General features: G+C 44.4%; 1 protein-coding gene across 1 annotated transcript; it reads left to right on the plus strand.

Moving 5' to 3' along the window:
* The first annotated feature begins 70,936 nt into the window (after nt 1–70,936).
* LOC136492907 (probable histone H2AXb) lies at nt 70,937–71,795 on the plus strand. The gene is made up of 2 exons (XM_066488950.1): nt 70,937–71,222; nt 71,347–71,795. Exons 1-2 carry the CDS (start codon nt 71,037–71,039, stop codon nt 71,569–71,571), a joined length of 411 nt encoding a protein of 136 aa, XP_066345047.1. The 5' UTR covers nt 70,937–71,036; the 3' UTR covers nt 71,572–71,795.
* The last annotated feature ends 294 nt before the right edge of the window (nt 71,796–72,089 follow it).

Raw genomic sequence — 72,089 nt, forward strand, 5'->3', positions numbered from 1 at the left:
AGCAGCTTAGAATACTGTCTTGATCCTAGCTACCTCTCTGTTTTTAGCAAGATGAATGACCTCGTCCCTCTCAGCATAGACGCCCTATAATTCATCCTTCGCTGCATTTCTCTCTGTAACAGCATAGCCTAACTACCTTCAGTGAGCTTCTAAGGCTATTGTGAAGTTATCTAACTCATGTTGAGCTACCCTGACTACCTTCGGTGGCTGCGAACACATGCTCGCATTCTACGTTGTGTAGCCTAAGCCCTTTGGAGCTCTAGCATAGAGTTGATGTAGCTATCTTGGCGTGAATAAAGCATCCTCATGACTACATACATGGCACTCATTGCAGCACTGCTACTTCTAGCTCTTTCATCCCTATCTCTGACTAAAGCATTACCACCTGGCTAGGCCCAAGCGGTCTATGATGCATCGATATGGGGAAAAGATCCAACTAGCCCGTTTACAAGTTCATCGCCAAATTCCTGACAAATCTCACTGAGAACCTCAAAAGCTGCCACTGGGGCACCTTCCCAAGGGGTCTATCCATCTGACTCTACACTCCATCCTTGTCATTGAGGATTGTCCTCATGGGCTACGACAGTGACTCACACATCATACCACCTCTGTCCTTTAGTTACCACTTCGCTCCAAAAGTAGCGAGGTGGTTCAGCGTACTCGACAGAGTTCAGCACCTGCCATAGTAAGGTGAGAGTCCCAAACAATGCCAGAAAGGTGTCGCTAGCAGCAGGGGCTCCTAGGGCTGCCATCTGTAACAAAAGGTTACAATTAAGTGAGACAACATGATTATTGAAATGAGTTACTTAACCATAAGATCATTTAAGGGGGAAACAATGCAAGAACATGAATGAATGGTGTATCATGATGTATGCTAGTTCTGTATGTCCTCATAAACTTAGAAAAATAAATCCTAACGACATAAGCGGTGGCATATATACGTTCTCTCGATATAATCATAACTAAACGAGCTACACGTTTCATTGTTAGTGTACCTATAGAAAAATGCATTTTAGCCCAACCCAACAGATATAAGTACATAAATGTAAATCTAGGCTCTAGGTTGCAACTAAATACTTCCATATATGTATACCCATACATATACTTCTGTATCAAAGCTACCCGATGACAATTTATTACCCACAATTAAATACACACCATATACACATGCAAGCATGCATATACAGCCATATCAAAACTAGCTCTCCTCGACCACATGCTCACATCTTGCGGTCATGCCACTCATCAACTTACCTTCTTACCTTGGTGTAGAGGCATTTGATCCATACATTATGACTCAAGTGAGAGGCATCCATACAATAGCACGTCATATGGACGACGAAAGTAAAAACCCCCATGTTAGTACTTAAATAATCACCTAAAAGTCCTTAACTGGGCATAAAGGAGATGACCACTGGCACACTTTAGATTTTTATAACACAAAACCTTTATTTTTAAATACACATATGATAAGTTTAATGTTGAATCCTTGCTCTGATGCCAGCTATCACAGAACCGTCCAATTTATAAGAGCACAAATACAATAGCAATCATCGAAGCCATCAAACCATCATACTTGAACCCTGTTGGCTTGAAATTTCATCCCATGCTGAGGGCACATGAGCAAGCCAAAAGGGTCCGCTCGATAGAGCTAGAGATCTGCCTAGTTTCAGCGCAGGGATAGTCGATCCTGCACACTCCTCCCGAGACGTGCTAGTCAATTTGACCCTATAATTGATAAGGAGAGAAAGCTAATCAGTAATTTAAGGCGGAACATGCTGGTGTTGTCAGACAGTCCCTCTGTATGGCTCTAAGAGCCGATATAGAAGGAAATCGACTAAATAGTCGATTCCAGCATACTTATAAGAATAAATCAATTAGAGCTCATGGAATTATGGAAGGTAAATCCATTATCGCTTAGGATAGATCTTGTTATTTAGACAAACATTAGTCAATGGCAAAAGGATGTCAACAATGATTAATTTATGCTAAGCCAATGACTGCAAGTAACTGAATCCCTTTTTATATAAAAGAAATAGCTCATCATCATTTAACCATTTAATAGAGATAAATCTAATGAACATATTAGATCTCCTCTATCGCTATGACCAGTGGGGCATGAGGCAGAATCATGCAGGCTGTAGAAACAACAATAGATTCAATGACCCTAACTTATTACTAATATTAGTGGGGCATGAGGCAGAATCATGCAGGCCATAATACAATAATAAGATCATGGGGCTAACACATCTTTCAACCTATCTTTACTTCAACGGTCATGTGACGTGAACTGTTCGTGAAAGCACTCGATATCGGCTAAAACAACCAATTCAGGCATAGCGCACAGTTAAGGTCATGCCCTATCAGGAACAAATCTACCAAGTAACAATCCCCACTCCGTGGTGCTAACAGTGGGGTGTGAGGCAGAATCACACAAGCCGTGATAACAGGCCATGAAACAGTTTTTGTTAGCCAACAGATCTATTCAAGACAGAACATGCCTTAACCACACACTATGTGCGATCAAGATTGACATAAAACGGCCGATAAAACATAACTCATCGTTTAAGATGCAGATTAGATCAGTTTAGATTAACAAACGATAGGTTAAACAGGATATAAGGTTGATCTAGATCAATCCCAATCGGGCGAAGTGATATTGCTGTAATTAAATAAATAATGGGAGCAATAAGCAATATCGGTAACTTAATGAATCTATCCGAAGGAACGCCAGCCTTAGATATAGCTGATAACTTGACCTTAATCTAGTTCGAGCAGTGAAGGTCGACCGGATCGATGCAGCCTTACTTGAACTAGACAAGAGTCGATAACTAGCTTATACAAGAGTCACAGTGGAGGTCGACCAGATCGATGCAGTCATATGAATAGTAGTATAAGCCATGACGGTACTTACAGACAAATAGTGGAGGTCAACCAGATTGATGCAGTCGTACTTGCTGAAGAACTCACCGAGATCTACTCTACTCCTACTCCTAAGGGGTGACCGGAGCCAAAAAAGTAACTAACTTGTATTTGATTGATTGTGTGTCCTTTACAATAGCCGGGGTCTGATATTTATACCTTGAGCCTAAACATGAATCTTACTCGAGCACGACTTGTTACAATCTTTGTCATAGAAGAAAACATTCCTAATTTAAGATAACTTGGACCCTAATCTTTCCCTTTTTGTAGAGTCCGATATGCAATTTCCTGGTGCCAACCATAGCTCATCATCGCTATCTATTGACGTCATCCAAAGAGATCCGATTCCAGAGTCATATCTGAATTAGCTGATATCGATCCTCATGCAATCGATTCCTTGATGGGCACAATTTGGAAGCCTTCGAATTCCTGCGTTCTTCTTTCCAAATTTTGGTGTAAACACATGCCCCCCAATTTTGGGATAAAAGTGATTTTATTCCAAAATTCCTATTTATCCATTTACCATGCCGCAACCGTTTTGCTCTGAGATATACGCACGAGTCCTGACTTCCTGGGCCGAGTCTTATATAATGTCCCAATAGTATCCTTTTTTACTCACTCGGCCTATTGGCTTTCCCCTTTTTTCTCGAGCAAATCTCAACAGTCGACACCGCCATCGCCAAAGCTTTAACCCTAGCAAATCTTTTGCCCCATTAAGCTCTTATCCGAGCGGTCTCCCTTAGATTCATGTCTATCTTGGTGGTAATGGCAACCAATGACCACATCCCCAAGGTATGCTTTCAAATTCCCATTCTCAAACGGTCAGTCGCTACCTTGTATTTCCTTTGTCCTCAAACTTATTTTATCCGATTTCTAGGAAATGAGGAACAAAATCTTGATTCCATCAGCTGTTATTCCCAATGCTTATTTTCTTGGGCCTATGGGTAATCCTGATCCATCTGATTTCATCCATCAAGAAACCAATCAAATCCCCTTCAAACAGTTTGCAGTGCATTTGTCCTCTTGGAATACCAAAACTCCCTTTAGAAATTGGCCTAAAATGCCTAAGTGATGGAGAAATTGGTTCCGTAGGGTATCTAAGAAAAAGGGTGGAGATTGGGAACTTTATGATTTGAATCAATGCTTGACACTCTCATTGTCCAAGAAGGAGAGGAATGATTCACTCTTGATTTCCGCATCTTATTTTTGGTCCAATGCCCTTAATGCTTTTGTATTTGGTCATGGTCCAATGACCATTACTCTAGACGATGTTTACATGTTGACTGGCCTTAGAATTACTAGATCAATGTAGCCTTCTGAGTACTTGAGTGTTGGATCCAAGAAATTAGCCAAGATATCAGACTACACAGGATGGGTCAGTTAAATTTTCAACCATATTGAAGACGAATCCAATGATAGTGAAAGGGAATATATAGCCTTCCTAAACATGTGGCTTGAGAGATTCATCTTCTGTGGGTCATCTTGTGGCCCGACTTATAATCATAAACTGATGGCCGAGCACCTAGTAGTAGGCAAGGACATCCCTCTCGAAAAGTATCTGTTAGGAGCCGCTTATCAACTGATGTACCAGGTATCTACCCAATTATTGAAGAATGAACCAGTACATGCTATCAGTGGCCCCTGGTGGTTGATACAACTATGGCTCAACCTATACATGCACAAGACTATAAGGCTTGATCTCAAAAACCTGAGTTTCCCTTCCTCCAACTTTGATGAGGAATATAGAGGTGAAGAAGGAAGAACCCATCAGTGTACAAGCTATGGTGAAGCTGCATCGGCCATAATAATTGATATCGATATTGGCCATCTCTTCAAAAAGTTTTACAGAGGGTTCGATGTAGGCATCCTAACTTGGCTACCATATAATGAGGATGAGAATAATGAGCTGATCTTCCCATTCAACTTCCGATTTGAATCAGGCTATTTGGACGAGGCAGCAACTACAATCTTGAATTCCTTCATCAAGCCCTACGTTCTTCCAGTAGAATTTTGCCATGGTCATGGCAAAATGGCTACAGGCTCCTTCCTTCCAAGCAATCTTCCAACTTATGAGTTTTATCATTCGTCCCTTGTGGCTCGCTAGTTTGGTTTTGGTCAACTTTCCCCTCAGGTGTTCTTTAGAAACATACTAAAGCCAAGAGAAGATATCAGTGAAGTACTGGAGGTCTCTAGAGTTTTCCAGCTGGGGTCAGATCTTCCTTCCCTCTGTTTGCATGATTGGGTCAGAGTCAGCTTCTCTTCCACTCTCTTTGACTCCTAGTGGCAAGAATGGCACTCTCATCTTTTTTGTGGGTTGGTTCACCCTTTGTGTATAGCTCTAGATGGAGAATTTGCTACTGATAGCGAGGTAACTTTTTATTCCCTTTTTAGAGAAATTACTTGGTGAATTCTCCTACCAACAGTTCTAATTGACTTTTTCAGGATGCTAAATTTGATACTCCGAGCTTGGATAGGAAGGGGTGTCCTATAGATTACCAACCACCATGTCTAGTTTCAAGAATGGGATCGGCTGCACCTTCACTAAAGAAGTTGATGAAAACTCATGCTGCCTGCTCTATCATGACATATCAATCTTCAAAGTGCAAGGCAACTCAAGGGACAACCCAAAAAACTACTACTAGGAAGAGACTCCGCACAACGAGACCATCAGCTACTCAGGTAAATAATTTATCTTCTTCTTAAAAATGTTATTCAACTGCTGATCCCATTCTTTCACAGCTATCGAGCATTGCGTCCCAACCTGCTCTAGGTGTGGGACTACTATCCCAGGAGTTTGACTTAGCACCAACTGAACCCCCATCGGCTGATCCTCAACAGGAGCCGACTTCAGTTGAAATAACCGATGCTTCCATATCAGCAGAAAATGTGAGTTTTGTCCTTGATGCTTGTTAGAGCATTTTCTTTAACTCTTGATCTATTCGGCTTCCATTCTTCATCTAGCTTTTTACCATGCCAGATACTTCCTAAGGAAATACCCACACAAGAGCAGGAGCCTGACAGTCCACTTAAGGATCCTGCCAGTGTCGAATGTGATCCTATTGATTCCCCAGCTTAGCATGCAACTGATGGTAAGCCAGTTAAACGTCTCCTTTATTCTTCTGCAATAATTATGAACTAAAATTTGACATTGCAGATACCAATGTTGAAAGCTTAGAGCCAATTCAACTAGATGCTATTGGTGCATCATCAGTTGTTCCTTCTTTTTAGATATAGGCTACTGCAGAGAAGGTATTGTATCCTCTTTGTCATTTATTTGCTATAAACTGATTCAAACCTCCTAATCAAGATTTCTGTATACATAGGTACTCAATCTTCTAGCCCTGAGTTACTCTTTCAATCTTGAGGAGTATTTTGATGAGGATGAAATTAGTTCGTCAGCCACTTCCTCTAAGGAAACCTTGCCAGAAGAGACCAAAAATTAGCTAAGAGATGTTCTGCCAATGTTTGAGAAGAATATAGCCGATTTGGTCCAAGACACTAATCCAATGCATAGAGTCTTCTTGACCATCAAGGGTAATCCATCCCTAGCTCTCTCCAGAGTCTTGTCTCCTTTCTCGGTCTTTGAAGATTAGGTCCTAAAGGTGAAACAGGCTCAGAGGAATCTGTTTGATCATGAAACTTTATTGGCCAAGGGGAACTCTAATAGGCAAGAGGCTAAAGAACTGTCATAGTCAATTGATCACATGAAGAACTCCACCCTTAGTATTGATCCAGAATTGTCACAACTCGAAGCTAGGCGTGCAGAACTTGGGAAGGAGCTAGAAAACATGAAGGCTACCATTGATCGTCGTAAGTCCACCCTAGCTCAAATACCTGATGCCATCCAACAAAAGAAGTAGGAACTGCTAGCCAAGGTCAGACAAGGCAGAGCCATCCAAAGCAACCACGAGAGCATTCCTAGATTAGCTGAAGAAGATAAGCAATAGATTGCAGAAGCTGGTGCTATCCGGCTAGAAGTGTTGAAAGCGATCTAGGATGTTTAGACTTGTAATTCGTGTACCAACATATGTTTTGTGTAGAACCAATGACAACCATACTTTCCTTTATCTCACTGTGTTTTTCTTCATTCCGACTAAAGAGCTAATTTTGAAAGTAGCCGATTCTAGACTCCCGATCTTAATCTCATTTAGGTCTGAAAACATGACCTTTATTAAGAGAGCCCTTCAATCTTCTATCCTTAGTCATCCGGTGCCGTATTCTCCTCGGTATTAGTGAGGTGATGCTTTGCCTCCTATTAATTTTGGTTGCCTTTTGCACGTCCTGAGGCATCCACTCCTTCGTTCCGTGGGTTCAAATACCAGTCGAGGGCTCCAGCCTCAAACACATCCGCACTTGCAACCATTCCTATTCCTTTGCTTTTCTCTACCCTTGTAGAACTTTGTAGCGGCCTTTCTCTTATCCTATAGATCCGATCAACTTCATGGCTGGCGAGGAGAATCACGGCAAGTGCACGGCGGAGGAGGTTTTGGAGGAGAACATGCCAGTGAATTAGCGCCTCCAACGCATGAGGTGAGATCAACATCTTCTGCTTGTGATGATGAACTATTCTAACTTGCCTATATGTTCATTGTGAATGATAGTCTTTGTCCTCTCCCTAGGGCTGGCAAGCCCTCTGATGCCGTATCTTCTATGTCGGCCTCATCATCAGACTCCTCTGACTCATACAACGGTGATGATGCCCGACGCTTCCTCTGAGAGTGGAGGGTGGCCTAGAACCGCTATTTTGAGGTGACTCAGGAAAACGGCCAACTCAAGATCCACTTTGGGGTTTCTCAGGCTGCCCTTCACGCCGTCGAAGAAGAGGCCAGCGCCGTTCGGGCGTGGCTAGCCAAATCCGACGCCATGGTGGCGGGTAAGATGAATTCTAGAAATGCCTCCACTCCAATTTCTACTGCCTTTGTCTTGATAGTCTTTCTGTTCCTATGATTGCCAGCCCTAACGGTGCAGTTGGAGTCTCTCCAACTGGTGGCGAATGCGGCCATGAACACCGTCAATGCTCAAGGTTCCCTCATCAACGCTTGTCTCCAAGACATCTCGTCCTGTGTTTAGGAGATCGCTCTCCATGGCGTTCATCATGGCGCATCGGTGGCACTGATCATGGCATAAGTCCAAACTAGGTATGCGCTCCACGCCATGGAGACCAGTTTCCCAATGGGCGATGGCCCTAAGGAACATGAGGATCTGCTTGAAGAATTCATCGTTGCAGCGGAGGCCATTATGGACATCACATCTGCTCAGGATGTGGTGAACAAGGTCTTCGATTAGATTGACTTAGGGTGAACAAATTAATGAAATCTTTTGCTCTTCTATAAACGTGTCTTAGCGCAATGCCCTTGTGTATGACTGTCTTTGTTTTTATTTTTTGCTCTAGAGGCGATACATATTATATCGGCTTTTATGTCTTTGAAGTTTCTTCATTTTTGAACTAGAGGCGATAGCTTTCCAGTACCGGCTATTAGAGCTAATGACTAAACGGATTGGCTATTGAGTATTGATCAAATGCTAGGATAACATTCCTTTAAATATTTTTTGTCGACCACTATTGATAAGTTGCACTAGAACTCTTCAAACCAAAGGTTAAACGATCGATTGATTCAGAGCAAGCATCTCATCAAGTGCAACAAAACTTTGTTTAAGAAATCTATCAATTCTGACTCACACTTAGGATTACATTTAGTGTTCATACATGTTGACCTAAATCCATACTCAGAACTAATGCTTATTTCCCTTAATCCAACGGCCGACGTAAAGCCATGACTATTTACTAAAACAAACTCTTAGAGCCAATTGCTTGCATCGGCTGTTGGCTTTCATTGCTAATTTTAATGAAGCCTCCTTCCCATAACTTGCTAGAAAAGCATTTGAAGTCTCCTAGCTCCCAAAAGACTGGATCAGCTATTGTGATACTCACAGACTCATCAGCATGAACCAACTCAACATCATCTCCATGCCACTGAATCAAACACTGATGCATGGTCGATGGTACACAATAGTTCGCATGAATCCAATCATGACCAAGGAGTAAACTGTATGACCCTTTTCCATCGATGATGAAGAACATGGTGAGCAGAGTCTTACTCCTGATTGTCAGTTTGACGTTTATTGCCCCCCGGGTCTTAGACGCATTACCTCCAAAGTCCTTAAGCATCATGTCAGTCTCAATTAGATCTCCTGGTCCCTTGCCAAGTTTATGAAAAGTGGTGTAAGACATGAGATTAACAAAAGCACCTCTGTCCACCAACATCTTGTTCATCGGCTTCCCATCAACCAAACCTTTTACATATAAAGCCTTTAAGTGTCGATGCTTGACTGGTTTATCAAATATTGCTTGTTGTATAACCATTAGCTTAGCAACCATCTCCTCATACTCTGATTCATCGAAATCCAAATAAACTTCTTGATCTGCTAGAGCTCTGAACTCTGATGGCAATAGAAAAGCCGTTTGAATATTAGTCGATGGTTGCTTTCTATCGACTGTTTGCTTAGCACGCCATACTTGAGGTTTACCGGATGCCTGAGCCTGCTCCAACTCTTTCTTCCTTAGGTGTTGCACCCTTCTCTTCTGGCTTCTTGTTAAAACCTCCTAGACACCATTGGCCTTCCTGCCAAACATATTCTCTCTTGTTGCCTTCTTCTTCATAATCAGCCCAGTCTTGATCAACAACTCTTTTTCCCAGCCGATTATGATCACTTCCATTTTTAAGCACCGATCCATGTTATTATGGTGATATGCATCTTCAGCATGAATAGACCGGTAGTTGGCTTGAGATTGCCTAAACTCCCAATACTGATCGCTACACTCTAGACAGTTACTCCTAGTAGGCAACTTCAAACCTTTGTTCCAGCAATGTCTGAAGAAAGGACAATTACAATGCAATTTAGTTTGCTTTCTTTTGTACCTCTTTTTTTCCTATTCATGCTGGTATTCTTGCTTTTCCAACCAACGCTGATAATCCTTTTCCTTCTGTCGCGGCCATTTATTCAATAGAATTCGAGATGTAACTCATGGCTTTGTCGTCCCTTCTTTTGACATTTCTCCCTGCTCATATTGGCTCTTTTGCTTATCATGATGTCTTTTAATTCTCCTATATTCATTGGCTGATATTTACCTCTCAGGATTGACTGTTCTAGCTTCTCTTGATTTGGGTGATGTTAGGACCTTAGTCTTTCCTTTGAGTAGCCTAGCATCAACCATGTTTTGATCTCCTGGGAAAGGATTATCATCAACTTTCATTTTCTGAGGCGTATCAAATTTGAGCCTTCCTTGCTTAATAGCCCTCTGTATATGCTGTTGGAAAATTCTACATTCATTAGTGGAATGAGAAGTAGCATTATGGAACTTGCAGAACATCTTATTCTTCAACTGATTAGGGGGCAACATAACATGATTATCGGGCAACTTGACCTGTCCCTTCCCAAGCAAGAAATCAAAGAGTTTGTCTGATTTTGTGACATCAAAGTCATGGCTCTCCTTGACTCCTCTTCCCAAAGGATTTGACACCATTACTGTCTTTTTGCTCCAATTCCATTCAACCGCAGCAACCTCTTCTTCTTCATCTTCATAGCCGTCATTGACTGAGTATGGATTATAAGCTTCGACCACTATGGTACTCTTCTGTAATCAGGTATCTCTACGTATACTCTGGAATTGGATATTGAGCGCTGCCACTCATTGAGCCAATTGATCCAAGTTGTCAAATTCTTGTCCTAGCAGTTTTTCTTTCCACATTGGCAGCATTCCTTGAACGGCTAAAGCAGCTAGCTGATCATCAGCCAAGTTTAATGAGAAGCATAAGTTCCTAGTCTCTCAGAACCTCTAAAGAAACTCAGTGCCCAATTCATTAGTCTTCTGCCTTATAGTTGTTAGATCGGTAATCTTCTTTTCTCTAGTCCTAGTATAAAAATATGTATGAAATTTCTTTTCTAGATCAGCCCAATTGGCAATGAAGTTGACTGGTAGTGATGAAAACCAAGTGAAGGCTAGCCCTAACAGGGACAAGGAGAAGAAACGAACCCAATGGACCTCCTCAACTGATGCCTCACCTAATTGTGTAAGATACTGACTGACATATTCTATTATGCTTGTACTATCTTGGCCAGTGAACTTAGCAAACTCTGGAAGCCTGTAATTTGTAGAAAGAGAGACCAAATCATACCATTCTAGATATGGGCATTTGTACGAAAAGGTTAGCCCTTTTGGCTTCAGACCAAACTGATTCTTCATCATCTCTGTCACCTTTAGCAATAACTCACCAGCATGTGAATTTGGATTTCTCTACACCTGCTGACCCATCTATGGATTGAAATCCCATGTGCCTTGATACCCTAGATTCAAAATCATGTGAAGGGTATTATAATCTATGCCATAATGATACCCTTATGGAATCTCTATCTGCTGGGTCCTTTACTGGTTTGCTGCTTGAAGTATCTGATTATAGACATGAGGATCTATATCTCTACGGATCCTTTTGAATTGATGGTGCTATTTTTTGAGCCGACAACGGTATGTTGCCTAATGTGCCAAAATTAATCACATGGTTCTGACCTTGCTCCATCGGCTATTGCACATGCTACAATGATGATCTAGGATTATACTATATCTAATTCATCGTAATACCTTGAGCTTGTTTAGATGAACTCTAAACTACCTAGACATCATCATTACCAGCTGGTGCTACTTCTTGATGGCTGGTACCAACTTGATTAGTCCCTTGGGTCGACGGATGTGGAATGTTGTAATAAGATGGCCCAACCTAACCAACTGGAAACCCATGAAACACCTCTTTCATGGCCTTGTGGAATGTGTCCAAGAAAGCTTTATTATGGCTTGATATGGCATCACGAATAGATTTGTTTATAGCTTCCATGAAGAAACGCCTGTCTTCAACTTCAACTACATCTGTCTACCCATGCAATAGAACTCTTGGTAGTGGATATTTCTAAACAATTGTGTTGTCACGTGTTTTGGTGTAGGACAACAAACACTTGTTCTGAAACTCTTCTATAGCTTTGCCAATGACATCTTTATCTCCATTAGGTAGATCTTCATAATGTACCATAAGGATGTCATTGTTGTTGTGAACCACCATGACAATTGTGGGGTCCCACCGAGCGTGCCAAGAATGTGTGTCGGCATAAAATTTTGTCCTGTGCCAAGGGCACACGAGCAAGCCAGAAGGGTCCGCTCGATGGAGCTAGTGATTCGCCTAGCTTTAGTGTAGGGATGGTCGATCCTACGCACTCCTCCCAAGATGTACCAACCAATTTGACCCTGCAATTGACAAGGAGAGAAAGCTAATCAGTAATTTAAGGTAGAACATGCCGGTGTTGCTAGACAGTCTCGAATGTGCAGCTCTGAGAGCCGATATAGAAGGAAATCGACTAAATAGTCGATTCTAGCATACTTATAAGAATAAATCAATTAGAGCTCATGGAATTATGGAAGGTAAATCAGTTATTGCTTAGGATAGATCTCATTATTTAGACAAATATTAGTTAATGGCAAAAGGATGTCAACAATGATCAATTTATGCTAAGCCAATGACTACAAATAACCGAATCCCTTTTTATATAAAAGAAACAGCTCATCATCATTTAACCATTTAATAAAGATAAATCTAATGAACATATTAGATCTCCTCTGTCGCTATGACCAGTGGGGCATGAGGTAGAATCATACAGGCCATAGAAACAACAATAGATTCAACGACCCTAACTTATTACTAATATCAGTGGGGCATGAGGCAGAATCATGTAGGCCATAATACAATAATAAGATCATGGGGCTAACACATCTTTCAACCTATCTTTACTTCAACGGTCATGTGACGTGAACTGTTCGTGAAAGCACTTGATATCGGCTAAAATAGCTAATTTAGGCATAGCGCACAGTTAAGGTCATGCCCTATCAGGAACAAATCTACCAAGTAACGATCCCCACTCCATGGTGCTAATAGTGGGGTGTGAGGTAGAATCACACAGCCATGATAATGGGCCATGAAGTTTTCATTAGCCAACAGATCTATTCAAGATAGAACATGCCTTAACCGCACACTATGCGCGATCAAGATTGACACAAAACGGCCGATAAAACATAACTCATTATTTAAGATGCAGATTAGATCAGTTTAGATTAACAAATGATGGGTTAAACAGGATATAAGGCCGATCTAGATCAATCCCAATCGGGTGAAGTGATATTGCTGTAATTAAATAAATAATAGGAGCAATAAGCAATATTGATAATGTCAGTACAGAAAGTGACCAACTAGTGAATATTTGTAGTTTTGCTATACGTTGTGATTGGATGTGGCCTAGCACTCAATGACACATGATTTATACTGGTTCAGGCAATGTGCCCTACATCTAGTTGGGGTCGGTCGGTGACTTTATTCCTGAGCCCAGGTGCTCAAAGTTTGTTGTGAGGTTACAAACGAGAAGGAGAAAGATGGGGTATGCAAGAGGCCCAGTTGGCTTCGGTCAGAAGGGCCAAGAGCGACGGGGACCCCGCTATGAGCTAAGTGTTCAAGCGGGTGCTTGAGGTCCGAACCTGGCAGTTCTGTGGTTGTGAGCTATTGGACTAATGAATCTAAAGGAACTAAGCTTGGATCGATTTGTCTCTCCCTATTGGAGGGAGTGCATCCCATTTTATAGATGAATAGGATGGCTTTATAGGTGAGAGAGAGGGTATGGATGTTTTTAAGCCTTGTTGCCCACGCCGATGAGGATTGGATAATGGTAGGCGCCCACAACACTGTTGATGTCACTGTAGAATGTCAGGTGCACGTAGGGGGTTGCACTATCTTCTTCAGGAAGGGTTGATGTCGGTACCTACAAAATACTACTGGATGCCTAGAGACATGTGAGGAGTCTAACCATATTTATCGGGTATGGTGAATCCCGACGCCTACAACACTATTGGTGCCCAGAGGCATGTGAGGGGCTTTTTGCCATACGGGAGTCCAGCAGCGCCTACAATACTGTAGGGATAAATGTTGGTGTCTACAATACTATTTGTGTCAGGGCAGTTGTGGAACACTATTCCTGTAGGTGTATAGGGTATGGTCCTTGTGCCATGGTTTGACTCGCGTGTTGCTTTCTCCATTCGTCCCTGGTCCCTTCCGAGCGGGCATCCCCGGTCAGATGGCCCTAGTTGGCTTTGGTTGCATCGGTCAGAGAAGAGCGGTGAGCAGGGTTCTTACATACCCTAGTCAGAGAGATGTGGGGTCAGAATCGGAAGTAGGGATCAGGGCGGGCCTTCCGATCGGAGAGGCCGTCTGGAGACGGCTGGAGCCCGAATCGAGCGCTCCGGTCAGATAGGTGGGCCAAAGTAGCTGACAAGCGGGCGTTGCTCTTCTTGGGCCTGGCCTTCTGATCGGCTATTAGACCACCCCTTTGCCCTATTGTTTTTAGACTCTTGGGTTGACCCTTGGCGCAGAAGCTGGTCCCCGAGGGACCCCGAGTTTATGAACCCAACAGGAGCCCCCGAGCCACCGGCTATTCGGGTAGAATCATTCGGGGGATTTTTGTCTTGTCGACGGGTGCGCGCGAGCGCACCCATGGGTGTAGCCCCCAAGCCCTTGGGTGGTTCAGGCAGAACCGTCTAGGGGTGTTCTGTGTCATCAGGGGAAGTTTTCTATTTTGTTGGCGGGTGCACGCGAGCGCACCCACGGGTGTAGCCCCTAAGCCCCCGGGCGATTTGGGCGGAATCGAATGGGGGGTTTTGTTTTAGCAGGCATGTGTGCATGTTTTTAGTTTGAGATGGAATTTTGTCAACCAAGGCGTCATTGTGCAGCCAAGGCATTTTAGGCACGGGGATTGGATTGAGACAGAACTTACTGATCCCAGCATCGATGCGCACCGTGGATCAGGTGAGAAAGTTAGTTCGGACATGAGGGAGCTCACTAATCCTAGCGTCGATGCGCGTCATGGGATCAGGCGAGGGAGTTAGTTTGGGACAAACCCTAGCATCGGTGCGCGCCGTGGTTTTGAAATGGTTAGTTTTTAGGGGTAGGACGAGATCGAGCCCGTGGGTCCTAGCATCGGTGCGCACTGTGGGACTAGACGGGCTAGAGTCATGGATCCCTAGCCTCGGTGCAGCCTAGGCAGCTGAGGTAGTTAGTTTAGTTAGTTTTCACGTGAGTTCGGAGTCGCGGTCCCTAAATTTTTGGAGCGCAGTCGGAAGTGAAGCCGTTACGCGAGTTCGGAGTCGCGGTCCCAAGCCGTAGCCGGATATCATAGATCCTATCGATGCGAGTTCGGAGTCATGGTCCCATGCCATAGCCGAATATCATAGATCCTGTCGACACGAGTTCAGAGTCGCGGTCCCAAGCCATAGCCCGATATCGTAGATCCTATCAACGTGAGTTCGGAGTCACAGTCCCAAGCCATAGTCGGATATCGTAGATCCTATCGACATGAGTTCGGGGTCGCGGTCCCTGGATTTTTGGCATTGAGCCCCTAAGCCTTGTCGGGCCTTCATGGGGGTCAATGTGAGTTGTGTGTGTTACCCCATCTGGTTCCTCACAACCAGAGGGGCTAAGTTTCATCGCTTGTCCTGATCGCTCGGGCTCGAAGACTAGCTCGGTGAGTTCGCTAACGGGTGTGATCAAGCAGAATCTAGGTCCATCATTCATGATGGGGTCGACATAGCCCTCTTGTGACATTCCACTACTCCTTTACCTGCAACCCGATAGATGCCTAGGTCGTTCTAGAGACCGACCCAGGTGGCCTAACGGCCTCCCCTCGATGGAGATTCTATGGGCCTAGCGAGCGGTTTAGGATCAAATGAGAAGGTTGAGATGACCCGATTTGCCAGACCGGGCGAAGGCCGCACAGTGCTCATCTACGGTTTTCTCCCTTAGCTCTATTGTTTGTTCATGTCGAATGAGGCAACCGCCGCTTCGTGACGCAACACGGAGCATTCTAATGCATTTAGTTGCATGTGCGATGCTTAGTTCTCGAGCCCTAGGCGGTTTAGGGCCCAAATCATCCGGGAGGTGCGGGTGTATGGAATGAAATGTGCGCATGGATGTATGAAATGATTGTAATGAAATAGAGGGGGTTTGATAGTGTTTACCTTGATGACTAGAGTGACAGGGCTCAGAGAGCTTCAGTCGGAAACATCCGACCGGGACCCGTGCTCGTCAATCGTGACAGAGTTGGCATGGCCCACATGGGGCATCCCTTTGCTTCCTACCTTGGTAGCTACCTTGTCTACATGAGAAGGTTAGGAGCTCCATGTTCCTCTACTAAGCATCTATGGGTGTGACGCCCTTGAGGTACCCATTGTGCTTGCTAAAGCCGAGGGAGCGGAACCGAGCGGATCCCTAGCAGTCGTAGTGGTATTTGCAGTAGTAGATAATGTAAAAGTTAAGTTTGTGGGTAAGTCCCCATGTGAACAGTTTTTTGTATGAATACATCAGTACTGTCCTTGTGATAGAACCACGATATCCGTTCTCTATTTATATCCTAGCATAATCTTCGTTCTTATCCCTTCCCTCTCGTACCTGCCCGTTTGTCCCGTAGGGTGCGACCTTGGGAGTCCAGGGTGTGGCCCACAGGGCTCGACTGCTCGTATCCATAGGGAAAGGCGGGGTGCGTTCGGTTGGGAGTAAGAACAGAGTTACATAGGGTAATCAAAGACATGGAATGTGTTTCCGTTCAGGGACAAAGTTGTTTATTATGTGATAGTAAAAAGAAAAGAGAGGTAATATTCAATATTGTACCCATATGGAGCCCTCGAGCGACCCAGGCTTAAAGTGTTTTGGGTAGGGGTGCTCTTATGGGAGCATGTTTTAACTAAAAAAGTGGTTTAGACCAAATTTAGGGGAAAACAATGTAGCTGTTCAATGTTCTAAGTGTTGGTGAGAGCATTGCAGTTGTTGTCCTCTAGTCGGTAGGTGCCTGGTCGGATTACTTCAATCACCGTATAGGGCCCTTCCCATGGTGGAGAGAGCTTGTGTTTTTCCTTCGTTGATTGGGTCCTCCAGAGTATGAGATCACCGACTTTGAGTATCCATCCCCTGAACTTCCTTTCGTGGTACCTACAGAGGGCTTGTTGGTAGCGAGCGGAGCGGATGATGGTCATTTCGTGGGCCTCTTCGAGTAGGTCGACAGCGTCTTGTTGAGCCTCTGTGGCTCGGTCACGGTCGAAAGCCTTCACTCTTGGTGCGTTGTGGTCGAGGTCGGAGGGCAACACTGCCTCAACTCCATAGGCCAGGAAGAAGGGTGTGAATCCCATGGATCGGTTTGGGGTCATTCTTAGGCTCTAGAGGATTGTTGGAACCTCTGCTACCCATTGCCTAGCGTACTTATTGAGTCAGTTGAAGATGCGTGACTTAAGTCCTTGGAGGACCATGCCATTGGCACGTTTGACCTGATCGTTGGTTCATGGATGTCTGACCGAAGCCCAATCGATCCTGATAATGTATCTGTCGCTGAAGTCTTGGAACTTTTTTCTGGTTAAGTTAGTCCTATGGTCAGTGATGATACAGTTAGAAACACTGAACTGGTAGATGATGTTGAGGAAGAATTTGACTGCCTCCTCCGATTGGATGTTGGTGATGGGTTTGGCTTCTATCCACTTGGTGAATTTGTCAACCGCTATGAGTAGGTGAGTGAAACCACCTAGGGCCTTTTTGAGGGGTCCTACCATGTTGAGGCCCTAGACCATGAATGGCCAGGTGATGGGGATGGTTTGGATCTCTTGTGCCAGCAAATGGATCTGTCGAGCATAGAACTGGCATCCTTCACACCTATGGATGACCTCCTCCGCATCTCGTAGCATGGTGGGCCAGTAAAAACCTTGGCGAAAGGCTTTTTCGACCAGCGACCTTGGGGCTGCATGATGCCCGCAAATGCCGGCATGGACCTCAAGGAGGAGCTGCCTCCCTTGGTCGGTGGGGATACACTTCATGAGTACTCCTGATGGGCTCCATTTGTAGAGCTCATCATCGAGCGCAACGAAGGTCCTTGTGCGTCGAGTGATCCATCGAGCTTTAGTCCTTTTAAGCGGGAGAACCTCCTCGAGGAGGTAGGCGAGTAGCGGTACTCGCTAGTCGGTTTGATCGAGTGCCAGTATGGCGGCGTTCGTGGGTGACATAGAGGTACTGGGGTCGGAGCCCTCGGGCGCTGGCTGGGCATCGGGGTCAGAGCCCCCGAGCGCTAGCTGGACGTCGGGGTGTGTCTGGGTCAGACCTTCTAGGATGCGGGCAGACGGCTCATGGATGTCATTGATGAAGACCCCACTTGGGGATGGATCTCGCCTAGTGGCCAGTTTCATGAGGAAATCGGTGGCATCGTTGTCCCTTCGAGGGACGTCATGTAGTTTGATCCCCTAGAATTTGTCCTCGAGCTTGCGCACCTCTTAGCAGTATGCTATCATAAGGGGGCTTTTGTAGGAGGACTCCTTCATGACCTGATCAACGACTAGTTCCGAGTCACCATGGACATAGAGTCGCGTAGCACCGAGCTCGATGGTGATGTAGAGTCTATTGATAAGGGCCTCATATTCTGCAGCATTGTTTGAAGCTAAGAAGTGGAGGTGGATGGCGTAGCGGAGCTTACTCCCATCTGGGGAGATTAGAACCACTCTAGCCCCCAAGTCGAGTGCCATTATGGACCCATTGAAGTACATTGTCCAGTACACGTGGGTGACATCTAGGGTCGGTAGCTGGACCTCCGTCCATTCGGCGACAAAATCCACGAGAGCCTAAGACTTAATAGCGGTGCGGGGGGTATATCTGATGTCATGGCCCATGAGTTCAAGTGCCCACTTGGAGATTCATCCCATGGCGTCGCAGTTGCGGATGATGTCTCCAAGCGGGTACGAAGTGATGACTATGACTTCGTGGTCGGTGAAGTAGTGTAGAAGCTTCCTGGTCGCCATTAGTACAGCGTATAGGAGTTTCTACACCTAGGGGTATCAGACCTTGGGGTCAGTAAGTACTTCTCCGATGAAGTATACGAGTCACTGTACCTTGAGCTGGTGTCCTAGTTCCTCCCTCTCGATGACTAGGGCAGCGCTCACCACATGGTCACTTGTCGCGACATAAAGGAGGAGGGGTTCTCCTTGTTCATGAGCAACGAGGATTGGGGCCAACGTCAAGGATATTTTGAGGCTTTTGAGAGCCTACTGGGCTTCCTTAGTCTAGACAAAGGTGTCCATCTTTTTGAGGAGCTTGTAGAGTGGCATCCCCCATTCATCGAGCTAGGAGATGAAGTGGCTTAGGGAAGCCAGGCAGCCGGTGAACCTTTGCACGCCCTTGACATTGTGTATGGGACCCATGTTGGAGATGGCTATGATCTTTTCGGGGTTGGCCTCGATGTCGTGCTCGGATATGATGTATTTGAGCAGCTTCCCCTTTGGAACCCCAAAAACACATTTTTCGGGATTCAACTTGATGTTGAACCTTCGGAGGCTCGTGAACATCGTGGCCAAGTTTGTGATCAGATCACACACTCGAGCTGTTTTGACCACTATGTCATCAACATAGACAGTGATTGTTGGTTTCGGCCGTTCGGCCTGATCAGGCTGATCGGATGGGTTGATTTGGTCGGCAAAACATTGCTGCATGCACCTTTGGTAGGTGCCGCCAGCATTCTTCAAGCCAAAAGGCATGGTCATGTAGCAGTACAAACCATATGGGGTGATGAACGAGGTTGCGAGTTGATCAGACTCTTTCATCGTGATCTGGTGATAGCCTGAGTAGGTGTTCAGAAAGGAGAGGATCTCGCAACCTAAGGTGGAGTCGATTATCTAGTCTATGTGCGGCAAGGGAAAGTGATCCTTTGGAAGACGCCTTGTTGAGTCCAGTATAGTCAACGCACATTCTCCACTTCTCGGTCTTTTTTTTGACAAGGATGGGATTGGCATGCTAGTCGGAGTGGAAAACCTCCCTGATGAATCCAGCCACTAGGAGCTTGGTGATCTCTTCGCTTATGGCCCTACGCCTCTCGTCGTCGAAACGACACAGGCGTTGCTTGGCGGGCTTTAAGTTTCGGATAAGGCGTAGTGCATGCTCGGTGACCTCCCATGGTATCCCAGCATTTCAGAAGGCTAACATGCAAATACATCACGACTGTCGTGCAGGAAGTCGATGAGCTCGCATTCCTATTAGGCTAGGAGCTAAGTCCCAATTCACACCATCTTGGCTGGGTCGGTGGGGTCGACACCCACCGCCTTGGTTTCCTTGAGCGGGCGAAAGGCCATTGAGGAGGTCGGTTTGTTGCAGTCTATGGCTACTGGGGTTGATGACTCCCTGAGCTATAGGAGCTCGGATGTGTTGACGACCATGGTGGTGAGCTCGTAGTGCTCGCGGTTGCACTCGAAGGCATGCGAGAATGCAGTACTCATGGTGATGACACCGTTTGGTCCTAGCATCTTCAGCTTGAGGTAGGTATAGTTGGGGATCGCCATGAATCTTGCATAGCATGGCCACCCCCAAGATGGCATGGTAGGACCTAGAAAGTCCACCATTTCGAAGGTGAGGACCTCTGAGCAAAAGTTGGCCTAGCTGCCAAACATGATGGGCAAATCAATCTATCCGAGGGGGTATGCCTGCGCTCCTGGGATTACCCCATGGAAGGGGGAGCCTGTCAGGCAGAGCTCCAATCGAGGGATGTGATGGCATCGAGGGTGTCGATGTATAGGATGTTGAGGCCGCTGCCCCCGTCCATTAGCACCTTGGTGAGGCACTTCTTGCGAATGATGGGGTCGACGACGAGCGGGTAGCATCCTGATCTTGTGATGTAGGAGGGATGGTCTATCTGATCAAAGGTGATCGGGGATTCTAACTAGCTGAGGAAGGAGGGGACGGCCGTCTCAGCGGTGCATGCCTCCCTGTAGCGTACCTTATGCTGGCATTTAGTACAGATGGCATCAGACCCACCGAAGATCATGATGCGCTCTTCAAGTTCAGGGAAACCATCTCCGTCCTTGCTTGCCATGCCTCCCTTCTTGGCTATCGGCTCCTTGCCATCTCCCTCCTTTGACCCACCGGCCTATTGGAGGAAACGTTTGAGGAGCTTGCAGTCCTTATAGAGGTGTTTGCGGGGTAGGCGTGGTTGGGGCACGGACCATCCATGAGTTTGTTGAAGTGGTCAGGCAGTCCCTGTTGGGGCTGCTTGGCCGAGTGATCGGCCGTGGTGACCAGTGCAGGGCTGTCCGACCAGCGTTGATCTTTTTTGTTTTTCTTGCCCCTCTGCGTGGAGGGGCCCTTGTCTTGATCCTAGCGCTTGGCCTTACCTTTGTCATGGCCTCCGTTGAAGCGTGGTGGGAATGGCACTTGCTGGAGGTGTTGGACAAAGGTCCATGGTCCCAGGCTGTTAGGGCTAGGACTCCGGTCGACACTATGTGTGTCTCGGTTCATCTCGACCCGTGCGTAGATAGGCGATTGGTGTGGAGCAGTCATCAAGTCAAGGTGAGGTGCCATTGTGGCTTCCCATGCCACACTCGGTGGTTGTGGCGGCGATCGGGCGGGGTGACCCATCTGTTGAGTCCTTCCTCCCCTAACGGGGAGCGAGGTCGTGAGTTGGCATCGCAATACAGAGCACTCCACTTGTTGAACGGCGGCAGTTTCCACCAGTGCCCAGAGGTTTCAGTGGATCGCCCGTTCACGAGGGTAGTTCGGCTCGGATAGGCCATGCAGGAGCATTGTTGTGGCAGCAATGTTCTGACTAGCATGAGCGAACCATGGGGGATCGGTCCCCCTACCCATGGTGTTGTGCTGGACCTGGCGGGCGTGACCCCAAGCACCATCTGCCGATCTATGCGCATGGGGCGCAGTGTGGTGCATTGAGCGTGTTGGTGTGGTCAGTGGCTGATGCGGCCACTATCGTCGTAGATCCCCCCCATGCTTAGGTGTGAGCTCAGGGGTCTCTACATGAGGGCCTAGAGGGGCGTGAGTCCGTGAGGACTCCATTACCCCTGGCAGCTACTATGGAGCGTCCGCCATAGTGCACTCATGGGACGGATGGTGGCTAGGTGCCACGTCGCCGATGCTAGAGTCGTCACTCCAGACGGCGTCGTCCATGATGTCAAGGAAATAGGTGGGAGCATAGCTCACCATTCCCATGAACTCAGACATGAGAGGAGGTGGCGCCGACATCTTTTGGAGCCCCCGAGCGCACGCGCCCGTAGGAGACACGAGGCCATAGGGGAACCGGTCATACGGTGGTGGTGATGGCGACAACGGCAACCCACTAGGTACTTGGCAGAGGATAGAATGTAGTAAGTGAATAACAGCATATATATTATTCATAGTGGGGTTTGAGCAGAGAGTTTGCTCAGAATGAAGCGCAGATGCCGCATCATTGAAGTCGCCTATCCCGGAGTTGATGGAGGATGTCTCTCCAATGGGTGCTAGGTCGTGAGTCTCCTCGCAGAGGTGGAGTACGCCGAGCCAATCGGCGACAAATTCTAGGCTTCCGAAGAGCAAGGCCTGGGATGGCTCGAAAATGGGTGGAACCTACATCCCGGCGGGTGAGAGTGCGGGAAACTCCAACGAGCCGAAGCGAATTGTATCACCTAAGCCCGCCACGGCGGGGGTGGTGGAAGTATGGGCCATCCGATGACCAAAAAAGTGTTGAACGTATAGTGTCTTCCCCATGGACGAGGCCAACTGTCGGTATAGAAAGTGACCAACTAGTGAATATTTGTAGTTTTGCTGTACGTTGTGATCGGAGGTGGCCTGCACTCAATGACATAGGATTTATACTGGTTCAGGCAGCGTGCCCTACGTCCAGTCGGGGTTGGTCGGTGACTTTATTCCTAAGCCTAGGTGCTCGAAGTTTGCTGTAGGGTTACAAACGAGAAGGAGAAAGATGGGGTGTGCAAGAGGCTTGGTTGGCTCTGGTCGGAAGGGCCGAGAGCGACGGGGACTCCGCTATGAGCTAAGTGTTCAAGCGGGTGCTTGAGGTCTGAACCTGGCGGTTCTGTGGTTGTGAGCTATTAGACTAATGAATCTAAAGGAACTGAGCTTGGATTGATTCGTCTCTCCCTATTGGAGGGAGTGCATCCCCTTTATAGATGAAGGGGATGGCTTTATAGGTGAGAGGGAGAGGGTACGGATGTTTTTAAGCATTGTTGCCATGCCGATGAGGATTGGATAATGGTAGGCGCCCACAACACTATTGATGTCACTGTAGAATGTCAGGTGTATGTAGGGGGTTGCGCTATCTTCTTTAGGAAGGGTTGACATCGGTACCTACAAAATACTATTGGATGCCTAGAGGCATGTGAGGAGTCTTACCATGTTTACCGAGTATGGTGAATCCCGGTGCCTACAACACTATTGATGCCCAAAGGCATGTGAGGGGCTTTTTGCCATACGGGAGTCCAGTGGCGCCTACAATACTGTAGGGATAAATGTCGGCGCCTACAATATTGTTTGTGTTAGGGCGGTTATGGAACATTATTCCTGCAGGTGTATAGAGTATGGTCCCTGTGCCATGGTTTGACTCACGTGCTACTTTCTCCATTCGTCCCTAGTCCCTTCTAAGCGGGCGTCCCCGGTTGGATGGCCCTAGTCGGCTTTGGTTGCGTCGGTCAGAGAAGAGTGGTGAGCAGGGTTCTTACATACCCCAGTCGAAGAGACACGGGGTCAGAGTCAAAAGTAGGGCTCAGGGCAGGCCTTCTGATCAGATAGGCCGTCCGGAGATGGCTGGAGCCTGAATCGAGCGCTCCGGTTGGATAGGTGGGCCGAAGTAGCTGACGAGCAGGCATTGCTCTTCTTGGGCCTAGCCTTCCGGTCGGTTGCTGGACCGCCCCTTTGCCCTATTGTTTTTAGACTCTTGGATTGAGCCTTGGCACAAAAGCCAGTCCCCGAGGGACCCCGAGTTAATGAACCCGATAGATAACTTAATGAATCTATCTGAAGAAACGTCGGCCTTAGATAGAGTCGATAACTTGACCTTAATCTAGTTCGAGCGGTGGAGGTCAACCAGATTGATGCAGCCTTACTAAAACTAGACAAGAGTTGATAAGTAGCTTATACCAGAGTCACTAGTGGAGGTCAATCGGATTGGTGTAGCTAAACAAACAGTAATATAAGCCATGATAGTACTTATAGACAAGCAGTGGAGGTCAATCAGATCGATGCAGCCATACTTGTTGAAGAACTCATCGAGATCTACTCTACTCGTACTCCTAAGGGGTGGCCGGAGCCAAAAAAGTAAGTAACTTGTATTTGATTGATTGTGTGTCCTTTATAATAGCCAGGGTCCGATATTTATACCCAGAGCCTAAACATGAATCCTACTCGAGCATGACTCGTTATAATCTTTGTCATAGAAGAAAACATTCCAAATTTAAGATAACTTGGACCCTAATCTTTCCCTTTTTGTAGAGTTTGATATGCAATTTCCTGGTGCCAACCATAGCTCATCATCACTATCTGCTAACATCATCCAAAGATATCCAATTCTAGAGTCATATCTGAATCAGCTGATATCGATCCTCATGCAATCGATTCCTTGATGGGCACAATTTGGAAGCCTTCGAATTCCCATGTTCTTCTTTCCAAATTTTAGTGTAAACAAGCCCATATAAACCCAATAGTCCGATGAAATCACGAAGGATCTCAAACAACCAACATACAAACCAAGATAGTAGAGATTCAACATAACCAATCACATGTTGCATCACAGTTCACAAATAGTTCTCATACATCAGAGTTCGAATAATTATTACAAACCAAGTTTGAAAGTAGCAGAAGAAAAGTAGTTTAACATTGACATCACACATAGTTTAATACAAAGCTAGTTTTGTAGTCATCTCCAACCAAAAGCACAAGGGTGAGATGATATACAGAATGACCATTGCCCATGGTCCTAATCCTCATCCACTGTAGGAGCAAAGCAGTTCTTGCAGTAGCCGTGATACATAACATTATCTGCAACAATTGGAATAAAACCCTGAGTATGAGAAGGTACTCAGCTAGACTTACCCGTCCAACTAATATACTAAGACACCAAGGAGTATGCAAGGCTTTATAAGTAGAGCTGGTAGACATTATTTGCAGAAAAAGCATAAGTTATCCAACATCTCTTTAATTGTGAATCACTAGTTATTAATCCTATCTCATACTAGATTAGCAACTATCCTATGCCAAACATGTTGGTACCATTTAGTCATCACAATAATAACCATATCTAGTTGAGTTCTTGCATAATCTCATAACCACACTTCCATCAATTACTACGATGAAGTGTACTCCTATCAAGTTCTCACTATCCAGGAGAGACGGCGATTCAAATCGATTCCTACCCAGCTAGGGAATTATTCCTAACACACACCCATACTTCCCCCTTTGGTGTCACATTAGGTCACCTTTGGGACAACTCAAGTATAATCATGGGTAGGACCAGCGCCGCACCCTCAAAGACACAACCAATCTGCCAAGGGGGCTCAGGACTCTAACCTGCCCTTGGGCTTACACCATTGGCTCTCCACACATCCTTATTGCCTCTAGGGTGCGCACTTTAACTGCTCATGTCCCCGGCCTGAGTTGAGCTACTCGGTTTTACGATTGAAACAACTTATCCGGCCAACTATGTGAGAGGCGTGCATTCAACATGACAAGATAACCTCCAACGGCCGATCCTAAAATGACACAGATGGAATCACTATGATACCACAACATAAGACTCTGCTCGGTCTCCATTTATTCAACAATACCCGGTTATGTTCCACGATAGCACAATATAGCCAATCATGATCAAGTTATCACCTATAGCTCGCAGGTGACAGGAAATCACACGACTTCTACCGGTCTAAGCTTAGCTAAGCATAATAAGTGTTCCTAGACTTAAATAGGATTCATGGTAGATATTTTTGGTCAAGGAAAGGTAATATGCAGCAAGTGTTTCCAAACAACTCCTATCACATAATGCATCAATACGAATAACTTTAGGTGACATTTAATAAAGTAGGGAGACTTATAATGCTTTGGGGCTTGCCTTTCATGAACATTGCTGGCTGATGATCGGGTAACTCCAAGAGATGATCAACCTCAGGCTCGCCTTTGCCAAGAACCTCCTGGTGCTGCACTTCCTGGCCCTCCTCTTGTGGATCGTCGTTGAGCTCAACCAACGTGATCTCCTCGGTTGCACCTATTGCATGCATATGCATAAGTAAGTCCCATGAATGCTTAAGAAGGATCATAGATGGCGTGATAGGGGAATGTACATGCTATGATAATGAGGTTAAGTATCACAATGATAACAATGCTAACTCCATGCTAACTGAGTAGGTGCATATCTCTTCTCTATCTACTTACAAATTTCAACACAAAGCAATTTCTAAGCTACACATGGCCGCTGCAAGTTTACATCATAACGGAAGTTCTACTTATCCAAATGCTCTCTAATCTTGGACTTTCTAAAAATCTTATAAAATTTCCTACAACTCTTAGTTAATCACCAAAAGCTAATTCACAATCTGTCCTAACCAAAACAGGCAATCTATCTAGTGCTGTCCAGAAATTCCACAGAACAAGCATTTCGGGAGACTAACTTAAAACAGCTATAACTCCTAAACCCTTTGGCCTATTGACCTAAAATTTTAACACAAGATAGATTATGAACTTTTCTACAACTTTGTTATTAACCATTTCTACAACAAACATCGTTTTCACTATGCAACATACCCAACAACAGAATCTGTTATAAAACAACTTTACATTGAATTATAGAGCAATAATATTTGTACTGCATATAAGCATTCAAAATTGGACACCACCAACTATACCAACAGTTCAGAAATATCAAATGCACTCAACAAAACATAATGGTCAAGCCCAATCAATTCATTTAAATGCCTTTATTAATTTAATTAGATAATTAGGGGAAATAACAAATATATACCAAATGTGCACAATAAATTATAAAAAAAATATAGTGGCTTCCAAGTGCTCCTAGTAGACTACTGCAAAAATTTCATGCCATTTGGCCATGTATAACAGCCTTTACAAAAATGACAAGCCAACAAAGCCTATTTTAGTGAAAATAGTTAACCCTATAGAAAAGTGTCAAACAATAGATTACATATTTTTATTAGCTTCATATTAGTGCCATACTACTGTACAAAATTTTGCATATCAATATGTTACATATTTTTATCCCTACAATTTTTTTAGAAAATACCATTTATTACTAGATAAATAGAAATATCCTACTCCAATCAAGTTTACAGCAAGTTTATTATTTTTATTAGCTAAAGCATGTCAACACAAGTCAAACAAAATTAGAATCGCAATTTTATGAGTTTTCTAGCTCAAGATATCTATTTTACAAGATTACTAACATTCAAAAAGCACTCATTTAACTATATTTTAATCACCATGAAAAATACCAGAAACTGAACATTTCATATTTTTATAAAACACTACACTCCATGAGGATTACAATAAAATTTGGTTCACAAGAATTGGATATCTAGAACTCTATTTATGATTTTTCAAACTTGACATACAAACCTAAAATAAATGAACTAGCTTCTAAACCTAAGCCGCTGATAGCTGGGCCCTCGAGTCAGCCAGGCCCGCGTGTTAGTGACACAAAAATAGAGCAGCGAAGCTGGCTGGCCGGAGTTCACTGACGGAGAGCTCTCCGGCGATGGCACAAGCACCACGATGATCCCCAAGACATCCCGCACACCTAGGGCTAGCTAGTTGGACCGATTGCGGATGCTAAAGGTGACGGCGGCGCTCATGGTGGCACGGTGGACGCGGTCGACGATGAACCATTGGAGCTGATCGAGATAGCCCCAATTAGGGTTTTGCCGAGCATCAACACTCTATGGTGATTCTAGCACACACACTATCGTGGTAAATGGCGGTTGAAGGCGGTCCGGTCACGGGCGACGTGGCATGGTAGTGAAACGACAGCGATGGCCATGCGCTGCACGAAAGCCTTACCATGTGCTGCTAGCAGGTCAAGGTGGGTGCGGTGAGGCGGTGGGAGCACGATGGAGCAATGGCTATAGCAAGTGAGCAGTGCGAGCTGGGTGGCCAGCAATGGCGATGGCGCCATGCTCAGCGCTGCTGCTGCGGCGGAGGTGCGAGCGAAGGAGAAGGCAAGGAGGGGAAATGCGAGCATGGGAGTGAATGGGCAAGCACTGGGCGTGTTAGTGCGCGTCGTGGCCTAGCATGGCCTGACCGGCCGGGCCGTCAGCGATGTACAGCCGCCATGCAGTGGCTAGGTCCTGCACCGGTTGGCCACTAATGGCCATGCGGATTTGGCCATGAGAGCCCGTGCCCGAGCCTAACAGCGTGATTTGATGAAGCTCAAACTCCTAATCTATGGCTCATAAGCAAAATCTTCCTTAACCAAAGTTGTAGCCCTATATACCATCCCCAACTTCTCTTAAAAGACCAAAGTCTAAATCACAATGGTTTGCAAGTTATATCATCACAAAGTTAGGCAAATCAAACTAAAAACCAAAAATGACTTAGAAAATTTCTAAGTGTTGAAAACTTGTGTTTTACTGATTTTTGTGAGCTCAAAATGACCAAGCTATGCACTGAATTAGCTCATGACCCAAAAATAAAAGTTGTTGCTCTACTCAAATACTACAACTTTGCTTAAGGGTGCTTTGCCATGCAAAGACTCTATGACATAGTTCAACCTAGGTCAAACATACCACTTTAAAATGATGACTTACACTATAACTAAGACTTAGAGACCAAACTAGCCTTAGTCATGAATACCAAAGTTGATCCTTAAGATATTCTAAACCTGTTTAAGGTATTCCTAAGGTTACACAAACAATTTATACCATGGTTACATGCAAACCCTAACATAAGTAAGGCAATTAAGTAATAACACATGCAATATAAGCCAACAAAGGGATAGTAATTGAGATGCTCATGCTCATACATGCTCAAGGATGCTTATGCTCATGCAATGTCAAGGTTAAATGCATGCTTTACACCTAGGGTGTTACACTCCTCCCCCTTGTCGTCATCTAACTCATCGTCCTTGCTTGTCTACCATTTCTGTTCCTTATCACGGAAAGCTTTGGCCATGCCATAGCATTGCCACATGGTGTGCTTGTTGTTCTTGTGAATTGGGCATGGACCATCAATGAGCCTTTCATAGGCAGTGTTGAAATTGTGCTTTGCACATGGTTGCTCACATTGTTGATGAAGTTTTCTGGTCAGCGGTGATGTGGTTGTGCAACCCTCGATCCCTCTATCCGATCATTATGACAGCGTTCACGATCATTGTAGCACTTGTGGCAATCTTCATAACGCTGTTCTTTGCAGCGATCATCATCACAATGTGGGTGGTGATCCAAGTGGGAAGCATGAGCAACATCATCCTTGAACTGTCGATCAGCTTCTTTGGAGTCTACGTACGAGTTTGCAACCTTGAGGAGTTCGCCGATGGTCTGGGGTCTGTTGCGGTAAAGTTTGGAGTGCAGCTCCTGATGGTGATGGAGTCCTCTTGTGAAAGCGGAGATGGCCTCATTGTCCCCAATGTTGGGGATGGTGTTCCTTGTTTCCTAGAAATGCCTGATGTAGCTTCATAGAGGTTCCCCAGAGGTCTGACAGAGTATTTCTAGATCATATTTCGTACGAGGCTACTAGCACATTGCCAAATAATTTTCAATGAAGACTTTATTTAGATCATCCCAAGATTCGATGGAATCCTCTCTTAGGCCCATAAGCCAATTGTTGGCTGTCTGAGAGAGCATGATAGGCAAATAACTTGCCATTACATCGTTGTTTCCCCTGGCAGCACATACGGCAATCTCATAGAGCTGCATCCACTGCTTGGGATTAGCCTTGTCGTTGTAAGGATCAACCCCAAAGATCTTGAAGCCTATGGGCCACTATACAACTCGCAGCCTTGCTGTGTAGGGGTGGGGCCCCATCGACTCAACAGCGGGGAGTGGTCAGAGATCGACGGGGTCGCTGTGTTGGTCATTGTACTCCTGTTGGCATTGGAATTCTGCCTAATGTCGTTGGGCATGAATGTTCTTGATGCTATTGTGGACATTGTGATTGGTGTTGATGCGGTCATGGGCATCCCCATGCAGGGGTTGATTAACCTCCTAGTTGGCATTATGAGCTGGTCAGACATGCTGATTTTGTGGTCCTTGTGATCTAGGATGGATGGCGACATTGCCCCTGGACCCCCTTGGATGATATGGCCACTATGGTAATGACTCCCCCCATCACAGCGAAAACTATGGGGGTTATGATTGTGTGCGGTCGCTGTCGAATAAAACAGAGTTGGGTTCTAGATGTCATTGACTTGGACCTGAGCTGCTTTAAGCAGTGCTTGAATCTTGAGTACCTCTAGCGTTGGTGGGAGTGAAGCCAACTCATGGGTAGCCATAGCCAAATTAGTGCTCGGCGTCTGCTCTACTTGCTGGTTGTCCACCATAAGGAACTCTTGTTGAAGATTACCAGCAAGAGGTGGCGTGCCACCTCCAGCAGTTTGGATGGTGTTTTTTGCTTCTTTGTTGTGACATCACTAGCAATTAGCGTTCCTAGTTTCACACTCATGGCGCTAGACACTAGTTTCTCCATTGATAGCGATGCTATCATGGCTAACCATGAAGAGCTCTCTCCCAAAGCCTGGAGGGAAAGGTGAATAGGTGTTGGTAGTGCCTTCAGAGTATGGCTCAGTACTTTCCTCTAGGATTGTATGGAGCATGTCATCCGGAAGATCTATTTAGATTTGCACCATGTTTACCATTGGCGCAGGCTGGTCGGCCTCTGGGAAGTTTATTTGATAGAGGTTGTTGATGTGGCTGCACTTGGTGTGGTCGGCAAAAAGATGGAGCATAGTGTCATGATAGGTTGGACCTGCACCAACCAGCCCGAAAGAATAGGGCTTTGGCATGCTTCCATCGGGGTGAGGAGAGGTCAGCGTTGGACGATACGCCCTTCCAGAGTTGCCATGATCACCAGATCGAAATCTGGCCACCTTGAATGAAGTGGCCAAGCAGGTCGCTCGGTTGTAGTGGCTTAGTGATCTTGGAGTACGGGAAATTTGTCGCTCACTCTGGATTGATCTAAGACCAAACCCATGAGGAGCTAACATTCTACTAAGCGGTCTACGGCCCGATCAATGGATGCGATTAGATCATCATTGCTGATGGATCTCCTAACCCAGTAGTGGGGCATTAGGATTAGAGATGTTGTTGCAAGTGTTAGCGAGATCGGCGCAGGGTGATTTAGCACCGCTTCCATGATCTCCCCATTGCTATCAAGGCCGATGATAAAAGTCATGGATCCGATCGTGAAGATCTGGCCCGGCTCAGGAAAGGCCTTGGAGCATGGGAAAGTGACCATCTGGTTAGCTATGGAATCAGCACGCACACCCCTACTAGCGCTCCACTATCGACGAAATCTAGTTGGCAGTCTACCGAGGGGTATACCCACAGTAGTAGATGATTAGTGGAGGTGCACGTAATAGGAACCAGATGGTGAGACAGGCATAGAGACAGCGATTTAGATAGGTTTAGGCCTTCTGATCAACGTAATACACTATGTCCTGTGTCTTTGGTTGATTGTATTGAATATGAGATGAATTCAAGGGGGGGCCTGCCCACCTTATATAGTCTAGGAGTAGGTTTACAAGTCGGTTAGATCTAGATCTATTCAGCTATATGGTAAGTATTTACAAGGAATATGATATCTATCATATCCAAACAGATCCTTCTCTATCTTCAAGATTCATTCCTAAAACTGTGTGATGCATGTCGATTAGTGTCTTGCATCACACGCCTTCTTCTTATGTACTAGACCACCCCTGGTATTGCGGCCCATGTCCATTGTCGTGGGTACCTAGGGTTATACCCCCACACCTTGAGATCTTGTAAGGAATACCTAAAGACTGACCTATGTTTCTCTAAAATGGCGATGAGTTTGGATGCCTCCTCATCAGAAAGCTTATCGCTAATGATTATAGGAGTTTCTTTGTCGCCATTTAGAAATGCATAGCGTAAGCTAGCGGGTAAGTGTTTTAGCTCAACCAGAGGTCATGCCAGTGCTTCCTCTTGGGGAAGATCAATAGTTTCTCTTAAGTCATCCTCTTCTTCTATGAAGAGTTTCACATCCTTTTTCTAAGGATGACTCAGGGGAATCCAAGGGTAAAACTAACATGACTTACTTGGGCAGATCAAGATGGGGGAGAGATTCTACCACCGAGTTTTTGGCTCAAGTGATAGGAATGGTGAAAGTCTCTTCCCAACTTTACGTCCAATGCCCCTAATGAAGGAGGCTCCACAATAAGTTTTTCTAAGGGATGCCCTATCAAGATGTCAAAATCCTAGATTTTGAAGACATGGAAATTAAGGGTTACTTCACTATCCCTGTGATGTAAAATTGTATCATGGAGAATCCCAAGCCCTTTTAGGCTAGTTCTTGGACTAGACCTAAGGGACTTAACTATTGGAGCTAGGGATTTTTCACCTAGATAAGTAGATGCGAAGGCTATAGACATTAGGTTTGCTCCAACAGATGGGTTATACAGCACATCCACCCAAGTTCCTCGAATTTTGCAATGAATGGTTGAAGAGGGGGTGAGTATATGAATTTCTTCAGAAGAACGCTCTCCCTCGTCCACCCATTCTGTAACACCCCAGGTGTTTAGCTTCCACATTTGCACTTGCATTTCATGGACATGAGCATCATTCATTCATTCACAAGCTTATATCACATGAAACATGTTTTTGAAACATTGCAATGTATCATTATGTTTCATGAGTATTGTTTCCATTATGAAATGTAAAGTGTGCAACACTTAAGTGCAATATGTGCCACTCACTTAGTGAAACAAGTTAGTTAATACTATGCAACAAGATCATGAAACATGTGAAACATGACTATGAAACAATTGTAACAAATTATGTGTTTTGCATTGTTTTAGTACATACCTTGCTTGATTCTTGTGTGACCAATGTATGGTGTGGCTAAAAATTCTTGTAAGTAACTTAGTTACACCTAGGATGTCATTTGGAACATTGTTCATGTTGATCACTTTGACTAAATAAGTTCCCAAGTCATGGTTTGACCAAATTTGACCCCTAAACCCTTTTTGTTGACTGTTTAAAAAGTGTAGCTTAGGATGTTTGCATGTCTGAGCAACCTAAAACAAAGTTGTAGCAAATTTTATAAGGAACAAACTTTGTTTAGAAGCCAAGTCATGAAAATGTGCACAACATGTTCAAAAAGGACCCACAAGTCAGTTTTGGGGTTGTATTTGACACTTTGAAATTTTCTAAGTATAAGGGCTGGATTTCAGTTTCATGTACCCAACTTATTCACCTTGTAGCTCCCAAATCAAGCTGATTTAGCTCATACTCCAATTGGCAAACTTGTAGTACTCACTTGGATCTCGAACTTTGTCAATTGCACCATGAGCTGGATCATCACGGTTGAGGAGTTGCAACTCGATGAAGGTACGCTGTTAGGCTCGATATGGTTAACTGAATCGGTGCTACAGTGTTTCGATAGGTTCATATTTAGACGGCCGTGTGGCGCCACCCGTCGCCGGCCGGCTGACCGCGCTGCCACGTGCCACGGGCGTCCTGGCATGGCTGGCCACGATGTGAACACCCCCGCGCACCTGCCCAACCTGCTCGTCACTCCATTTTTCATTTCTTCGCCTTCCCTGCGCACAGCAAGCAAGCTCAGCCGCTCCACCATCGCTGCCGTGGAGCTTCGCCGTCGCCGAGCTCACGCCCCGCTGCAAAAACACGCACTACACCTTCACCGTAGCTCCGCCGTGTTGGCCTCTCTGTCCTCCACCGCTTAGCCGATCCATTCGAGCTTTGGTAAGGTCGCTGTGACCATTCCACCACTGCTCGCCATGGATGAGCCTCGCCGGAGTTGGCGCTCACCGTGGCTAGCGCACCACCGCACCCTTCTTCTACCCCAAGCCCTCGTCTCGTCTTCCCTAGCTCGCGTAGTCACTCTGGTGAAGACGCTACCTCCCAGGCTAGTCCAGTCATGCCGGAATGTGGCCGCGCACCGCCATGCGCCACGGTAGAGCCGCCGTGCGCCATGGCCGGCGTGCTTAGGGGCCGTTAGGGTCTAGACTTAGGGGGTCAATCGATGCGTGGGAACTTGGGGAGCACGCCGGTGCTGTCCAATTCATCGGAGGAGTCGCCGTCGGCGAGTTCCACCGTCGCCGCGCCATCGAAGCCGCCTCCCCTGTTTCGCTGTCACTGACCGGTGGGGGCAGCTGACACCCAGGTCCCACACGGCAGTGACTGTTGTTCATAGGGCTAGTTCAAAAATTCCAGTTTTGAATGCTGATTTGAGATTTTTGTATCTTCAAATGTGTAGATCCAAATACTATGATTCAAATTTTGTTAGACTCACAGTGAGGTCTAGTATTTAAGAAAAATATGTCTTGAGCACATTATGTAGAAATTTTGGATGAATTAAATAGGAACTTGAAAAGTGTTTTTGAATGTATGCAAACTTGTTTAAATCATAACTTGAGTTTCTGTGATCTAAAAATTGTGAAATTTTGTGGGTAAGCTGGTATTGCTTAGTAGAAGCTCTGGTTAAAATTTGAGAGTCATTTCATGTGTAGTTTTTGAGTTATATATTTTTCTTTTATCATTTATGGATACTTGTGTGAATTTTTGTAAATTATCTAGGAATCCTATGGCCATGAAACTTGGTAGGTAGTATCTTGATACCTTAAGGATGCTAGGAAAAATATGAAATCTGTTGCTTGACACTTTTCACTAAGGTTTCCTAATTATGCCATTTTAAGCCATTCTGCCTTACCATTTTTGTGTAGGCTGTTATACTTACTCAACTGGTGTGAAATTTTTATGGTAGTCTACTTAGGGCATGTAGTGTCCACTGTAATTTTTGTAGATTTAATGGTGTAGTTTTCATATATGTTTACTATTTCCTCTAATTAATTAAATAAATTAAGAAAGGTATTAGAGGAAATGTTTTGGTGATGAACACCCTACTTTCCGGTGTTCTTGTGATATGTGTGACATATGAGTAGAGTTAGTTTTGTCCAATTGTGTGTTTACATCATAAGTTATTAATTATTCGTTTGCATTATGTCCCTCTGGACAGATCTGGGGACTTTAGGAAGTTCCCTATGATATTTTGGTTTTCTGTGAATCTGATGAATACAAGAGTTGTAGATAATTTAGGTATGTAGCTCCTATCAAAATTTGAGGTCATTTGGCCCAGTAGTTTAGAAACTACAGCTGTTTAAAGTTAGGTTCCAGCTTTTGCTTACTCTCTGCCTTGTGAGGACAGAGTTCTGTTGATTGATGAATTCGACCTGATAAAAGTTTGAATCATGCTTTGAGGTCTGAAAATAAATTGTAGACAATTTCATAAGCTTTCCAGATTGTGTTGTTGCATGTCAATTGGATTTATAAATCTCCAGTTATGGCAAGTTTATTGTACCACTACATACTCTTCATTTTGCTGAAATACAAATGCTTGAGTGTATGCTTGATGCAATGTTTCCGTTGATTGTTAGGGGTTAGCCTAACTTGAGAATATGCTTAGGTGCAGGTGCTAGGTCATTAACTGAAGATGAGCAATTATACATTAGGTTGTATAAACTTGGTAAGTAAAGTGATTTGAATAGGGCTTAAGTTAGAATATGCAAACTACAGCGAACATGCGCATTCCCCGAGCATCCCTGACATTCGTCATGTGCATCCATGATATTTATCTTGCGCATTCATGCAATAGGTGTGCCGAAGGGAGTGATGTTGCTGGAGTTCGAGGGAGCCAACCAGGAGGAGGAGCCCGAGGTGCAGGAAGCCGACGAAGCAGCCGCCGCGGAGGAATTGCCCGAGTGCCCTGACCACCAGCCTTCCTCGTTCCTGAAAGGCAAGCCCCAGAGCATATTAAGCCTCCCATGTTTTTATGAATACATTGAGTATCTTTTATTGTTGATGATGCATTAAGTATTGGAATTGGTTGGAACCAGTTGCTGCATTATATATCCTTCCTTGTCCAGATATCGCACTGGAATCATATTTAAGTTCAGGACGGGTTAAATACTTAGCCATGCTTAGTGCGGTAGAAGTCAGGTGATTTCCTGTCACCTACGAGCTTTAGGATGAGGTGGATCACGGTTGGCTATATTTGCTATCGTGGAAAAGAACCATGTGAATAATGAATTAAGACCGGGCGGGGTCTTGTGTCGGTTTGGACATAGTGACTCTGTCTGAGTCGTTTAAGGACCAATACGCTGTACGTCCTCATGTCATGTTGAACACAGCCTAACACTTAGTTGGCTGGATAAGTCATTCCGACCACGAAGCCTAGTAGCTCGACTCAGGCCAGGGACGCGAGCAGTGGCATGCATTCTGGAGGTAGTAAGGATGTGCAGAGAGCCATTGGCATAAGTTCAAGGCGGGTTAGAGTCCCGAATAACCTTAGCAGAGTGGTTCTCTGAGAATGTTGATCTGTTTGGACTCGCAACTCCTGAATCATACCAAAGGTGACTTGTTTGTGACCCTAACGGGGGAAGCAGGGTTTGTGTTTAGGAATACCCCTCCATCTGGATAGGAATCGATTTGAATCGCCGTCTCTCCTAGATAGTGAGAACTTGACTAAGCAGTGGCAACGTAGATTCAATTAATTTAATGATATGGTTAAATGGATGATGATGATAAGGTTGCCACAATGAATACCTGATATGGTTATTAATGTTGCCACAATGATTGCTTAGTATAGGTGCTAATATAGATGATAGGTTAATGGCTAAAAAGTCACTGTTAGTTCAGGATAAGAGTTGATCATTATTACTTATGCTTTTTAGCAAAAAGAAAGTGTCAGCTAGCTCCACTACATTAAGCTATGCATAATCCATGGTGTCATTTGTTTGGTTTTTGATGGGTAAGTCTAGCTGAGTACATTCCCGTACTCAAGGTTTATTCCCTCTTGTTGTAGTTCCCTCTTGTTGCAGATGACCTTCTATATCAGGGATTCTGTAAGTATTGTCTCCACCCAGCGCGTGATGAAGACTAGATCATAGGCAAGATCTCTGTTCTCTTATCTGAATGCTTTTGCAGGCTGTGATCAGTGAACCAGTATGTGTATTTGAACTCGGGTGTGTGAGTTAAACTATTTGCTTCCGCATGTTTTACAAGACTTGTTTTGTAATAACGATGACTCTGTGATGATGTAATCTATTTGCGAACATCTACGAAATGTTATAATGTACGATATGTTATGTTGAATTACTGTGATCTTGGTTGTATGCAAGTTGGTTTGAAATCCTTCGAGATTTTGGTTGACTACCGGGTTTATATGGGCTCAAGTTCGAGAATTTGATCGTTTCGGCGATTGTTTTTTTTTTGTACTTGTGCTCTTATAAATTGGTCGGTTCTGTGACAGCTGGCATCAGAGATAGATTCAACATTAAACATGTCTTACGGCTATTTAAAACAAAAGCTTTTGTTGTAAAAACGGTTTTCCAACTTATAGTTATATATAAGTGTTCAAAAATAAAAAAATTTATGGTATACTGGTGATCACATCCCTTATAGCCCACTTAAGGACTTCTAGGTGGCTAATATATAATTACTAACTTTGGGGAATTGATTGTTTCTATTTTGTCATCCATGTGGCGTGATATTGCATGGGTGCCATTCGTTTGAATGGTAATGTATGGATCAATTGCCTCTACGCTAAGGTAAGTGTGAGTTGCGAGAGCATGACCGTCCAACCGTCAGTCTAGGGGAGAGCTAGTTGTGGTTACTGGAGTATTTACATGTTGCATACATGTATATATGAAGATACTTAATTGTGGGTACATTTGTCGGGTAGTTTGGATACCGAAGTATATATATCAGGGGATGTATATATGGAGAGTATCTTAGTTACTACTTGTGTAATTAGCATTATATCTTGTTGGGTTGGGCCGCAATGAAGTTTTTCTATAGGTACGCTAACAACGCACCGTGTAGATCGACTAGTTATCGCTAATTGAGAGAACATATGTATGCCACCATATATTCTGCTAAAGCTTAAATTTTCTTAGGTTTGTGAGGATGTACGGAATGAGCATGCATCATATTCACTCATGTCATTCATATTGCATTACTTCCTCCCTTATAATTGCGTCCCTTTTTGATACAGATGGCCACGCCCATGTTTCCTACTAGTAGCAGCACCTTTTTGGACTAGTTCGGTACTCCCACTTTGCTCTGGAGGGTGCTCAGTTCAGTTGGGTACCCGAAGGCACCCAGCTACACGTGGAGGTAGGCGGTACCATTGGGAGATGTACCATGGTATGTCATGACCTTTGTAGTGCTGCAAAACCCCACAAGACCATTGTGGCATGGGTGGAGCATTGAGACTAATGGACGTAGTCCATGGGAAGCCACTCAGGTTGCTGCCCTTGATGTGCTGATGGACATAGCACAGAGCTTCGGGGATAAGTTAGTGGGTGGACCTGCTTCATCCATTCCTTGAGTGTCTCCTACGGAGGCTGAGTGGACTCAAGACATTGGTCAGGCCTTGGTTTGAGGCCGTGGCGAATGTGTGCAGAGCGACAACGCTGGAATGAGTGCTATGATGGCAGTCTTGAAGCTTTGTCGAGTCAGGCAAAACACCCTTTCGAGTGTGCTAGATGAAGCTGGCAAGGCAATGGAAGCTCAGCACAGGTTTAGGTTGCATGCCCGCAAGTATCGCCGTAGGGCGGATGCATGTGGGAGAGCTTAGCAAGAAGTTGAGGAGATTCGTGGTATTGCAAATTATCGTCTGCAATAGTGGGGTCAAACCGCACGCGAGAGAGATGAGCTTCATAACTAGCTGATGAACCTCACTATTGAGAGAGATGAGGCTGCACAAGAGTTGGATCATGTGACATGTCACCGGGATGCAGCTTTAGAGTTAGCAGAAGAGAGACGTCGGGGTTGGATTTTGGCCAACCACAACGCCTTTCAAAGAGAGCAAGCACTACAAGAACTGCTTGAAGAGCTTCAGGTTGAGCACCATCAACTGCACAACTGTCTATTTCCTATTCCTCATCCCATACCAAGGTATCCAAATGTGGGTGGTCCTCAAGTGATTGAGGCTGATGAGGAAGAAGAGGACATGCAGATGGATGACAATGCAGCTGAGCTGGTAGATGACGAAGAAGAGGAAGACCCAAAAGAAGTCCAAGGTGTCTTTGATGTGGACAGTGATCACTTCGACGAGTAGTTCGTTAGCAAGTCTCACTAGTTAAGCTTTTGCAGTCACTAATGTAATGAACTTAAGTACGAAAACTGATGTTGGATGTACCTTTTAATTCGAACTCGACATGTAATGTACTTTAATTCGCTCCCTTCGGGATGCATATCGTAATGGTTAAGTTAAAACTTGTCATGATTGGAATGCACTACGTATGGCGCTAGTAATCTACTTGATGATGTGGTGATTGGAGAATGAATTATTGCCTCTGTTTATTGTATGAAGTTTTCATTCTCGTCAGTAAATTCAGTTTGGCACGATTATATTGTTCCTCTCCAATGTGCTGACATCATCAATAATTACTGGTTGCGCATTGTGCAGATGCCTCATACTCGTTCCACTGGTACGGGTGATGATGATGATCTTCCACCGCCACCACCACCCACACCCACGGAATTGATAGCAATGCTTGCGGAAGGACAGCGCACTATGGCCAAGGCCCTGCGTACGATTGGGAATCAAGATGGCCGTGGTCCTCGCCAAGGACCGGAACCAAATCAATACAGTGATTTCAAGGATTTCCTTGACATGAAACCCCCGATGTTTAAGGAGGCTGAGGAGCCTCTACAAGCTAATGAGTGGTTGAATACTCTCAAGCAGAAGTTCTGTCTACTCCGCTTGACTGAGGTGCTAAAGACTAAGTATGCATCTCACCAACTACATGGGGCAGCTGGCATTTGGTGGAGTCATCATCGATCCACTATGCCCGCTAATGCCCAAATCACTTGGGATTAGTTCAAGTCTGCTTTCAGGAGAAATTACATTCCTCCTGGTCTCATGGCGATCAAGCATATAGAGTTCACGAAGCTGACTCAGGGGAACAAGAGCCTGAATGAATACCTACAAGCTTTCAACAAACTTGCCAGGTATGCTACCGAGTTTGTGGACACCGATGCCAAGAAGATTGCTAGCTTCAAGTGGGGACTTAGCCCCAAACTGATGAAGACCATGGGAAATTGCAAGTACGCTCATTTTAATGAGTTTGTGAGTGATGCTTTGTCGCAAGAGAACAACAATGCTGTGTATGCTGCTTCAAAAGTCGTAAGAGGGCCTATGAGGCGGGTGCCTCACAATCTAAGGCTCCCGTCACACAGAGGGCTCCATTCTGTCCTCCAGCGTCAGCCGCCAAGTTTTGCCCACTGCAGAAGAAGAATCCCACCAAGACTGGGTTTTGCAAGGCATTTACAGTTGCTCTTCCCAAGGGCACTACCAGTCAGGGCAGTTCTAGGGCTCCACCAAGCAACATGCCCTGCTGGAACTGCAACAAGACAGGCCACTGGGCAAGGGAGTGCCCTTACCCTAAGAAGAATAATTACCAGGGTGGCCATCAAGGACAAGTGAACCACACTAATATTACTGAGATTCCTTTAGGAGAGGTAGTGACTGCCGGTAAGTTTCTAATTGACCAACACCCCACAGTTGTACTATTTGATTCAGGTGCTTCGTATTCCTTCATTAGTCCAGCATTTGCATCCAAGTTTATGCAGAAAACATATACTATTGAGGGTGAGGGTTATTGTATTAGGGCTGCCAGTGGTATTATCCCAACCAAGTTGGTAGTTGGGGATGTACAATTTGAGATAAAGGGGCAAAGTTATCAGGTTGATCTGGTAGTTTTATCGGGGCTAGGTATCGATGTGATATTGGGAATGAACTAGATGAGCCGTCATGGAGTGCTTATTGATACATCAACTAGGGTAGTTATGCTCAGAGATCCTGGTAATCAGGAGGGTTTTCTAGTACAGTTACCCAGGGACATCAATCTTTCTTGCATGACCAATTCAGTGCAAGCAAAGTCTCTGGCAGATATCCCTATCGTGTGTGACTTTCTGGATGTTTTCCCTGATGATTTGCCGGGATTGCCCCTGGATCGAGAAGTAGAATCCAAGATAGAGTTGCTTCCTAGCACAGCTCCCATCTCTAGAAGGCCATATAGAATGCCTCCCAATGAGCTAGCCGAACTTAAGACCCAGTTGAATGAACTTCTAAAGAAAGGCCTTATCCATCCTAGTTCATCTCTGTGGGGGTGCCCAGCTATCTTTGTGAAGAAGAAGGATCAATCTCTACACATGTGTGTAGATTATAGACCCTTGAATGCAGTTACAATCAAGAATAAGTACCCTCTGCCATGCATCGATATCTTATTTGATCAGTTGTCTAAAGCAAAAGTCTTTTCCAAGATTGATTTGAGATCTGGGTATCATCAAATCAAAATTTGGCCTGAGGATGTCCCAAAAACTGCATTCTCTACAAGATATGGTCTGTATGAGTACCTTGTTATGTCTTTTACATTGACCCATGCCCCCGCACATTTTATGTATCTGATGAATTCGGTGTTTATGCCCGAGTTGGACAAATTTGTGGTGGTATTTATAGATGATATCTTGGTCTATTCTGAGAATGAGGAAGATCATGTTGAACATTTGCGGGTGGTTCTTACTAGATTGCAGGAACACCAGCTTTACACAAAGTTCAGCAAATATGAATTTTGGCTTCGTGAGGTACCTTTTCTTGGACATGTGTTGTCCGATGGTGGAATTATGGTCGATCCCACCAAGGTGCAAGAAGTATTGAACTGGAAGGCTCCCATCTCAGTGCACGAGGTTCGGAGTTTTCTGGGGTTGGCTAGCTATTATCATCGCTTCATCCCAGATTTCTCTAAAATAGCCAAGCCTATGACTTGGTTGCTGTAAAAAGACATGAAGTTTGTCTGGACTCCTGAGTGTGATGCGGCTTTCCATACCTTGCGAACTCTTCTAACATTGGCTCCGGTTTTGGCACAACCGGATATCGAGAAACCTTTTGATGTGTTCTGTGATGCATTAGGTATTGGGTTAAGAGGTGTTCTTATGCAAGAGGGTAGAGTCATTGCCTATACCTCTCGCCAACTTCGAAAGCATGAAGTGAATTATCCAACGCATGACTTGGAACTCGCTGCTGTTGTTCATGCTTTGAAGGCCTGGAGACATTATTTACTTGGCAATGTGTGCAACATCTACACTGATCATAAAAGTCTCAAGTACATCTTCACTCAACTAGAGTTGAATATGCGTCAGAGAAGATGGCTTGAGTTGATCAAGGATTATAACCTCCAAGTGCACTATCACTCTGGCAAGGCAAACATCGTCGTGGATGCCTTAAGCAGAAAGTCTCATTGCCACTCATTGATTGAGAGTGATGTCCATTTGTCAAAGCTCCTTCATCCTGCAGTCCTTCACAACATCACTGTCAGTTGTACTCTACAGAGTCGAATTATCGAGCTACAGAAGATAGATGCCAATGTGTTTCACATCAAGCACAAGATGAAAGAGCAAGAAACCAAACATTTTCGAGTAGATGAGGAAGGCATGTTATGGTTCAAGGATAGGTTGGTAGTTCTGAAGGATAGAGAGCTTAGAAATCAAATCATATCCGAAGCTCATTCCTCTAAACTATCTATTCATCCTGGTAGTAGTAAAATGTATCATGATTTGAAGCCTCAATTTTGGTGGACCAAAATGAAGAAAGAGATAGCCGCTTATGTGGCTAGGTGTGACACTTGTTGTCGGGTCAAGGCGGTGCACATGAAAGCTGGATTACTTCAGCCACTCCCTATTCTAGGTTGGAAATGGGAAGAGATCAGTATGGATTTTATAGTTGGACTCCCTACTACTCAGAGGAATTTTAACTCCATTTGGGTGATTATGGACCGACTGACCAAGTCGGCACACTTCATTCCTGTCCGTATAGACTTTCGTCCAACTGACTATGTAGAGTTGTACTTCAATCAGATAGTCCGACTGCATGGGATCCCTCGTACTATTGTCTCGGATAGAGGACCACAGTTCACTGCTCGCTTTTGGGAGCACTTACACGGATTATTAGGAACTAAGCTAGTAAGAAGTTCTGCCTATCATCCGCAAACCAATGGGCAAACTAAACGAGTGAATCAAATCTTAGAAGATATGTTGAGAGCATGTGTCATCTTGGCTAAGGGCTCATGGGAAAAATGGTTACCCCTAGCTGAATTCTCGTACAATAATAGTTATCAAGAGAGCATAAAGATGGCACCGTTTGAAGCGTTGTATGGCCGGAATTGTAGAACCTCGTTGAACTGAGTAGAAGCCAGTGAAAGGAGATATTATGGAATTGATTTTGTTCAAGAAGCCAAAGAACAAGTCCGTACTATCCAAACCCACATGGACGCAGCTCAAGCTAGATAGAAAAGTTATGCTGATCGACGTAGAAAACCTATTGAGTTTGAAGTTGGAGACTTCGTTTATCTGAAAGTCTCACCTATGAAGAGTGTCCAACGCTTTGGTGTGAAATGAAAGCTTGCGCCAAGATATGTTGGTCCGTTTGAAATCATTGGGCAAAGTGGTAAAGTGGCGTACAAGATTCAATTACCTCCTGAGATGAGTGCTATCTTCAATGTCTTTCATGTATCCCAATTGAAGAAATGTCTTCGCGTCCCTAAAGAGAGAGTTCCATTGGGGGATATCGAGTTAAAATCTAATTTGACCTTTGAAGAAAAGCCGGTCCGAGTGATTGACACTCGTGAGCGGGTGACTCGAAGTTGGGTGGTCAAGTTTTACAAAGTCATGTGGAGTAATCAGGGTAGTGAACGCGATGCAACGTGGGAAAGGGAAGATTATTTGAGGGATGGTTATAAGGAATTCTATCAACAATGGTACGCTTTTCAAATCTCAGGATGAGATTTTTATAAGAGGGGAGGGCTATAACACCCCAGGTGTTTAGCTTCCACATTTGCACTTGCATTTCATGGACATGAGCATCATTCATTCATTCACAAGCTTATATCACATGAAACATGTTTTTGAAACATTGCAACATATTGTTATGTTTCATGAGTATTGTTTCCATTATGAAATGTAAAGTGTGCAACACTTAAGTGCAATATGTGCCACTCACTTAGTGAAACAAGGTTAGTTAATACTATGCAACAAGATCATGAAACATGTGAAACATGACTATGAAACAATTGTAACAAATTATGTGTTTTGCATTGTTTCAGTACATACCTTGCTTGATTCTTGTGTGACCAATGTATGGTGTGGCTAAAAATTCTTGTAAGTAACTTAGTTACACCTAGGATGCCATTTGGAACATTGTTCATGTTGATCACTTTGACTAATTAAGTTCCCAAGTCATGGTTTGACCAAATTTGACCCCTGAACCCTTTTTGTTGACTATTTAAAAAGTGTAGCTTAGGATATTTGCATGTCTGAGCAACCTAAAACAAAGTTGTAGAAAATTTTATAAGGAACAAACTTTGTTTAGAAGCCAAGTCACGAAAATGTGCACAACATGTTCAAAAAGGACCCACAAGATAGTTTTGGGGTTGTATTTGACACTTTGAAATTTTCTAAGTATAAGGGCTGGATTTCAGTTTCATGTACCCAACTTATTCACCTTGTAGCTCCCAAATCAAGCTGATTTAGCTCGTACTCCAATTGGCAAACTTGTAGTACTCACTTGGATCTCGAACTTTGTCAATTACACCATGAGCTGGATCATCACGGTTGAGGAGTTGAAACTCGATGAAGGTATGCTGTCAGGCTCGATATGGTTAACTGAATCGGCGCTACAGTGTTTCGACAGGTTCAGATTTAGATGGCCACGTGGCGCCACCCGTCGTCGGCCGACTGACCACGCTGCCATGCGTTGTGGGCATCCTAGCACGGCCGGCCACGACGTGAACACCCCCGCGCACCTGCCCGACCTGCTCGTCACTCCATTTTTCATTTCTTCGCCTTCCCCACGCATAGCAAGCAAGCTTAGCTGCTCCACCATCGCTGCCGTGGAGCTTCGCCATCGCCGAGCTCACGCCCCGCTGCAAAAACGCGCACTACACCTTCACCATAGCTCCGCCGTGTTGGCCTCTCTGTCCTCCACCGCTTAGCCGATCCATTCGAGCTTTGGTAAGGTCGCTGTGACCATTCCACCACTGCTCGCCATGGATGAGCCTCGCCGGAGTTGGCGCTCACTGTGGCCAGCGCACCACCGCACCCTTCTTCTACCCCTAGCCCTTGTCTTGTCTTCCCCAGCTCGCGTAGTCACTCCGGTGAAGACGCTACCTCCCAGGCCGGTCTAGTCATGCCGAAACGCTGCCACACATCGCCATGCGCCACGGCAGAGCCACCGTGCACCATGGCCGGCGTGCTTAGGGGCCATTAGGGTCTAGACTTAGGGGGTCAATCGACGCGTGGGAACTTGGGGAGCACGCCGGTGCTGTCCAATTCGTCGGAGGAGTCACCGTCGGCGAGTTCCGCCGTCGCCGCGCTGTCGAAGCCGCCTCCCCTATTTCGCTGTCACTGACCGGTGGGGGCAGCTGACACCCAGGTCCCACACGGCAGTGACTGTTGTTCATAGGGCTAGTTCAAAAATTCCAGTTTTGAATGCTGATTTGAGATTTTTGTATCTTCAAATGTGTAGATCCAAATACTATGATTCAAATGTGTATCTTCAAATGCTGATTTGAGAGTTTTGTATCTTCAAACAGTGAGGTCTAGTATTTAAAAAAAATATGTCTTGAGCACATTATGTAGAAATTTTGGATGAATTAAATAGGAACTTGAAAAGTGTTTTTGAATGCATGCAAACTTGTTTAAATCATAACTTGAGTTTCTGTGATCCAAAAATTGTGAAATTTTGTGGGTAAGCTAGTATTGCTTAGTAGAAGCTCTGGTTAAAATTTGAGAGTCATTGCATGTGTAGTTTTTGAGTTATATATTTTTCTTTTATCATTTATGGATACTTGTGTGAATTTTTGTAAATTATCTAGGAATCCTATGGCCATGAAACTTGGTAGGTAGTATCTTGGTACCTTAAGGATGCTAGGAAAAATATGAAATCTGTTGCTTGACACTTTTCACTAAGGTTTCCTAATTATGCCATTTTAAGCCATTCTGCCTTACCATTTTTGTGTAGGCTGTTATACTAACTCAAATGGTGTGAAATTTTTATGGTAGTCTACTTAGGGCATGTAGTGTCCACCGTAATTTTTGTAGATTTAATGGTGTAGTTTTCATATATGTTTACTATTTCCTCTAATTAATTAAATAAATTAAGAAAGGTATTAGAGGAAATGTTTTGGTGATGAACACCCTACTTTCCGGTGTTCTTGTGATATGTGTGACATGTGAGTAGAGTTAGTTTTGTCCAATTGTGTGTTTACATCATAAGTTATTAATTATTCATTTGCATTATGTCCCTCTGGACAGATCTGGGGACTTTAGGAAGTTCCCTATGATATTTTGGTTTTCTGTGAATATGATGAATACAAGAGTTGTAGATAATTTAGGTATCTAGCTCCTGTCAAAATTTGAGGTCATTTGGCCCAGTAGTTTAGAAACTACAGCTGTTTAAAGTTAGGTTCCAGCTTTTGCTTACTCTCTGCCTTGTGAGGACAGAGTTCTGTTGATTGATGAATTCGACCTGATAAAAGTTTGAATCATGCTTTGAGGTCTGAAAATAAATTGTATACAATTTCATAAGCTTTCCAGATTGTGTTGTTGCGTGTCAATTGGATTTATAAATCTCCAGTTATGGCAAGTTTACTGTACCACTACATACTCTTCATTTTGCTGAAATACAAATGCTTGAGTGTATGCTTGATGCAATGTTTCCGTTGATTGTTAGGGGTTAGCCTAACTTGAAAATATGCTTAGGTGCAGGTGCTAGGTCATTAACTAAAGATGAGCAATTATACATTAGGTTGTATAAACTTGGTAAGTAAAGTGATTTGAATAGGGCTGAAGTTGGAATATGCAAACTACAGCGAACATGCGCATTCCCCGAGCATCCCTGACATTCGTCATGTGCATCCATGATATTTATCTTGCGCATTCATGCAATAGGTGTGCTGGAGGGAGTGACGTTGCTGGAGTTCGAGGGAGCCAACCAGGAGGAGGAGCCCGAGGTGTAGGAAGCTGACGAAGCAGCCGCCGCGGAGGAATTGCCCGAGTGCCCTGACCACCAGCCTTCCTCGTTCCTGAAAGGCAAGCCCCGGAGCATATTAAGCCTCCCATGTTTTTACGAATACATTGGGTATCTTTTATTATTGATGATGCATTAAGTATAGGAATTGGTTGGAACCAGTTGCTGCATTATATATCCTTCCTTGTCCAGATATCGCACTGGAATTATATTTAAGTTCAGGACGGGTTAAATGCTTAGCCATGCTTAGTGCGGTAGAAGTCAGGTGATTTCCTGTCACCTACGAGCTTTAGGATGAGGTGGATCACGGTTGGCTATATTTGCTATCGTGGAAAAGAACCATGTGAATAATGAATTAAGACTAGGCCTAGTCTTGTGTAGGTTTGGACATAGTGACTCCATCTGAGTCGTTTAAGGACCAATACGCTGTACGTCCTCATGTCATGTTGAACGTAGCCTAACACTTAGCTGGCCAGATAAGTCGTTCCGACCGTGAAGCCTAGTAGCTCGACTCAGGCCAGGGACGCGAGCAGTGGCGTGCATTCTGGAGGTAGTAAGGATGTGCGGAGAGCCATTGGCATAAGTCCAAGGCGGGTTAGAGTCCCGAACAACCTTAGTAGAGTGGTTCTCTGAGAATGTCGATCTGTTCGGACTCACGACTCCTGAATCATACCAAAGGTGACTTGTTTGCGACCCTGACGGGGGAAGTAGGGTTTGTGTTTAGGAATACCCCTCCAGCTGGATAGGAATCGATTCGAATCACCGTCTCTCCCGGATAGTGAGAACTTGACTGAGCAGCGGCAACGTAGATTCAATTAATTTAATGATATGGTTAAATGGATGATGATGATAAGGTTGCCACAATGAATACCTGATATGGTTATTAATGTTGCACCCTAATAAAATGATTGCTTAGTATAGGTGCTAATATAGATGACAGGTTAATGGCTAAAAAGTCACTGTTAGTTTAGGATAAGAGTTGATCATTATTACTTATGCTTTTCAGCAAAAAGAAAGTGTCAACCAGCTCCACTACATTAAGCTATGCATAATCCTTGGTGTCATTTGTTTGGTTTTCGATGGGAAAGTCTTGCTGAGTACATTCCCGTACTTAGGGTTTATTCCCTCTTGTTGTAGATGACCTTCTATATCAGGGATTCTGTAAGTATTGTCTCCACTCGGCGGGTGATGAAGACTAGATCATAGGCATGATCTCTGTTCTCTTATCTGAATGCTTTTGTAGGCTGTGATCAACGAACCAGTATGTGTATTTGAACTCAAGTGTGTGAGTTAAACTATTTGCTTCCGCATATTTTGCAAGACTTGTTTTGTAATAACGATGACTCTGTGATGATGTAATCTATTTGCGAACATCTACGAAATGTTGTGACGTACGATATGTTATGTTGAATTACTGTGATCTTGGTTGTACGCAAGTTGGTTTGAAATCCTTCGAGATTTTGGTTGACTACCGGGTTTATATGGGCTCAAGTTCGAGAATTTGATCGTTTCGGCGATTGTTTTTTTTGTACTTGTGCTCTTATAAATTGGTCGGTTCTATGACACATTCACTGCTCATAATAGCAGTCAACTCCTTGATGGACTCTCTAAGGGATTATTTGTCTAATGGTTCAAGAGGAGTGATAGGAACTCGTGGCCTATTTTGGCAGGAGTACTTCGAGGTATTTCCAAAATCTTCAAAAAATTCATCCTCGAAATATGAAAGATCCAAAGGTTGGAAACCTTCCTCCAGATCTTCTAGTTCAAGTGATGTCGGTGTTTCATAAACCAGACTGGTAATTTTATATGATTGCCACGCTGCTCTAGGAAGACGATGGTAGCATCCAATAGACACAAGGATTTATACTGGTTCAAGTCAGAGCACTACGTCTAGTCTCAGAGAAGATCAAGTACGTGTTCCTCGCTTGAATGCTCTGAAGTTCTTACAATGGGTGGTGCAAGAATGGTGAAAGAGGTGGTAGAACCTATGCTAGACGAGGGGCAGCCCAAAGAGAAGCTCTTGGAGCCCTACTGCTATGGATCTAATGGTAGAGGATGAAAATGTGAAGATGTCCTGAGATGGGAGACCTAGACACCCTTATATAGAGTTTGGGGCTAGAGCTTGTTATAAAGAGAAGGTTCCTCTAACCGAAGGTTCGAGAGCCTGAGGGAGGTCCTGGTTAACTTGGCTTGCAAGCTATGCTGTCTTCTGATGCCTGCTCGGGCATGGCTATTGTCCTGGTCTTGTGACCATGTCACCGCAGAGTCTGACGTGGTGCTACTGTGTTGGCCGTGGCAGCACTGTAGCAATGGTGATAGTTCATTAGCTTTCCTATGCAACATGTCAGCCTTCATGGTCTTCGCCGTTGTCTCTAGGTTCCTCAGGGCGTCATACCCATAGTAGGTAGCCACCCTTGGTCATCGTTCGCCTGGTCGCTTCATTAGGCTAGGGGCCATGACACCTATTGTTGGGGTCGGGGCTCTCTATAGGTCGGGAAGGTCTCTAGGTCGAGACCCTTGTCATGGATCCCATCCTATAGTGGGTGGGATCGTACACGTGTCCTGTTGGTCTATTTTTATATGGTGGGTTTCTTACCCGTTGCCACCATTGTGGTGCTATCTCGTTGATGCGGCGTGGCATAGGGATAGCATCTGACTGGATCAAGGTGAGTGTTGTCCCCTTGGTCTTTGTGAGGTCAGTGCAGCATGCATGCTCTTGTCAGAGCAGACGTACTGAGCCACACTCGATCTCTCCCTGTCCTACCCTAGGGGTCATGATGGGGGAGAGGTCATGCATCTTCCATGTGGCTAAGGCAGGAGAAGGGGTCATGGCTGACCTAGCCTAGGTGTTGGTTTGGCATGCTCTTCCTAGTTGGGCCTCGGTCATTCCGACCATTGTTAAGCTGATGAGTTGCGAGCCGCATGGCCTGCCAACTAATTGGTGCCTTGAGACACCCTGGGGGTCATAACCCTAACAGTAGCCCCTGAGCATTTTTACAATCACAAAGTGATCATGAAAGCGCTGATATTCATGCTTGTACGGAACATGGGCTCATGGTCATGGCCCACTCAAGCTTTGTTGCTCTACCCCTTGCGGGCTGACGCATTCAATACGATGGGTGGCCGTTATGATTTGCCCTGTTAGGATGTCCTATCGTCATGGTGCATGACTGTCGTGCCTTATCGCGTCAGTGGGCTATGTACTGAGGTTTGTGATCTCGGTAGGGCTAAGCGTTCTCATTGACGCTGTGGTGTTAGAAGGGAATTTGTGAGTTAGAGGGTATGAGAGAGGTGACTAGAGCACTTTTTGGGCCTAGTGGTTCTAGCAGCCCTTAGACCCTCTTGGTTTGGGGTCGCTAAAACATTGGTCCCCATGGCCACGATCAACATTTCTAGGAATTCAAGGGCGCTTGTCGCTTCCCTCCTATTTCCCGGAGCAGACCGATGGTGGTCTCTGGCCTTGGCGACCCTGACCTCTCTCGCATGCCCTTGTTTGGAGGTTGTCGAGGAGTTCCACGTCGCCTCTTTCGCCCATGGTGCTTACCTCCGGATTTTGTCATGGTGTCACCATGGTGACACTTGGTCTTAGCACCCTGCCGGTGGTGTCCTCATTCTTGTATCGGTGGGTGCTAAGAGGGAAGATGCTTTCCCTAAGTTTTGGGCTTTCCTTACTGTGTGCCCTTGGGGCTATGCATTTGTCCAAGGTAGCCGAATAAATTGTTTGATGAGAGGAACCATGTCCCCGACCCCCTTTTCATATGGCCATGAGGCTTTTTTGTGGTCGCACATCGGCTTGTAGGTCTTGGACCTTTTGTTTCTTCTACGTGACCGAGCTGCGATCACGCTTCAGGCTTCGCATTGTGCGTCACCCTAGCCTCTTTGCTTCATTGATCTCTCCTAGAGAGGTCGTGGCCCCCTAATAGTTTGTGAGTCTCTAGAGCAGGCCTTAGGTCTAAGACCTAGGACATAGGGTAGAGTTGGTTGGGACTTGTCCCTAGCCTCTTTTTGGGGTCATGGGGACCCAACTCCATTTTTCCCTAGTGTCCTTGCTGACCATGAGAGGTCATGTTGCCTTGTAATAGGCTAGTCTAGTTGCGCCCCACGAGGGGTGAGGCATGTCCACCGTAACCATGTGGTTAGAGCGGTGCGCCTTGTCGGGGTCTATGGGTAATTTGAGCAGGACTCGATATCCTCCCCAATCCACGTGGAGTTTGGCTATGCCTCATGTGAGACATCCCATAAATCATTAGCCATCAATCCCATTGGTCCCCAACCACCTCCGCAGCGGCCAGAGGGCAAGAAGCCTCCACCCCAGAGGGGGTTAACCTGGGAGACTTCAAAGCAGATGACTCGAACATAGGGAGAGATAGTCATGTGGCTCTACACCACTAGTTAGAGCCACGGGGCCCATCTCCTCCCTACCCATATCCCTTTTGTGGCCTCGAGCCCTTCTAAGGGCCAGCCCAAGAGAAGGTTTCCTAAGCACGACGCGGGGTCTTGGATGTGGAGGCTTGCTCAGCATGTGAACCTAGGAGGTTATCGACCTCCCCTGGCCACATCGCATCTTGGTAGTGCCCTCTTGTAAATAGTCATGCGCCATAAATCATGGGCACATGAATCAAAAGATAATGAAGGTGAAAGGTTCAAGGCTTACTTAGTATATGTTGCTGTGCTAGCGCCCACTGCTAAATCTTTCATCTGGCCACCTCCGCCTCCCTTGCGCTATGAGAAGGTGGTTAGTAAATAGAGTTGAGTACACGTGCGCCTGAGATGTCCCATGTGGCTGGTTGTTGGAGCTATAAATCGGGAGGACTAGTATGGCAAAGGGGATTGTTCGCTTTTGGCCTTTGGGTGCTCATAGTTTTCCTTCCTCTCTAGGTCAATTGATCATGATAATCACCCATGGGAGGGGTTGCTGAAGGTCGGTGGTCCATCGTCGCATCTCTGAGGTCTACTGCATGAACATGGGTAAGCATTCAAGCAATGTTTTGAGTTTTGGTGTTAACCTGAGTTGATCGCAAGTGCTCCTCAGGGCTGTCTCTCATGCCACATTGAGAAGGGTCATCGGTGCTGCTGGCATTGCTCTAGTTAGGGCCCTGCCGGGGTAGGATCAAGCTCGTCTTCATCATCTTTGGGTGGCTATTGAGAGTTTTGCCGCCTCATCCATGAGGCGGACGAAGCTCACTAGTGGTTTTCCGTTGCCGCCCACGAGGCAAAGCGGCTAGAGCTCGATCTTGATGCCACTAAGGTCTCTCTCACCGCCTCGAAGGGTGAGTTTGCTGCCGCATAGGCGGCAACCACCATCGCCAAGACCCACATCATAGGTAAGGGTTTCCTTCATCTTGATGCTTGGATGGACGTCTGGAGTCGTTGATCTTCATGTTGTCTTATTGCCAGCGTTGGAGGAGCGGCTAGCGGTTTCTCGCCACGAGGAGGAGACAGCTCACCTCTGAGGGTTCATCATGGTAGAGGATCATGAATGGGTGGTGGTGGTAGGGATATGGTAAGGGGCTGGCATCGCCCTTGCCACCATGCAGCTGCAGACCGAGGTGAACCTTCGTCGTGTGGTGCCAGGGTTCCCAAAGCGTGTTCGGTCGAAAGAGCGGGCTGAGCTGGTTAATGATTTTGCCACCACCATGAACGCAATCATCGCTACCGTGGATGTAGAAGAGGTCATCCATGGTGATGGCTAAGAGCCCTAAGGTGTGCCCAGGGTTCTTAGATAATTTTTAATTGAAGATGTTTCTTTCAATTCGTGTCCCAAAATTTGATTCTCCTATGTGATGCCATCTATCCATGACCGTCGTTGGTCTAGTCATTTGAATGCCATGGCCATGTAGCCCTGACCAGGGATCAACCCATGAGGTTTGGTTTAGTGCGACCCTGTTGTTTCGACCTAAATGTTGGTAAAATAGGTTCAGCGGCATCGCTCCCTTCTTCATTTTCCTTCGGGTTGCATGAGCATCTTCTTTTTCTTACTCCTATGTGGTGCATAGCCTTGCCCTAGTTTGGTTATGGTAGTTTGGCTTCATGCAGTCCCCTATCACGTTTGACCTAGAGGCGTATTGTGATGTTGAGGTGTCGGTGCTAAGGCGACGCCATCCTCGGTGTTGCCCTAGGTCGCGTGTTGGGGAGGTTGTGTGGTGACACCTCTGCTATGAGTGGTACCGCTGCTTGTGGAGTGGGAACAAAGCACCTACCATATGGTGCTAGTTCTGGGCCTCTAGTATGTGATGACCCTTGTGTAAGGGTCCTGAGTTGTGTGTGTGTCCTTTTTGTAAAGAACTTGCTTGGGTATTATGTGAATGAAGTGTGATTGGTGTATTCGCTTATCATTCTACTGTTCTTTCACTTATTTTCCATTTGAATTGGATTGTGCTTCATCCCCTTGGATCTATGCCCTCTGATGCATATCTTAACTTGGGGGTTGGCCCGAGGGGCTAAAATGTGCATGATCCGTTGGAGCGATAGAAAGGCAAAGGGTGATCACAGATCCGGTGTGATGCATGATCCTTTTATTTATTTTTCTCTTTTCTTTTTCTTAAGAAAAATCAAACTAGAAAGAAAACTAACGCACTTTTTATTTTGTTTTCAAGTTTTAAGATCACACCTTATAATATATATATAACTAGCTAAGATAAATTTTTATTTTGTTATGCATCTTTTTATTTCTTTAGCTAATATAAAGCAAACTTACTAATAGTAAAACTAAAGAAAGGAAATACTTAGCTAGATACATGGGGGATGATCCTCCCCCAAGCTGATGTTGCCATGGTCGATTGTTGGATGTTGATTGATCTTTCCCAGAGCGGGTTTGTCGACATATGTCCTTCTCATCCACGAGTGGAGTGAGATGAAGACAACTGAGTGAACTTGCTCTTGATCATGTGAATCATCCTACAAAATACTCCAACAAGAACAAACTCGTGGCTCGATTAAGATAAGGGGTTAGCGGTCAGCCATTCAGAGATTTGTTCTTGTGGGTTTAGATAGATTTTCTAATGGTAGAATTTTAACAAGATGTCTATCTAATATTTTTGGATTTTCTATTTTTTTATATGCAAGAAAGCAAATATGTAGGTATATATATATTATTTTTATGCCACCATGGTGAATATTTCTTGGGCTTGTTATACCATGAAAATTATTCACATGGGGCTTAAGGATGCAATAATATTTTTATTTTCTTTTCTTATGCGATGATGATCTACAGTAATAAAAACTTTTTATTTTTCTTTATATGCATAAAATGAAATTTAACTAAATGTATGCATATATTTTTAACTAATGCAATGCTAATGTAGAAAAGTACATATGCTAAAGTAAGAACAATTCATGCAATACTGGAAATAAATATGAATAACTACCGATTTTACCTCACGATGAGGGTTCAGATTTTTAAGTCCTTCGGACAGGACTTTACTCTAGTCTTATTCATTCTTTGGGTGCATCATATGATCTCAGTGATGGAGACCCTAATGGTTGCACCTCTTGTGATTCTGATGATGTCACCTTCTCCTTCCACACCTGCTTGGCCGGTGGGCTTGACTTAGGCGGTGTAGGTTCCTTTTTCACAAATTCTTTAGGTTGTTCATCTTCCTCCCATTCATTCCATAGGGGTTGGTTCCCTTGATGTCGGGATGAATGACATCTCCTCCTGGAGCAGTTCTTCTTCGGCTGCTCATAAGTAGTATAAACTATTGAAATAACAATGTACCTTTTCTCTAGGGAATTGGAAGTAGACTTGTCTAGATCCGACGTAGATGATTGTGTTGGTGGTGTTGAGGAACAGTCTTCCTAGGATGATGGGTGTATCATCTTCTTCTTCCCCCATGTCCAAAACAATAAAGTCAGCAGGGGCAAAGTGGTCAAGTATTCTTACCATAACATCCTTTTCTATTCCTTCTGGGAATCGGATTGATTGGTCTGCCATCTATAATTGCATATATGTAGGGTACAAGGGTTCGTTACCAAAAAAATATTCATATGTTACTTTGGACATTATGTTGACACCTGATCCAATGTTGCAAAAGGTCTTTTGGAAGATTCTTTGTCCAATGGTATACTCAATCGTCGGTACACCAGGATCATCCTTCTTGGCAAGGAATGGTGAAGCAAGGAGGTGGTCGTACTCTGATCTGAGTGTGTTGATCATGTTGACTAATTCTTTTTGTGGCTAACTGACCTTGTTCTCCCTTCTTCTGTTCTTCTTCTTCTTAGTCACTATTGTCTCTTTGAACGGGTATGGTGTCTACGGATGTCCAGGAGATTGTAGGATACGATTCTTGAAAGAAAACTTCTCCTTTTTATCCATGATTATAAAATAGATCTTGGCACTGTCCGCGTAGATGATGGCCTTTGCAGTGCTTAGGAAAGGTCGGCCCAAGATGATGGGTGCCCTTCAATCTCCACCTGTTTCCAAAACCACAAAGTTTATGGGAACATATGATTGTCCCACTCGAATAACGGCGTCTTCAAGAACTCCCTTGGGATAGCAGAGTGACTAATCTGCAAGCTGCAAACGCATATTTGTGTACAACAAAGGATCTCCTAGGATTTTCTCATAAATTACCTTAGCCATGATGTTGACACTTGCTCTGAAGTCACAGACAGCTTCCTAGAAGATGTGAGGTCCAATGGCGATGGGGATGACAGGTCTCCCTGGATCGCTCTTCTTTTCTGGCAAGGTATAATCTATCCACTTTCCTATCGATGGCTCCATGTAGTAGTAAGCTGCATTATGAATATCGATAAGATTTGTAGTTTCTAGATCTTCCAGTTGCCCCAGAATCTTACCTTTGTCGAATGGAGGAACAACAGCCGCCAGCTGAGCTATTTGTGATTCTATCATTTTATTAAAGCTATGCTGGTTCTTAATGGTAGAAGCAAAGCTATCCATTCTATTACTTATATTTTCTAGAATTTTATCATTGGTAGCTACCTTCTTAAATAATCCTTCCATGAGTCTAGATTGGCTAGCAATTAATTCTCTCAAAGGTGGTTGATTGAAGTTATTATAATTGTTAACTTGAGGGTTACCTTGGTAGTTACTTTGGTAGTTCGGCCTCTATTGTTGGTTCCATCCTTGATTTTGTTGAGGATGATAGTAGTTGTTGTTGATGAAGTTCACATCCTCATGGGTTTCAGGGCAGTTGTTCCCTAAATGTCTAGTGTTTCCACACTCTTCACATGTCATGCGGTAATCATGAATATGCATGACTTCTTTCTTCTCATTAGCTCGGTCTTCGAGCTTCTTCATCAACAGGTCCATCTTGGCAGATAGCATGTCTACCTCCTTAAGTTAATGCATACCTCCACCTCTCTTACGGGTTTGAAGACATTCTTCATTCCAGCCTTGGTTGGAGGCCATCTTCTCTACAAGAGCTATTGCAGCTAGAAGCATGAGTGACAGAAATGCACCTCCGGCAATAGCATCCATAGTCTCACAGGTACTATTGGTTAACCTATGGTAGAAGGTCTGCATGAGTAGCCAATTTTCCATCCCATGATGAGGACATTCTACAATGTAGTATTGAAAGTGTTCCCATGCCTTAGGGACATATTCATCATGTTGTTTCTGAACACTTGAAATTATCCCACGCAGAGCATTGGTCTTGCCCATGGGAAAGATCTTGGCTAGGAAGGTAGTGGAGCAGTTATCCCATGTAGTATTTCTATCTTTGTTGGCATAGAACCACTGCTTCACCTTCCCAAAAAGTGAGAATGGGAAGAGACGAAGTAGTATGGCGTCCTTGTTTACTCCTTTGTTGGTGAAAGTGCTACAGATCTCTAGGAAGTGTTAGAGATGTGCACTCGCATCTTCATGTCTCTTTCCACAAAACTAGCTAGCTTGCACCATGTTATTGAGAGCTGGCTTGAGCTCAAATCCATTGTCTCCAACATTGACATTAGGTTCAGTACGGATGTTGGCAGTGATTGGAGTAGATAATTCATGAAGAGTCTTGTTAGTCATGGCTTAAAATTCAGGTGTTAAGCTTCGTCTTATCCGATTGCCTTCCGATTCTAAAGCTGGGACTTTCTTGAGTTTGGCTTTAGTTCTCTTAAGTAATACTTCTAAATCATCAATGTAGTTTGTTAGAAGGTCAAAATCGGTCATACATTACCCTGCATAAGATATAAAAGTAGACAGAACAAGGGTATGCCTGCTAGAGTAGAGGTCAGTGGTTTATCTCGATCACATCAATAAGCATAAGTTTATCAATACTTCCTTTGTCTAGCTACCTTCCCCAGCAACGGCGCCAGAAATGCTTGTTGGTATTTATTAACTTGTCACTTGTTTTAGTAGCCAGCTATTAATTACCTACATCTCCTAACATTGCTTTACTAGGTTGTCATCCCTAGTGATGGTGCCAGAGATGCTTGTTGGTACTGCCTAGCATCACTACTAGAATGATACTAAGTAGTTCTTTATCATTTTATGTGACTAGAAAGAATATAAAGATATATGAATGAAAAGGAATCTATAAGAGCACATATAATTATACCATTGTAGCACTTCACCTGAGAGTTTCCAGGTATTGTTATTTATATTTTACCACAGGAAAGGTCTAGCATGGACAAGTATTGATAACTTATACTATTGATGGAGAAGTAAACCATACCCAATATTCTACTCATAACAGGGGTAAGTCATAGGATAAGATATATATATATATATGATAAGTATTGATTAATGATAATGATAAATCACTCAGAGTACTCCTTTCTATGGCATTAGAATGGTCAGGTAGAATATTAGAGGAATAATTCCTAAGTCATTCTTAATTACAAGTCAAAGCATACATTGATTAGTGCAATTACACCTAGTAATCATGGCTAAGATCATCTTTATATCTACACATAAGGGATATTACTAAGGATTAAGAACAGAGCTTGCCCTTCCATCATAACCACATCCTATGTGAATCTTATATCAGGGAGTGGACTACAAAGGACTCAATGGGAGTATCACATCCATGATCTACCACAAGGCTCAGAATATAGGGTGTATCCATAGATAAACAACGTATAAGCACCACCCTTACATAATGTTGACCACTCACCCCATGTACTTTGGTGCGAGCGCTTTGTGAACTTATGTATGAATATAATGATAAACTAGCTATACTAAGTATATAATCAAAGTAGATGATGAACATTATAACAAAGAACATGAATAAGATGAATACTAATATTGTCATAATAATTGTAGCAAGCATATAAAAACAATGGAGATACAAAAGAGAGGGGTACAAGGATTATACCAAACCACGCTCTTGACATGATCAGGAATCCAAGCGAAACCTACTTGCCTCCCTCTAGACCTAACCTAACTAGCTGTGCCCTAGAATTGATGGAGCTTTGAGGATGATTAGGGTTGTTGTCTTCTCAAATGACTTGATGCCTCAAGGGGGTAACAGGGGCTGGTATATATAGTCCAGAGCATCAAACATGAGCCCTTGGATCAAATCAACTTAAGGAACAGCGTAGATGTAACCTATGAGGTGGTGGAGAACCGACATTGTAACACGAAGACCGACAGGTGGTCCTAAAGGCCTAGTGGCCTGTAGGTGGGGCTAGCCAGCCTCACCTGGCAGCCTCTGCCTCTCTGCCTCGGCGTGATTGAAAGCTCTAGTTTGGTTTTGGTGAATTGATAAAAACCTAAGTGCTAACCTAGTTTATCAAGTAATCATGAGATAGGTAGCATATACCAAGTGGTGAAGTAAATGAAGATCATGACATGATGATGGCGATGCCATAGTGATGATCAAGTGCTTGGACTTGAAAAGAAGAAAGAGAAAAACAAAAGGCTCAAGGCAAAGGTATAAATGGTAGGAGTTATTTTGTTTTGGTGATCGAGACACTTAGTGAGTGTGATCACTTTAGGATCGATAGCCATACTATTAAGAGGGGTGAAACTCGTATCGAAATGCGGTTATCAAAGTGCCACTAGATGCTCTCACTCATTGCATATGCATTTAGGATCTAGTCGAGTGCTAACACCCTTGAAAATATTTGTGAAAATATGCTAACACATATGCACAAGGTGATACACTTGATGGTTGCCACATTTGAGCAAGGGTGAATAAGATAGAGTTGAAAAGGAGTTAGTCACGCAGTGACCGGACACTGGGGTCCTACGTCTAGTCACTGGAAGCAGTAAAGATGCTGGCATCGGTCTTCGACCGGGCGCTGGGTCACTAAGTGACCAAAGAAGGTGGTTGACCAGATGCTGGGTGAGTCCGGTCAAGGGAGACCAGACACGTTCGATCGTAAAAAAATTGTCTCTGGATGCTTTCTGGAAACGACCGAATGCTGAGGTCCTGCGTCTAGTCACTTCAAAGCAACGTGTCTGGTCACAACTTAAATGTACTAATGACCATTGAGATTGAGCAATCGGCATTTGAATCAGGGGACACATGGCGTGCATCGCGTGACCAGACGCTGAGGTCCAGCGTCCGGTCAATCTGACCGGTGCGTCCGGTCGCCATGTGTTCAGTGCAGTGAGGAACCCAATGGCTCTATTCGTGGGGGCTCTCTATTTAAGCCCCATGGCCAGCTCAAGCTCACTCTCTTGGCCATTTGCATTGACATAGCAACCTTGTGAGCTTAGCCAAAGCCCTTCCACTCATCTCCATCATTGATTCATCATCTTTGTGAGATTGGGAGTGAATCCAAGTGCTTTGCTTGAGTGTTTGCATCTAGAGGCACTTGGTGTTCATGTTTTGCTATGGGATTTGCTTGTTACTCTTGGTGGTTGCGGCCACCTAGATGGCTTAGAGCAGCGAGGATCATCGAGCAGAGGTTGGTGATTGTCTCCGGCTCCGATCGTGGTGATTGTGAGGGGTTCTTGACCTTTCCCTAGCATAGAGCCAAAAGGTACTCTAGTGAATTGCTTTTGGCTTATGTGATCCTCATCTTATGTTGGTTGTGTGGCACCCTATTGAGGGTTTGGCATGTGATGCTAATTAGCGCGTGAACCTCCAAGTGAGTAAATTGCCACAACAAGGACTAGCTTGCCGACAAGCAAGTGAACCTCGATAAAAAAAATCATTGTGTCATCATTTGATTCTGAGGTGATTGGTCTTCATTGGTATTCATTCTTGTGATTGATTGGTTCACTCCTCGACTCGGCGGTATAACCATCTTGCTCACTCTGTTTACATTACCGCAAACTAGTTATCAAGCTCTTTAGTGTAGCTAGTTGTGAGAGCTTATTAGTTTGGTTAGTATGGCTCTTTAGTTAGCCTTTGAGAGCACACTAACTTAGTATAGTGATATAGCCATTGGGTGGTTAGAAACTATAGAAACTAGAATTGTTGTAGGTGGCTTGTATTTTTAGTAGGCTAGCACAACACTTGCTTCACCTCATAATTATCTAACCGGTTTGCTAAGTATTGTTATAGAAATTTTTAACAGGCTATTCACCCTCCTCTAGCCATTAGGACCTTTCAAGTGGTATCAGAGCCGAGGTCACCTTGATTTGAGGTTTAACAACCTTCGGTGTAAAAATGGCTCAAATCAATAACACCAAGAAGCCACCCCAATTTGATGGCTCAAATTATCCCTATTGGAAAGCTAAGATAACAACTTATATCAAGTCAATCAATAGGAAGGTTTGGAAGGTGGTAGAGATAAAGATTGAGATTGAAGATGAAGAGGCTCCCACCGTCACCGAAGAAATACTACTCCAAAATAATGACATTGCTCTTAGTGCCATTCATGATGCTTTGGATGAGAGAACATTTGAGCAAATCAAGAACATTGAGAGAGCTCATGAGGCATGGAAGAAATTGGAGGAATCATTTGAGGGCACTCAAGCCATGAAGGGTGCAAAGGCATACATTCTCAAAGAGAAGTTTGCAAGCTTCAAGATGAAGGAGGATGAGAGTGTGCCGAAGATGTTTCATAGGCTTCAAGTGCTTGTCAATGATCTCAAAGCACTTGGAGAAGAGGTGAAGGACAAGGACTTCTCCCACAAGTTCTTGAGATGCTTGCCTTCAAGATTTGGCACATTGGTCACTATTTTAGTGAGGAGTGTTTTGGACACCATGACACCAAACCAAGTGTTAGGAGATATAATGACCGATGATACATATAGAGATGATGATGAGAAGGAAGAAAAGAAGGAGAAGAAGGATGAGAAAAAGAAGAGCGTGGCATTCAAGGCCACATCATCTAAGGGCAAGGCAAAGCTAGATATATCAAGTGAAGATGATGGTCCATGGGATGATGATGATGATGATGAGAAGATAGCTCTCTTTGTCAAGAAATTTAGCAAGTTCATGATGAAGAAAGGGTACCATGCTAGAAGAAAGAAATATTCATCCAAGAACAAGGAAGAGTCAAAAAGGTGCTTCAAATGTGGAAGCAAATATCATCTTGTTGCTTAATGTCCATACAATAGCGACAATGATGATGACAACAAGAAGAACAAGAAGAAGGACAAGAAGGAAAAGAAAGAGAAGAATGACAAGATGACCTTCAAGAAGAAGAAGGGTGGTTCATATGTGGTCACTTGGGATAGCGATGCTTCCTCAAGTGATGATGATGATAGTGATGATGACAAGACCACCAAGAAGAAGGCACTTGCAAGCATTGCAATCAATGAGAAGTCTTCTCTCTTCGACACTCCATCATGCTTCATGGCTAAGGCCACTAAGGTACAAATTTGTGATGATGGAAGTGATGAGGAACATGATAATGAAAATGAAAATGAAAATGAAAATGAAAGTGATAGTGATGATGATGGACCTACTAAGGATGAACTATTTAACATGCTAGAAGATGCTAAAGAACACTTCAACATCAAGAGAAGGGAATGTAAAAGCTTGTGTAAGGAACTAAAAGCCCTTAAGCAAGCCTTTGATGAGCTCAATGCTTCTCATGAGAGGCTAGAGGAAGCCCATGAGAAGCTTGGCAAGGCTCACAAAAATCTTGAAAAGGCTCATTCCTCTTTGCTTGATGCGCAAAATAAAAAGAAGAATGTTGAAACTTGCAATGTAGGCTTAACTTGTGATATAATTGAAGAATCATTATCTATGCCTATCATTGTTACTCTCGCTAACCCTTCTTATAGTACTTCTATTTCCACCTCATCTAGTAGTGATGATCTCACTTGTGATGCCTCACTAATGGTTGAGAATGAAAACCTCAAGAAGGAGGTTAATTAGCTCACTAACACCTTGGCTAGGGCCTACGGTGGTGAGGACTGCTTCCTTATGTGCTTGGGTAGCCAAAGAGCTTCTCTCTACAAAGAGAGATTGGGCTATATCCCCAAGAAAGGCAAGGCGGCCTTTGCTCCTCACAAGACTAGTTTTATGAAGAACAATGGTCAGTTTTACACTAGTTGCAAGCAAGTTGGTCATGTAGAGCAAAAGTACATGAAAAGAAGCCACAAGCTAATGTATCCTACATTAATCTTGATTCTTTCTATGTACTTACAAAAGGTGCAAATGGTATAAAGGCTAAGTTTATTGGTAAACCATGGATGGGCTCAAAGAAGAAAGCTATTTGGGTACCAAAGAGCTTAGTGACTAACCTTCATGGACCCAAGCAAGTCTAGGTACCTAAAAAGAATTGATCTTCTTTTGTAGGTTAATTACAAAGCCAGAGGAAGGCATTGGGTTCTTGATAGTGGGTGCACTCAACACATGACCAGTGATGCAAGAATATTCAACTCAATCAACACCAATGACAATAATGGTTATGATAGTATCACATTTGGTGACAATGGCAAAGGCAAGGTCAAAGGGCTTGGTAAGATTGCAATATCCAATGACATGAGCATTTCCAATGTGTTGCTAGCAGAGAGCTTGAACTTCAATTTGCTATTTGTGGCTCAATTATGTGATCTTGGATTCAAATGCATATTTGGGGTAGATGATGTAGAGATCATAAGTGCAGATGGCTCTAACTTAATCTTCAAAGGCTTTAGATATGAGAATCTATACTTGGTTGATTTCAATGCTAGTGAAGCTAAATTATCTACATGTTTGTTCACTAAGTCTAGCATGGGTTGGTTATGGCCTAGAAGGCTTGGTCATGTTGGAATGAAATAATTGAATAGATTGGTTAAGCATGACTTGGTTAGAGGCTTGAAAGATGTTGTGTTTGAAAAGGATAAGCTTTGTAGCTCTTGTCAAGCCAGAAAACAAGTTGGAAACACCCATCCTAAGAAAAGCATGATGAGCACTAGTAAAGCATTTGAGTTATTGCACATGGATTTGTTTGGGCCAACACAATACACTAGCATTGGTGGTAACAAATATGGCTTTGTGATAGTAGATGATTATACTAGATATACATGGGTATTCTTTCTAGTGGACAAAAGTGATGTGTTTGCAACATTCAAATCATTTGTCAAGGGCATTCACAATGAGTTTGAAACAACCATCAAGAGAGTTAGAAGTGACAATAGTAGTGAGTTCAAGAACACTAGAATTGATGAGTTGTGTGATGAATTTGGAATTAGACATTAATTCTCGGTCAAGTACACTCCACAATCAAATGGTCTTGTTGAGAGGAAGAATAGAACACTCATTGATATGGTAAGGTCTATGCTTAGTGAGTACAATGTGAGTCAATCTTTCTAGGCCAAAGCTATCAACATGGCTTGCTATTGTAGCAACCACCTCTATTGTCACCCATTGAAAGAGAAGACACCATATGAGCTCTTGAATGGTAGAAAGCCCAACATTGCATATTTTTGGGTCTTTGGTTGCAAATGCTATATCTTAAAGAAAGACACTAGATTGGGCAAGTTTGACAAGAAATGTGATAAAGGATTCCTACTTGGATACTCAACTACTAGCAAAGCATATAGAGTTTGGAATTTGGATAGTGGTACTCTTGAGGAAGTTCATGATGTTGAATTTGATAAAACCAAGGGTTCACAAGAAGAGAATGAGAACTTAGAAGATGTTAGAGGCATTCAACTTTCAAATGCCATGAAGAACATGGATGTTGGTGAATTGAGACCTAGGCAAGCGAATGATAATGAAGAAGATCAAGTGCAAGTGCTCTCTAACTCAAATGTTCAAGATGATACAAATCAAGCTAGTGCAAGTGGCTCTCATGACAATGAACATGACCAAATGGCTAGTACATCATCTCAACCCAATGATCAAGCAAGTGCAAGCAATCAAGTTCCAATCCTCCAACTAACCAATGTTGCAAGGGATCATCCATTGGACACTATCATTGGTGATATTTCTAGAGGTGTATAAACAAGATCAAGATTGGCTTCATTTTGTGAGCATTTCTCATTTGTGTCATACATTGAACCAAAGAAGATAGATGAAGCATTGAAGGATGTTGATTGGGTGAATGTTATTCATGAAGAATTGAATAACTTCACAAGAAATCAAGTATGGGAATTAGTAGAGAGACCAAAGGGACATAATGTGATTAGAACCAAATGGGTCTTTAGAAACAAGCAAGATCAAAATGGGATAGTGGTAAGGAACAAAGCAAGATTGGTAGCACAAGGCTATACATAAGTTGAAGGTCTTGACTTTGGAGAAACATATGCCCTAGTTGCTAGATTAGAAGCAATAAGAATCTTGATAGCCTATGCTTGTGCCACAACATCAAGCTCTATCAAATGGATGTTAAGAGTGTATTTCTCAATGGTTACATCAATGAAGAAGTATATGTTGAGCAACCTCCCGGTTTTGAAGATGATAAGAAGCCTAACCATGTGTACAAATTGAAAAGGGCATTGTATGGCTTGAAGCAATCACCTAGAGCATGGTATGAGAGATTGAGGGATTTCCTAGTCTTTAAAGGGTTCATGATGGGCAAAGTTGACACCACTCTTTTCATCAAGAAGATTGGCAAAGACTTGTTTGTGTTGCAAATCTATGTTGGTGACATCATATTTGGATCAACCAATCAAGACTTTTGTGATGAGTTTGGAAAGATGATGGCTAATGAGTTTGAGATGTCCATGATTGGAGAGTTGAGTTACTTCCTTGGTCTTCAAATCAAGCAATTGAAGAATGGTATATTTGTGAGTCAAGGCAAGTATATCAAGGACATGATCAAGAAGTTTGACATGAGTGATAGCAAAGCCATTAGTACACCAATGGGAACAAATGGCAACTTGGATAGTGATGTAAGTGGCACTATGGTGGATCAAAAATTGTATTGGTCTATGATTGGAAGCCTACTCTATGTGACCGCATCAAGGCCGGATGTCATGTTTAGTGTATGCATGTGTGCAAGATTTCAAGCCTCACTAAGAGAAAGTCATTTGAAGGCTACAAATAGAATATTGAGGTACTTGAAGCATACACAAAATGTTGGTTTGTGGTATCCCAAAGGAGCAAAGTTTGAGCTAGTTGGTTACTCTAACTCGGATTATACGGGATGCAAGGTTGAAAGGAAGAGCACCTCGGGCACATGTCAATTGTTGGGAAGATCACTTGTTTCATGGTCATCAAAGAAACAAAATAGTGTTGCATTATCAACCGCCGAAGCCAAATACATATCCACCGGTAGTTGTTGTGCATAAATACTTTGGATGAAGGCCACTTTGAGTGACTTTGGAATCAAGTTTAAGAAAGTGCCATTGCTATGTGATAATGAGAGTGCAATCAAGTTCACCAACAATCCGGTTCAACATGCAAGAACAAAGCACATTGATGTCCGCCACCATTTTATAAGAGATCACCAACAAAAAGGGGACATTTGCATTGAAAGTGTAGGCACTGAAGATCAACTTGCTGATATATTCACCAAGCTATTGGATGAGAAAAGGTTTTACAAGCTAAGGAATGAGTTGAACATATTGGATTTCTCAAATATGTGTTGATGCAACCCCCCACTTATATGACATGCCTCTCCTTCGAGCAATCCAAGGTAAAAGTTGATTGGCATGGCATACATCCTTTCTAAGGACATGTTTAGTGCATCTAGACATCTTTCATATTTAATAGGATCATTCATGAAAATCAAATGAATTTGATGATTATATGGTACCACTATTGCTTCTATGCTTATTTTGATCTAGTGGTAGCATATGACATGTTTGTGGGCTTGTAAGCCTAGTGTTTGATCTAGAAAATGAGCTCTAAGTGTTTAACTCAACATGATACAAGATAACCCTTACTTGGAGGTGTGAAGAAGCTTGTCTTTGGATCAAACCGAGTTAAATGTCTTTGGCAAGTATTCTAGATTGATCCAAATTTGGGAAAATGATCCTCACCCCATTGATTGACATTGATAAATCTCAACCTATCCACATTTTGAACCTTTGTGGTCATTGATGACAAAGGGGGATCATTGAGATTGGGTGATCAGCGATTGAATCAGGGGACACATGGCATGCATCGCGTGACCGGACGCTAAGGTCCAGCGTCCGGTCAATCTAACCGGCGCGTCTAGTCGTCCCTTGTTCAGTGCAGTGAGGAGCCCAACGGCTCTATTAGTGGGGGCTCTCTATTTAAGCCCCATGGCTGGCTCAAGCTCACTCTCTTAGCCATTTGCATTGACATAGCAACCTTGTGAGCTTAGCCAAAGCCCTCTCACTCATCTCCACCATTGATTCATCATCTTTGTGAGATTGAGAGTGAATCCAAGTGCATTGCTTGAGTGTTTGCATCTAGAGGCACTTGGTGTTTGTGTTTTGCTGCGGGATTTACTTGTTACTCTTGGTGGTTGCCACCACCTAGATGGCTTGGAGCAACAAGGATCATTGAGCGAAGGTTGGTGATTGTCTCCGGCTCCGATTGTGGTGATTGTGAGGGGTTCTTGACCTTTCCCCGGCGTAGAGCCAAAAGGTACTCTAGTGAATTGCTCGTGGTTTGTGTGATCCTCATCTTATGTTGGTTATGTGGCACCCTATTGAGGGTTTGGCGTGTGATGCCAATTAGCGCGTGAACCTCTAAGTGAGTGAATCACCACAACGAGGACTAGCTTGCCGGCAAGCAAGTGAACCTCAATAAAAAATCATTGTATCATCATTTGATTCCAAGGTGATTGGTCTTCATTTGTATTCATTCTTGTGATTGATTGGTTCACTCCTCGACTAGGCAGTATAACCCTCTTGCTCACTCTCTTTACATTACCGCAAACTAGTTATCAAGCTCTTTAGTGTAACTAGTTGTGAGAGCTTGTTAGTTTGGTTAGTGCGGCTCTTTAGTTAGCCTTTGAGATCACACTACCTTAGTATAGTGACATAGCCATTGTGTGGTTAGAAACTAGAATTATGGTAGGTGACTTGCATTTTTAGTAGGCTAGCACAACACTTGCTTTGCTTCATAATTGTCTAACCAGTTTGCTAAGTGTTGTTGTTGAAATTTTTAATAGGCTATTGACCCCCTCTTGCCATTAGGACCTTTTAGTGGTGTCCTCTAGAACCTTCTAGTATCCGTTTCGTGGTGGATAAGCGCAATTAAATCTGACATGTAGGTCCACCTTGATGGTTTTCTAGTTAAACCCTACAGAAAATACAGATTCATAAAAACTCATGGGATTTATTAGTTTAAACCCCTAGACCTTTATTGGTGATCATATTTATGCCCTTATTAAAGTTTCTTTGATGGTTTATAACGGTTGTTAACTACCATCAACACTACACAAGCAAGAAGGTAACTAGCAAGCTACATAAGCTAACTAATTCTAAGAGCAACTACACAAGCACAATGTAAATGAAAGTAAATGCAAGCTTATGTAACGAGGATGCAAACCAAACAAGAAGACAAGGATGACACAATGATTTTTATCCCGAGGTTCACTTGGTTGCCACTAAGCTAGTCCCCGTTGTGTCAACCATTCACTTGGTGCTTCGGCGGCTAATTGGTACCACACCAAGCCCACACATTGGGCGCTGTAAGAACCTACCCAAAGTGAGGGTAGCTCAATGACATGCTCACTACAGTTGATCTTCGTGGCTCCCACGGGATGAGATGGTGCCCCTCACAATCCTTCTTTGGAGCACCGCATAATCTTCTTGCGTGCTTCGATGGAGCCATAAGACACCAAGCCATCTAGGAGGTGGCAACCTCCAAGAGTAACAAGCACCACCGGCTTACAACTCGATCACCTAGTGCCACTCGATGCAATCACACTAGACTCACACTCACACTCAATCGGATGTTCACTATCAAGCGTATGTGAGTTAGAGGGCTCCCAAGCACACCAACACAAGCCACCAAGGCTTAACGGTGCTCAGCAATAAGCCCAAGCCCAATATCCACCTCTATTTATAGCCCCAAGCCAAATAGAGCCGCTGGAGCCAAGTAGCACATTTCTACGCGGTCACCGGACAGCAACGTGCGGGCACCAGGCAAGGGGTGGCGGTGCCCCAATGGTCGAATTGCAATGGCTATTTTAAACTATCCATTGGACAAGTGGGCACTAGACATAGGGGGATGGTGCACCGCCCTATGGGTGGCGGTGCCACTTGCCGGCCAAAACCCAAACCCGGTGCTCTCTGGAAAAATATGGTGGTGCTAGGCACCGGACAGTCCAGTGACCATGGTGGTACCACTATCAGCTCAAACTTGATTTCCACCATCTTAAGCTTGTAGAGCATTTCATTAGCTTTCTGAAAAGTCCTAGATCATCGAAATCAGAGTTCGAAGCTAAGAGTTATGCCCAAAATACGAAAGCGTGTCACTGCAGTTTTGGGCATGTTGCAGGGGGTGGCAGTGCCACCGCCCTAGGGGGGCATTGTGCACTGGAAAGGGTGGTGCCACCCCTCAGGCTGGGCTACGTGTTGGCTACAAAGTTTGGTTGCGTTTTCCGATCCTCGGACAACCCAAACTTGCTCTTTTCTTCTCCAAGATGATCCAAATCGACTCCAACAACTCCTCCTTTGCAATTATGCCAACACCACCAAGTGTCCACTATCTTGTGCATGTGTGTTAGCTTTTCACAAATATTTTCCAAAGTATTAGCACTCAATTCACCACGCCACTGGATCCTAGCAATGACGCAAAGTTAGATCACTCAAGTGGCACTAGATGACCGATATGCAAATAAGTTTGCCCCTCATGATAGTACGGTCATCTATCCTAAACCCGGTCATAAACTTCTCTACACACCTATGACCGGTGAAATGAAATGCCCTATAGGTTATACCTTTGCCTTACGCATTCTATTCTATCTCCTCCAATGTTGATGCAACACATGCACCAACCTTGATCAATAAATTATATGATCCACTTCATATCATCATGTGACCTTATTGGTTCATCGATCTTGACCTCACTTGCTTTTCACCGTTGCCTTCATCCATCGGTGCCAAGTCTTTCTCAAGTTTTACCGCCACGCGGTCCATCGCTCTAAAGCCTCCAACTTGTCCTTCATGCTTGCAACCGGTCCATCAAGCCAAGTCTTGTCTTGATCTTCTCCACCTCAGTCACATGACTCTATGTCATGTCCCATATGCATTGAGCTCCTTCATCACATGTGTGAGCCTTGTAACAAATCCAAGCCATCTTCACCATCATGGTATGAGTTGCTCACACAAGTGTACTTGTGGACTAATCACCTGTGTATCTCACATTTAAACATATTAGTCCACCTAGGTTGTTACTCAATTACCAAAACTACACAAGGACCTTTCACTCGGGATCGAAGCCACCAGCTCCACGACCAGCAAGGCGACTAACGACCTAGTGAATGGCTACCTACTCCATCACTATCGCTACGATGACCACGGGAAAATAGGAGACGATGATGAAGGCCACGGTGAGACCACGTCGCCCAGGACGGCTGGTGAACCACCACTGTGCCAACAGTGCTGCCACGACTGGCACTGTAGCATCACGCCACACCATGTTGTGATATGGGCATAAGACCATGACGACAACTACGCCCGGACGTGCGCTGACGCCAAGACAAGACGGCCTTCCTTGTAAGCTAAGATAGCTAGTTTCCCCTCCCTCGGGTTCACGACCACCAGGTCGGGAGAACCTATCTCTCTATATGTAACCTGGCTCCGGACTCTATATAAGGGCAGTCAGGGCACCCTTCCAAGGGGACAGACTCTCGAGATTTCATTCAGCTAGTCCCTCTCCACTCTCCTACCTCTTTCTCCCTTCTTGCATACCACATTGTAAGAACTTTAAAGCATTCAACCGAGTAACACGCACTCGAACTATCTCTAAGACTAGACATAGGGCTCCGGCCTGAACCAGTATTAATCATTGTGTCTTTGGATGCTACTATCGTCTTCCTAGAGCAACGCGACACACATATAAAATTCACTCGTCAGGTGACAAAACGTCGACACATGGTCTTTAATCAGTCCGGTGAGCTACACCATTGAGCCGTTGTCGGCGACGCATGGGTAGGGGCATAAGGAGTGAGCGGAAGATGCGGTCAGTTCACGAAGGGACACCATGGTTGGACCATGGTCGGTTCACGGAGATATTTCTTCATATAGTATTTATGGCAAACTTCTGGATTTGATGGCTAAGCTTATATTACTATTTGTGTGTTCTATGCTTATATATACAATCTATAATATTTTAATTGTCATTCCTCTACGAGGACTCATGTAATATTGATGTTGATGTTTTAGGACATTATATAATTAAAACATTAGGTTTAGAGTAACAATAAAAAATATATTTATATTATCATGGCATTATTTTTTCCGGTACAAATATTTATCGATTCGATTTCCTAGGTCCTCTTCCAAAATCCCCCCGGCACGAAAATGCAACCGCCAAATAGAAAAATATTTCGCTTGTCCCCGCGAAAAGGTACCGCCCCCACGCGTCCGCTCCCCGATCGGATGGCCCCCCGCATCCTCCACGTCAGCGATCCGCTCCCCCGCCAGCTCGGCCAATCGTCCGCCGCCCTGGCCTCTACATAACCTGCCTCGCCGCCGTCGCCCCTCCATCTCATTCCCACACCGCCACTCCTGCAGAGCGTCACAGACTTCCGGCGATCGATACAACGAGTAGACCAGGCGGCGAGCAATCTCGGAAGGAGAAGATGAGTTCCGGTGGCGGCAGGGGCAAGCCCAAGGGGACCAAGGCTGTGTCGCGGTCGTCCAAAGCCGGACTGCAGTTCCCCGTCGGCCGCATCGCCCGCTACCTTAAGACGGGCAAGTACGCTGAGCGCGTAGGCGGCGGCGCGCCCGTCTACCTCTCCGCGGTCCTCGAGTACCTCGCGGCAGAGGTAACCGAATCCTCTTCCCCGTGCCTCTCCCTTTCTCTCCAGTCTCTTTATTTACTCGTTACTTTCCCCATTTGTGAATCCATCGGAAGGTGTTCTGAACTCTATCGTGGTCTTGTAATTGCAGGTCCTAGAGCTAGCGGGCAACGCGGCGCGCGACAACAAGAAGAACCGGATCGTGCCGCGCCGCATCCAGCTCGCTGTGCGCAATGACGAGGAGCTGAGCAAGCTTCTGGGTGCGGTCACTATAGCCGCCGGCGGGGTGTTGCCCAACATCCACCAGACGCTGCTGCCCAAGAAGGCTGGCGGCAAGGGTAAGGCCGAGATCGGCTCCGCCTCGCAGGAGTTCTAGACTTGCAGTTGTAGCCTTCTCTCTGGTTCACACTCAGCTTGAATTGGAAGGGGACCGCTGCTGAAGCTTCTTAGATTAGTACCAACTAGCAATACTAGCGTCTTGCCTAGGTTAGGGTAGGTTCTGTGATGGATGTTTTATCAGGTTCAGTCTGTGGTGAATGAAAGTTGGCTGTATCTATCAATCATTCTCGCTGGAATGGACGGAATGGTTACTTGCTGTGATCTTGTTGCTCATGATAATTTGTGGGGTTGAAGTTGATACTGATTGTGATCTGTGGATTGGTTGTCAGTTGTGCTGATGGTAACATCCTCGTTGGGAGATCAACAAAATTCTTACCCTATGTAACTTCAGTCTGCTTCATTTCTCATTTTCAAGTAGAACTAGAGTGCAATTCAATTCTACCCATACTCACACTTATGAGATAGAAAAATATTGGCCATTCGATGGTAAGCTCATTTGGTAAAAAACACTGGCTCTTCAGCGGCATGACATACTTGGTAGTTGGTACTAATTCT

This window comes from Miscanthus floridulus, chromosome 1, assembly GCF_019320115.1.
Source record: "Miscanthus floridulus cultivar M001 chromosome 1, ASM1932011v1, whole genome shotgun sequence".
In the NCBI taxonomy this organism is placed as follows: domain Eukaryota; kingdom Viridiplantae; phylum Streptophyta; class Magnoliopsida; order Poales; family Poaceae; genus Miscanthus; species Miscanthus floridulus.

Bases quoted from the DNA above. Each gene is read 5' to 3' on its own strand.
- LOC136492907 (XM_066488950.1), top strand. From the start codon at position 71,037: ATGAGTTCCGGTGGCGGCAGGGGCAAGCCCAAGGGGACCAAGGCTGTG. The intron at 71,223-71,346 runs GTAACCGAATCC...TTGTAATTGCAG, and splicing joins TCGAGTACCTCGCGGCAGAG to GTCCTAGAGCTAGCGGGCAA.